This window comes from Cinclus cinclus, chromosome 8, assembly GCF_963662255.1.
Source record: "Cinclus cinclus chromosome 8, bCinCin1.1, whole genome shotgun sequence".
In the NCBI taxonomy this organism is placed as follows: Eukaryota; Metazoa; Chordata; class Aves; order Passeriformes; family Cinclidae; genus Cinclus; species Cinclus cinclus.
Genome location: NC_085053.1, coordinates 1,041,763 through 1,109,513, shown reverse-complemented (window position 1 = coordinate 1,109,513; position 67,751 = coordinate 1,041,763). Strand labels below are relative to the sequence as shown.

General features: G+C 51.7%; 7 protein-coding genes across 8 annotated transcripts in view; 4 read left to right on the top strand and 3 right to left on the bottom strand.

Annotated features, from left to right (window-relative positions):
• The window catches only part of TNFSF4 (TNF superfamily member 4), an 11,313-nt gene extending 10,929 nt beyond the window's left edge, over positions 1-384 (bottom strand). Inside the window, exon 1 of the mRNA XM_062497709.1 lies at positions 1-384. This exon is cut by the window's left edge and continues 346 nt beyond it. The gene's annotated coding sequence lies outside the window, so the exon portion shown is untranslated.
• A 22,621-nt stretch (positions 385-23,005) lies between these two features.
• On the bottom strand, positions 23,006-36,960 carry TADA1 (transcriptional adaptor 1). The gene is made up of 8 exons (XM_062497902.1): positions 36,856-36,960; positions 36,068-36,159; positions 34,978-35,043; positions 29,558-29,655; positions 27,193-27,402; positions 26,067-26,218; positions 25,048-25,210; positions 23,006-24,142 (listed from the first exon to the last, which is right to left on the bottom strand). Exons 1-8 carry the CDS (start codon positions 36,927-36,929, stop codon positions 23,990-23,992), a joined length of 1,008 nt encoding a protein of 335 aa, XP_062353886.1. The 5' UTR covers positions 36,930-36,960; the 3' UTR covers positions 23,006-23,989.
• Positions 36,961-37,020: 60 nt separating this feature from the next.
• On the top strand, positions 37,021-44,187 carry PRDX6 (peroxiredoxin 6). Its single transcript, XM_062497905.1, has 5 exons — positions 37,021-37,133; positions 38,341-38,497; positions 42,353-42,499; positions 42,929-43,075; positions 43,586-44,187. Exons 1-5 carry the CDS (start codon positions 37,042-37,044, stop codon positions 43,715-43,717), a joined length of 675 nt encoding a protein of 224 aa, XP_062353889.1. The 5' UTR covers positions 37,021-37,041; the 3' UTR covers positions 43,718-44,187.
• A 4,402-nt stretch (positions 44,188-48,589) lies between these two features.
• On the bottom strand, positions 48,590-51,315 carry FAM78B (family with sequence similarity 78 member B). The gene is made up of 2 exons (XM_062497210.1): positions 51,053-51,315; positions 48,590-49,562 (listed from the first exon to the last, which is right to left on the bottom strand). Exons 1-2 carry the CDS (start codon positions 51,313-51,315, stop codon positions 49,040-49,042), a joined length of 786 nt encoding a protein of 261 aa, XP_062353194.1. The 3' UTR covers positions 48,590-49,039.
• Positions 51,316-51,576: 261 nt separating this feature from the next.
• PLPP6 (phospholipid phosphatase 6) lies at positions 51,577-55,057 on the top strand. Its single transcript, XM_062497407.1, has 3 exons — positions 51,577-51,657; positions 51,787-52,205; positions 54,250-55,057. Exons 2-3 carry the CDS (start codon positions 51,803-51,805, stop codon positions 54,618-54,620), a joined length of 774 nt encoding a protein of 257 aa, XP_062353391.1. The 5' UTR covers positions 51,577-51,657; positions 51,787-51,802; the 3' UTR covers positions 54,621-55,057.
• A 3,312-nt stretch (positions 55,058-58,369) lies between these two features.
• Positions 58,370-61,936, top strand: LOC134047038 (flavin-containing monooxygenase 5-like). Of its 2 annotated transcripts, XM_062497966.1 has the most exons (9): positions 58,379-58,516; positions 58,715-58,903; positions 58,984-59,146; positions 59,384-59,526; positions 59,864-60,063; positions 60,365-60,714; positions 61,033-61,105; positions 61,232-61,235; positions 61,331-61,936. In XM_062497966.1, exons 1-9 carry the CDS (start codon positions 58,385-58,387, stop codon positions 61,664-61,666), a joined length of 1,590 nt encoding a protein of 529 aa, XP_062353950.1. In that variant the 5' UTR covers positions 58,379-58,384; the 3' UTR covers positions 61,667-61,936. The 2 variants fall into 2 exon arrangements, with proteins under 2 accessions (XP_062353949.1, XP_062353950.1); XM_062497965.1 differs by lacking the exon at positions 61,232-61,235 and having other exon boundaries at positions 58,370-58,516; positions 61,321-61,936.
• A 766-nt stretch (positions 61,937-62,702) lies between these two features.
• Positions 62,703-67,006, top strand: LOC134046501 (flavin-containing monooxygenase 5-like). The gene is made up of 8 exons (XM_062497022.1): positions 62,703-62,846; positions 63,984-64,172; positions 64,253-64,415; positions 65,073-65,215; positions 65,452-65,651; positions 65,741-66,087; positions 66,486-66,558; positions 66,631-67,006. The coding sequence occupies exons 1-8, from the start codon at positions 62,712-62,714 to the stop codon at positions 66,986-66,988; spliced, it is 1,608 nt and encodes a 535-aa protein (XP_062353006.1). The 5' UTR covers positions 62,703-62,711; the 3' UTR covers positions 66,989-67,006.
• The last annotated feature ends 745 nt before the right edge of the window (positions 67,007-67,751 follow it).

Here is a 67,751-nt window from a genome sequence, read left to right as displayed (position 1 = left end):
CTTTGTGACTAATCTAAATTTCCCCTTCCTTCCTTCCTTTCTTTCTTTCTTTCTTTTCTTTCTTTTTTTTTTTTTTTTCTAATTTTTTTTGGTTGGTTTTCTGTGTGAATGTGGGGGCTGATTTATTGCATCCCAGTTCAGTTTTGAGTAAGGGCCTTTCAAAGGAGATGTGTTTATGTCTTTCATAGCTTCAATATCATGTTCTTTCCAGCAATAGCTAAGAGCTGGGTGGACAGTGCTTGTCTTCATTCAGTCTTTTGTCAGTAAAAGCTCTCACCTCTCTGTTCAGCTTCAGGTGGGATGTTTACAGGGTTGGCTCTCTCCCTTTCTAGCATCTTGTGATGCTCCTGGAATCCCTTTTCTGTAAAGAAGCAATGAATAGGAAAGGATGCGGGACAGGTGGGCAGCATAAGGGATTGGAGAGAAAGCATGTGCTTCCCTTTTTTGCTTTTTTCTTCTGGTTTTAAAGCCATGGGATGTTGTGCAAAGAATAGGAGGGAGAAAATTGAGAACTGTTTGAGAACAACTTCCTCTTTTGCACACTTGGAAACCTGTAGTCCAGAAAATGCCTCCAGATGGGTATTTCCTGGCCATGTAGGCTTCTCTCCTGGCAGAGGGAAGCCTGTCCCTTGGGATGCCTTTGGGACTTCTGCTTGTGGTACACAGAGCTGCCAAATATCAGGTGCCAGAAGCATCTCCTGTGCTTATTTTGGGTGACAGATTTTGCATCACTCTTTGGGGACGGTCCAGCACTACTCTTCCCACTGCTCTTTTTTTTTCTGCTGTAAATCACCAAATCGTGACTGAAGTCAGGTGCTGCCTTCTCCTGGAGAGGATAAAGCCCACTGCCAGTACAATTACCTCCCTGCCTTCTAGGGATGAGCTGTCAGAGAGTTTCCCTTCCCCAAAATGTGCCCTCTTAACCTGTCATGAGGCACATGTCCTGACATGTAACCTGCATGCAGAGGAAGCAGGAGCAATGTTCTTTCCTGTGTTCTCCCGTCTAGGCAAGGATATTTCCCGTGGACATAAAGCAGATGAAGAGGGTAGTGCAGCAGCTGGATAGGATCTGCTGTGAGGGCACCCCACACTCAGTTGAGGGTGGGTTGGGTCAGGAATACACTCTGGTGTGTGCTGGAGAACACACCACAGGTCATGGAAGCTTAGTGAAGAAGGTTCAGCTTTCACATCATCCACTTTCGAGTGCGTGGAAATTCCTGTTCCTTCCCACCTCTGGTCACTCACCTGGGTGTGCTGGAGCTCCTGACTGAGCCCCAGCCTGAGGAGAGGCCCACAGAACAGCCCTCACCCTCCTTCCTCCACCACAAATACAACTGCAGCCACAGCAAGGAGGGCTGGTGCTGCCCCAGAGCAGCTCCCTCAGTGCAGAGCGTGACTTTGGTGTTTTGTGACATTTAGCAGTCCCAGAACGCTGGCTGGGATGGGACCCAGGCTTGGCCAAGCCCTGCAGAGGAATTAAGAGATGCCTTGAGGTGATGCAGAGGCTTCTGGGGCTGGAGGGATGTGAAGAGGATTGTCTGCTCCTATGGAGCTGCAATGTCATGTCTAGGTATTAGGAGGTCCCCAGGAAAGCTGCTCTGAGTGGGCCTAACCTGCTCCCTCCAGGAAAAGAAACTTGGGCTTACTGCTCACTGCTCAGTTTCTGCAAAAATGCCAGGATGCTGAGCTAAGACATCCCAAAGCCTTGGCAGCCTGTAACTCTCACATTTTACACACATACCTTCGAACCAGATGCGAGCTCTGCCCCGTCTCTGTCTCCTCTCTCCCTGGCTCTGGATCTTGTACTGGTTTTTTTCTAAACCTCTAAGAAAAACCTGTGGTTGAAGGTTGTGCTTACGAATTTCTGGAATTGTCTTGTCATTTCTGTAGTCCCCCAGAGCAAGTGTGTCTCGGCCTGAGTTAGCAGCACTGGTAGCACCAAAAATCTGCATTTCAAGTGATGTCCTTGGCACTGTGACCAAAACAGGAGAGAGGATGTGTGCACAAGCATCACAAAAAACACCCTTGCACGGACTCTTCCGTGGTTTTTGATTGCTTTCAGCTTCTCCTCCTGCCCTGCACATGGAGTGCATGCTACTTGGTGTTTTTCAGAGGCCCTGCTCTCCCTCTAGAACCTTCCCTTTGGAATCCTGACACCAGCATTTGCCAAAATCCACTGTGTTTATCAGCATTAGTTTGGTCCCTCTTACACAGGGGCCCTAAGGCTGGAGTCTCTTGGGGTTTTGCCAAACCCTTTGCAGTCACCAAGTCCTCCTAGTGAGCAGGCAAGCTGGGATGACTTTGGGCATGCTGGTTTCTTTCCAAAGAAATGCCTCTCACTGACACATGCAGGAACTTTGTTCCAGCAAGGACTGAAGGAAACCAGAGCAAGCTGGGGATTAGGTGTGCTGGTTTGTTTGGTTCTGATGACAATCCAATATCTCCTGCATCAGTTTGTCGTTTCTGGGCTTTCCCAGACTGGGGAGCTGAGTGATTTAAAACTTTGGCTAAAGCGTGTTGGTTACAGTCAAGGCTGAATCCTGCAGTGTCGTGGTTGTACCAGGACTCAGCTGAAGCCCTGGCCTGGCAGTGCCCAGATCACTGGGAAGGGGCACAGACCAGAGCCCCTGGCCCATAGGGAGCACTCTGTATGACAGCCACAGAGCAGAACCTTTAACCAAGACCAGGCAGCCCTTACTCATTTAACCCTCATTTCTCAGGGAAAGTGCTCTCATCCCCTCAAAAAGGAGGAATTGGGCAGTTGCACAGGAGAATTTATCTTCTCAGAAGAACAGTGGAAGAGCCAATTAAACTGTTTGCAAACAGCTACAAGGGAAAAGGAGCAAGTAGCAAGCAGTGTGGACTTCCAAGAACAAAACCAGATGCTGTCTGCGGGGCAAGGAAAACTCTTGGCCAGAAGAGCAGCTGTGGGCATGCACTGCATCTTCAGCTTTGATTCTCTTTTTCATAATACCTGTGAAGCATGGTCTGTGTGAAACTGCTGCTCAGCAGGTGGGGAGGTGACTGAGTAACTTTTGGTTGTGTTTTACCAAAATGGAAGGATGTACCTTGTCCCCCTCGCCCTGCCCTTCTGCAGTGTGCCCCTTTCCCTGGGGATCCTCTGGCAGGCCAAGCAGGAAGGGGAACATGCTCGCAGGTGAGATCTGGCCTCTCAGCTCTTGCTGGTAAGTTTTATCTACAATTTAACTTTATCTGTAATTTCAGATTTGGCCTGCACTTGAAATTAATTACCAGGAGAGTAGTGCTGCTGCTCTCATTGCTGCAGTCAAGAATTACAATTTACACTCAGTGCTTGTATGTGGGTCCCTGTCTTCCAGCAAGGCTGTCCTTGCCTCAGGAATAACTGCTGGCATTTTTTAATTTAGTGAAACAGTAGAAAGGAGCAAAGGAAGCCTTTGAGGGGGAGAAAAGCAAAGTGTTGCAAAGGCAAGATTTTTGTGTGCCCCAGCAAATGCTGTTTAATGTCTCTGTCCCCTCCAAAAATAAAGTATTTTATAATCAAGGCAGATTTATTTGTTAAAGTCAAGGACTTCTGCCTAAAAGGTTTGTGGAATCCTGCTCCAGTGTCTCTGAACTGCATTAACTATTTGTCTCCCTTGATCATCAGAGCAAAAGACACCAAAGTTTTTCACATTCAGCACATTAAAATCTGTCCATTTCTGGCTGGTGTAAGTTGTTCAGTTCACCCTAAACTGGAAAAATATTATATATTTTTCCTTTTCTAAACTAGATAATGAATCTGAGCTGAAAGGTTTTTCTTGGAAGTGGCAGGTGGAGAGGCCTCTCTAAAAATTCAGGAGAAGTACTAAATTATCCTTCCACAGTAGATCACTTCCAACTCATGATGTTCTAAGCTACTGTAATTAATTTCACTTCCATGTGGCTTTTCCTTGCTCCTTGAGTACAGACACCATTTTGGCTGATGTGTGTCTGTGTCTTGGATTTCTGGCAGCAAAGGCACTGAGCCAATAAGGAGGAATTCGTGTCAGTCAGGCAAGTTTTGGAAGTGTAAATTTGAGACAGAAATGCTGAAAATGCTGTGAAATCACAAATGAAAATATTGACATTTAGTCAGAGCCAGGATTCTGTGGAGATATCCCCAAAGAGGTGCATGGGGTGAATCCCACTGTGCCTCATCCCACAGGGCTGCACTGATATTTCTCTGAAGCTGCTTTGTGGGAGCAGGGAGATGAGCAGTGGATGGATTCCCCAGGGCACACCTGCAGCAGCTGCTGTTTACAGAGTCATTTTTCCTGGCTGTCACAGTCCCTGGGCCAAGAGAAGGGACAAGAAGGGACAAGAGAAGAGACTGGGCTGTACTGGGCACAGCAAAGCCAGGCAGGATGAGGACGTGCCCCCCTGGCAGTGCTGGCTGCTGTTCTGGTGCCTGGTTAGGTGGGATCTGAGAGTGGACACTGGGAAGAGCCTGGTGTGTGTGTTTGGTGGTGGCTTTTTTCAGCTCTGTGGTTTCCAGCACAGCCACCACAATGCACACCAGACTTGGCAGGTTTCAAAGGTCAGCTGCTGGCTCTTTTTGGGGATGATAGGAGATCTTCCACTGCTGCTGCTGGTCTTTGTCCTGAGCTCTGTCTCTCTCTGGGCTGCTGAGGACTGTGCTATTCTGTTCCTTGCAGTGGACTCCCATTATCAGCCATCAGCTGAGTGGATCAGGGCTAAGAGATGCTGGGAGAGGCCACCTAGAACAGAGTTAACAGAGTTAAAGGAATAAAGCAGGGATTTATTAAAAGCCCCTCAAAGGATTCACCTTGGGCAGTGCAAGAGCCCGGCCGTGGCTCCACCCAAGATGGACTCAGAGTCAGGAGTTTTCACACTTTTATAAGTTTTGGTCCATGTCCATATTGGGGTTAATTGTCCAATTCCAGCTCCAGGTTCTGCACTCCCCTCCTCCCAGATTGCTCTCCTCAATTCCCTGCTGTTTGCACTTTTTGGGGCTGAAGCTGCAGCGCTGTCCTTGGTTGTGGGGCTGGAAAAGGATTGTTTTGTGTGACTGAGCTGTGAGGAGAACTTGCTGACACTTGATATGAAGTTCAGAGTTACACACTAATGCAGTGCAGGATCTGGAAAATATGAAAGCTAAAACTTAGGGCACCATAAGCATTCACTGTGGCACTTCTGAAATGTTGAGGTGAACTTAGTCACACACATCTTCCCTCCTTTGTCTTACAGCTACTCCAGCCAGAAATCCCACCACAACACACTGTGGTACCATAAGATATCAGGAGAATAAACCCAAATACATATTTTGACATATTTCTGGTACAGGGAATGAACAATCTATGACAAGAAAAGAAAGAATTCTAGAGCTGACATGGAGCTCTTGCAGAGGTATCTGGGTAGCCCAGCTCCATTCCCACTCATTCCTGTGGTGTTAGAAACCCCTGAGTGGGACGTGAAGATCCTGATGCCCCAGATACAGCTCTGCTCTGGGTTAAGGAAGTGGTTTCTCTTCCTATCTGCCCTGCCATCATTGACCTGAATGCTTCCCCTAATCACCCCTGTGGGAGTTTTTTGGCCAGCAGATGGTCCCAAAGTCATCCCTTCTGAAAATGTGGTTTTTATTGCAGCTCTTGAGTCTTCCTGTGTGTTTCTAACCTGTTCACTTATTTTAAACTTGTCATGAATTGCAAGCAGATTTTGGGCAAAGATTTGCAGGCAGAGGTACTTCCTTTTATTAGCCTTGTTAATCCCCTTAAATAGCTGAAGCATGGGCAGTTGGGTGATGGGCAGGTAGAGACTGCAGTAGGAGGAAAGGGAGTTAAGAGCTGGTGGTCTTTCTAGGACAGAGACAGGTTGCAGACTGCAACAGCTCTGTCTGCAAATCCCAGCCTATGGTTTGGGGTGACTTGTGCTTTTTAATCAGTGGTGATGGCCCTGCATTTCCTTCAAACTGTTGCATTACAGAAGTAGAGAAGTGTTAGATGTTATTCCTGCCCCAGCCAAGCCCAGCAAGAAAGATCCAGTTCCTAGTGGAGTGCCATTTCCTGCTTAAGATACTTCACCCCTTTGCCAGTGTTTTGTTGGGATGGTATTTTAGCATTCTTTGCTGATCAGGATGCATGCAATGCCATTTCAGCTGCCTCTCTCCATCAGCATCATCAGCAAAACTTAATCCACTCACTGTGGAACTTCAGAGACCGAACCAGGATCTGCTGTCAACAAACACACACGGATTAGAGCCATGCTTCACCTCCATGAACACTGTGAAATCTTTCCTTTTCTGTTTTCTCAACATTGTTTTCTCATTTCTAACAGCTGTCAAGTTAAGCTTCTGGCTAAATTGTTTCCTTCTCAAATACATGTTAAAGAGCTCTTTAACTTTCCATTCACAGTCATTCAGCTATTGTTCTTTCCACCTGGCCAGTTTGGCTCATAATTTCCTCTAACTTGTATTAGCTCTTTCGTAATATCTGGTAGCTGTGTAAGTGGCTGGGGCTGCCCTCCTTTTGCTCCTACTGACTCTAGGCACATCATGGTCACTAATCCTTAAGCCTTGACCACTTCTTCAGCAATTTAAAAACTTCAGCACTTAAAACCCACAAACATTGCATCCAGTAAAACAGTTCCACTATAACTGTTTCAATATTAGGAAATATCCATCTGAAACCATTGTAAACTCTCCCAACATTCTCCGTGGTCTCACACAAGTCTTGATGGAGATTTTCCCAGCAGATGCACTGGTCCCTTATCTTGCAGGGGGGAGTTTGCTGGGACCTGGTGCTAATCTCTGTTTTAACACAGCACACAGAAAAAAAAGGGCTCCGTTTTCCCTTTTTAATCCTTTTCTTTACAAAACGCTGAATTATCTAGGCGCAGCTTTAACAAATGAATGAAAATTTCTCATCTCAACAGGGTTCCTGTAGGCTTAAACTTTTACTTTTGGACAGGATGGGGAAGGACCCATATCTCCAAAAATCAGGCAGCCCTTGGCCCCTTACCCAAGAGCAGATCAGTCCTTGAGGCTTTCAGTCTTCAAACTTCACTGTATGCACGGTGTTTACCAGCAGCACAGTTGCATTTCTCAATGCCAGTACAACTCCTGTTGATTTGCTCTTGCCAGTTCCTCCCTGAAGAAGGGAGCCCATCACTGACAGCTCCAGCCTGGAGAAGCACAACCCAGAGGCTGCAAGGGAGTCTCACAAATTCATTATTCTGTTTTTTAATTTTTTTTGTTTGTTGGTTTTTTTTGGTTTTTTTTTTTTTTTATCCCTAGCAGGAGACAGGCATTTCCCAGCTGCTATATCGTTCTCCCCCAGCTGTGGAGCTGGCAGACATGAATTGTTAAAATTGATATGTTCACGGACAAAGACTCTGTAACTATTTAAATTAGAAAGTTGTGTGTTTATTAAGACGCTAGTGGGCTGCAGGAGGGTGACCCCCAAGAGACGTGGCAGCCCCATACAAGGTTCCTCACCCTCTATTTATTTCCCAAAACCTTACATTCCATACATAATGCATAACCCCAGCACCTCCCATCCCCACTCTGTACTAAAATGAGGATAACAGTCCATCAGGCGTGCCCAATTCTTCTCTTCAATTGGGTCGGTGGTCTCGAGTTGGGTCAGTGGTCTTGAAAGATGAAGCAAGGAAAGTCTTCATCAGGTCTCCGTGACCCTCTGGCACAATCCAATGTCCCCTGCTTCCTGATGGATTGGTAGAAAGTCCAGGTGCTAGTAATTGTTCTATTGGTTTCAATCTGTTCTTATAACAGTCCACTTACTCCATCTCTTTCCATAAACAATACCTCTATTAGCTCTAGCTTAAGCGTCTAATAATCAATAACCTATCGTTTGTTTATCTAACTTACACCCTGATCAAAATGAATTGCTTCTAACCTGGTGGAGCCTGAAAACAAAGGCGTTTCTGAGTTCCTCACAGAAAGAGATCAGCAAGTCCTAGTGAAGGCTGAAAAACATAGTCCTAAATAGCAGAGTAGAAAACAAGTTTCCATGAACATAGTTTTAGACATAACAAAACTATAGGAAGAATATTGCTCATATTTTTTTAGTAGAACAACATATGCGTGGTTTATACGTAACCTGGCATGCTTAAAAAAACCCTAGAATCTTAATAAGTTAAGAAGAAACACTTGGGGTTTGTGTTTTTAGCTTATTGGGTAATTTGTGTGTAAGAATCTATGCATTGAGGAGGGCTTTACTTTTGTTCCTGCTCTCTCGCTTTTCTTCTCCCTTCACCACCATCATCACAGCCTGAAAAAGATCAAAGCTCCCAAAACAACATCAGCCCGACAGAAACAGCCTCTACCTCTGAGTAGGACTTTGCTTCTATTTGAAGCTCTCTACCAAAATCTTTAGCAAAACCCTTACTTTAGCAAAACTCTTACAACTCTTTACCTTCCAAAACGGACGTGCCTTTGCAATAAATAACTTCTAGCAGCTATTAGCTGCTCGGCTCTTTAAAGAAAACAACGCTCAAGCCGCCATCTAAGGCTTAGGTGAAAATCCCAGCCCTTGGAAGCAATGACCGAGGCGGGCCCCGTGTGCCCGAGCCGTGTCCGTGCGCTCCCCGCGCCGAGAGCCCGGCTTCAGCAAGCCCGGCTTCAGCAAGCCCGGCTTCAGCAAGCCCGGCTTCAGCAAGCCCGGCTTCAGCAAGCCCGCCTAGAGGCTCTCTCTGTTTCACACGCTGCAGCACCCGTGCTCCGCTGTCCCCACAGCTCCGAGGCTGTGGTTCCCCGCCCGTGTCACGCTGCCAGCCCCGAGGGATGCGGGCAGGAGTGTGAAATCCGGGCGGGATGAGCACTCGGCCCCTTCTCCACCCCTCTCTCCCTCGCCACTGCTTGCAGCCTTTGTTCTCTTCTCCATCTGCCGCTTTTACTAGTCCGTAGGTGAAAAAGAGCCCGGTCGGGTTTTCCCCACGGCACACAGACGTATCTGGGCTTCAGGGGCTCCCTTGCCTGCATCCCCTGGGGGAGCTCGACGGGACACTGCTCTGTGGGCAGGCAGTGAGGGAGGAGTTCATACCAATGAAAATGCACATTTTGCTCGCGTTCATCCTGTTCCCCTCCCTGGCTTATCAGGATGAGAGCCCAGAACATATATACACAAAATATAAATTCCTTCGGCTGCCTTACATGTACGCTCTACCCTCCTGACTCCTGAGTCTTTTATCCTGGTTTCCAGCCCTCCTGGGCCACTGATTGCCGGCCAACACCCCCAGCCACCCCCTGCTCTCTCTGAATGCTGCCATCCTCTGGCACTCGGGGTGCCTTGCCCCATGCTGTCCCTCCCATCGTGGCTACTCCAATCTCCACACGTGCCTGCGTACATCAAGCAGAAATCTTCAGCAGGGAAACAGCTAAAGAGAGTTTGGAAAGCAGACAGGACATGCTATAGCCACCAGGAACAGGGTATGGCCAGATAGGCACTTGAGAAGTCCCTTTAGTCCCCCTTTCCTTCTGTTTTCCCCTGCTGGTTCCTCCCTTTCCCCTCCCTGGTTCACCCCTTTCCCCAGATGTCCCACGAGTCCTGTAGGGTCTCAGAAGGCTCTTCCCAGCATCCTGTAATGAGCTCCATGCTCCATGTGCTTTTGGCTGATCATCCTCCTTGCCTAACAGCTGGGAAGGGTTTCCCAGCTCCCCACCGAGGCAGATGCATTAATTCAGGCAGAGTCCTCTCTCCATCAGGCCACCTGAGCTCACAGTGTGATGCAGATTCTTGGAGCATCTGATGCTTTTCATCTTCCTCCAGATAGGTCCTTTGGACAAACTCCCACACCGACATTAAGCAGCTCTGAAATATTTTCCTTGCATGACTGCAAAAATCAGTGAGTTATAACTCAGGAATTTGACGGCATCTCCATCTTGATAATTTATCTCTTCCTCATCTCCTGTTTAGAGATTCTTTGCCTTTTCAGTGTCTGCAGCTTCACAGAACCTAGAGAAACCAATTCTTTCAATTGCATCTTCAGTACAGACACAACAGAGAGCTCAGATCTAAGAAAACAGTTCATTCTCCTAAGACAACTTTTCCTTGCCAATATTCTCAGCCCCCTTCAAGACTGGGTATGGGAGAAAGAGCCACAGATTCCCTTATTTTTCACAGTATCTCCTCTTGTTCCATGGTGTCTGTGCCAGGCAGGGAGGGAGCAGCGGTGGCCACACCCAGCAGCTCCTGTGGTCAGCACTGGGGTCACCTGCAGCTCATCTGTGCCACCTCAGAGGTGAGCTGAAACCTCACCTGGCTCTGCTGCAGAGAAACCCCTCAAGCAGAAAGAGCCCCTGCTCCCTTTATAGCTGGAGGAGCCTTCAGCCTGGAAAAAAAAAATTAAAATAATATATATATTCAAGAGGGAAAAAAAATGAGAAAAAAGGTAAGAAGGTCTGTCTCAGCCTTTCTTTCACATTTCTAAGCAACCTTTAGTGCCAAGAAGAGCAATAAAGCTGTGTTTTTTTCCCAGGAAATGCTTTCTGTGTGGAGGGTTTTGGGGGGTGCTGGGAGGGTCACAGCCGGTGGCAATAGCTCCTGCCTTCCACTGCTCCAGGTTCCAGCAGCCTTGGGAGCAGGTGAAACATTGTGCTGCCCCCATGGTGGTGATGTTCTGTGTGGGAATGGGATGGGTTCCATGGGATGACAAAGGATAAACACCAACCAATGACTCAACACGTGAATGTGTTTTCTTTGAAATTTGAGCAAGAAAAGGACTTGCAAGCAGTGAACACATATCTGAATATGCTCAGTGGGTTTGGACCCAGCCCTGCAGGAGCTCATCCAGAGCCTGGCTCCTTTCCTCATGACAGGAATGAGGGATTTGTCTTTACAAACAAGCCGTGGGTCTGCTGGTAGATAAAACCAGCACTGAGAGATAAAAGGAACAATGGGAAGGATTCCACTGATTGATGAAGGGAAAAAAGAATATATTTGCCTTTACAAATAAACTGTAAGTTTGCTGATAAATGAACTTGGATATTGAAAGATGAAAGAAGCAATGGGGAAAAACATGAATGCTATAATAATTAAATATTAAGAGGGAGGGTTGTACATTAGAGGGGAATCTCAGGTATCAGGTGTTCTGGAAAGTGTGGACCTCTCAAGTACCTCAGCCCAAGGGCAAAGAGAGAGGGAAGTGTGACTGGAAAATTGGGATGAAAAGGGAGGCTGCATCCTCCAGAAATCTGGGCGATCCCAGGGGAATGCCCCATGGCCTCTCCCTTTATTTGAATAAAGTAAAAGGACTCCTCTGTCTCCTTTTTGGACATAAACCTCTGCTCTTCGTGGATTCATTTTCCTGACACTCACCACCCAACCTGTGCTGTCAGCTTGTGCCATCTCTCCCACCCATCAGCTGGAAGGGAGCTGCCAGCTGCATCCTTCACCCTGGCCAGAGGAAGAGAAACCCCCAAAAACGTTTGGGACTGCAGCATGGGGAGCAGGCTGGCATGACATTGTCAGGAAAATGAATGTCTCTGCTGCCATCCCCCCATGACTCAACTAGGTCACCGAGGCAGGGAGGCAGCCGGGCTGCGAGCGGGGCTTTCTGCGCTCTGAATGCCACAGGCTCCTGCCGAGCTGTGACCTTTTCCAGCCCTGGTTTGAAGGTGGGAGATCTGTCAGGCTCTCACTTGCACACACCCTGGGCACTGGAAGCTGTGTGAGTCCCGCTGGCAGCAAGCCCGAGGGCTCTGGGACACAGGGGAACTCAGGCTGCTGCCTCCTGTAACAGCGATGGGAGTTTTGCACCACTCAATTAGTGGTTTCAGTCTCTTCTGCCTTCACTCAGAGCCAGGATTAACAAATACACAAAGGAAATTGATTTTCTCATGGTCGGGCTTGGTTGTTTATTAAATCTTATCAGCAAGTACAAAGCTTTCAGCAGCACTTCTAGCTACCTGCTAAAAGTGAGCAAAATACAGCAAGATCCAGCTGCTACAAGGTCTCTTAAAGCTAAACAGTCCAATAGAGAATTAACACCTGTATTAGTTATCATTTTAACCCAATAACTAGATTCCCATGACACTCATTGTGACACTGACTGACCAACCAGAAGCTACCACCTGAAACCCGTGAAGAAGAAGGAAGATGAGCACCAAAAGAGACACCACCCAAAATGCTCCATCTTGTCCCATACCTATTACTGTACTATAAAAACCTCAAATTTAAAACCCATCACCATGCGAAAGCTTCTAGTAAATAATCTATATTCTATTCACACTTCTATTTAACTACACACCCATGATTTTGACTCCATCACTCAAGTTCAGAAACCTTCTCCAAGACCTCAGGTCAAAAGTCAGTGCCTGACAGCACAAGAAAGCTCAAAAACCCCAGGTTTCTGGGACCCAACAGCCTCCAAGCTGGTACTCCATCCTGCTGAGATGCTGGGTTGTGGTAGGAGACCCAGCTGTGACCTGCCATCAAATCTCAAATGGTTTGGGCTGTGCTTTGCAAGGTTTCATGCCCATCTTTCAGGCAAAGATTCTCCCAGTCGATTTTCTACTCCCTCCACTGATTTTTCTGTGGTTACATTTATCCTTGCAGGCTAATTTTGCTAATGGACAGAAACATTTGTGGTTATGACTCATTGCACGCTTGCCATCTACAAAATCCGCGCAGATCTCGGCAGAGATGTTGGTTACTGCTGGAAAATAAAGCCCCTGTAGCTTTCCATGCCATTCACACTTTCCTCAAGGTTGTGATGTTCTTAGCCCTGTCTGATGGTCCACCCTGCCTCCCACAGGGACACTGGGATGAAGGAGAGACTTTTAAAACCACTGTCTCCCTGTGGGATCTTATCATGCCAGTAGGAATGTCTGAAGAGCTTCCTTTTGGTCCCTTTGCTTTCTAGAATTAGCTTGATATGGGTTTAGGGTTAGGTTGAGGCTTAACTGCAAAAAAAATCAGTTGTGTCTTTTTTGGTTTTGTTTTTTTTTTTTTGTTTGGTTGGTTTTGGTTTTTTGTCCATTTGTTGTCTGTTCGCTTGTTTGTTTGTTTGTTTTCCTGGAAAAAGTCTTCTGGTATTGGGTGGCTGAACAGAAGAACAACAAAAAAAAAATCCCAGAGAAGTTCAGCTGATAATGTGCTGGAGTCATCTGCATAGTGCCAGGAGCAGTGCAGTCACGTCTCCCCACCCTGCGATATCATCAATACTGCTATGACTTGGGCAGGAGATAGGATGGAAAGACTGAAACTGCTCAAGTCAGCTGGAAATTTTTAGGTGGGGAGTATGTCTGCTGCCTCTCAGGAGCCCACCACAATGGGCAGCCCCAGCTGCACAACCATCCCTGCCCAAGAGTCACACCCAGTGCTAAAACACCCCAGCAGCCAGAGAGAGCCCAGCCCCAGCAGAGACCCTGGGGTGGAGAAAAGCAGAGGTGGAGGGAAAATTCCAGCCTCTGAAATGGAGATGGCTGGTTCTCCTCCAGCTGAAATGAAAGCCAGGGGGTTGTAGGGCTGCCAGAGAGGCAGATGCAGGCCAGGAGCTTTGTCAGGCTCTGCCTAACTCTGGCTGCAGGTACACAACTGTGCAGTCCTGAGCAGAGCTCCCCGTGCCTTTGCACTGGGAGTGTTGACAGAGACACAGACACAGAGCCTGGGAGCCCCTTCATCTGACAGCCCTGGGGCAGCACTGCTCCCCCAAGGCTGGTTGAACTGGGATTTTTTCAGCCTGCAAAAGAGACCTGAAATGAGCCTACAAGAAAGATGCAGAGAGACTTTTTGCAAGGATAAGGGGAAAATGGCTTCTAACTGAAAAAAGTAGATTTGGACTAGGTATTAGGGAAAAAAAATGTTACTGTGAGGGTGGAGAGGCACTGGCAAGGGTTGCCCAGAGGAGATATAAACACCCCATCCTAAGCTTGGAGGAACCTGGAAGTTCCTAGTGGAAGGTGTCCCTGCCTATAGCAGGAGGTTTGGAATTGAATGAGCTTTAAGGTCCCAAACCAAACCATCATAGGATTCTAACCCCAGAAATAGTGGGTGCCAGCTGGTCCCTGCTGTCTCAGCACAGTGTCCCTCAAGCTGGGAGTTGTGGCTTGGTGTCCTTTCTTCTCCCCCTGCAGAGTCCTTTGTAGGCTTTCAATAACACCATATACACGTGTATATGTATATATATTTATACATACATATGTGTATACGTATATACAGTCAAACCTGGGGGGAAAATGTGCTACTGAAGGCTTGTGATTTTCCTGAAGTCAAAGCAACCCCAGTGTTGGCATCCTCAAGGCTTTTGAAATCTTTAAAGAGGAAAAAGCAAAACCTCACTTGTCAGATGGTGACAGTCCTTGGGGCAGAGGGTTTCTCTGTGCTGGACACCAGGTCCTTGAGAGGAACACAGCCTGCAGAGCAGGGACACAGCTTTGTCCCAGTGCTGTCCTCCACCCTGCCCTGGCTGCAGGGGCTGCCTGAGGTCAGCTTCAAAGCCTGTCAGGAACCCCAGCACTGCTCTGAAGCCTCAGAAAGGAGTGAAGCAGCTGAGGAAACTGTGTCTGTGCCCAGCCAGAGCTGCCTTGAACGATCAGAGACCCAAGGGCATCTGAGCTTCAGCTTTCTGGTACCACGGGTACCTGGTGCCTCCAACCACAAATTGTTTGGGCAGATCTTTTTGAGCAGCTCTTCCCTCTGCAGGAAATCCCTCTGTCTCTCTGCTTGCTGTGTTTCATGAGAGCTGAAGGAAGAATAACAAGCTGTTTTCCACCAGGCAGCAGGGAGAAATTTCCCTGGAGCCATAACCCAGTGATGCCTCCAGCAAAACAGAGTGGCAGGAGAACCACTGGAGTGAGCCCTGTGAGATGCATTCTGGCCATGCCACCATGAACCAAAAGGTCTCCCCTCTCCTCCCCTCCACTCCACATTTTTGTGGTTTTCTTTTAAACCTCTTCTCAAGCTGATGCCTCCTGGGCTGAAACAGTCTCTTGGCAATCTGCTGCCTGCTAGCTAATCCAGCAAATAATAATCTTAAACCAATTCAGTGATGGTGTGTGGTACTGCTAAGTGCTGCACAGCATCACCCGTGGTTGCAAAACCTCATTGGCCTTTACTGGGCTGTCTGCCTGCACCTTCCCCCGGCTCCAAATGTGCAGGAACTGAGAAATCTTGGGACCATTTCATCAGCTTCCCTCGCTTTCTGGTGACTTCCTGGAGAATGAAGCATGATTTGCTCCAAGGGGTTGTGTGGGAGGAATGGAGGAAAGTTATAGAAATGGATTTCAGGCTACTGATGGCTGGAAAGCCAATGTGTTAGGGTTGCCTGTTTGGGGAGCCAGGTCACTGATAGGAGAGCTCTGCAGTGAATAATGACTTAATGCTCCCTGTGGGAGCAGCATTTCATCTGCTCTCTGGGCCTTTTATATGTTAGCAGTAGCATCAGGTCACATGGCCCTGTTGGTGCCAACTCCAGGAGAAATAATTCTGTATTTCTCAGGTTTCCTGAGCATTCCCGCAAAATTAACTCATTTGATTTACTGGATATGACATTTCTCTGAGGCAGTGCCAAGCTAACGTCTGGACTTTATGATCTTTAAGGTCTTTTCCAAGCTAAACCATTCCGTGATTTACAGCACATAAGTTTCCCAGGGGGAGATAAACTGCAGGAAATGAGTTCACAGAGAGGCAGCAGGGGGAGTGCAACTGCTCTGTCGTGCATCCACCATCTGAGGCTTTGCTGTGGACCCTGTTCATGGGTGCAAAGCCCTCAGAGAAGCTTTTAGCCGGCTGCTGTTTCCCTTTTTCAGCCCATTTCCCCCCAGGCATCCCCACTGCTGCTTCCAGCTCTCCACACACAGGTGCAGCAAAGTCCTGGAAGGCTGCAAATAACCAGAGATGGGCCAGGGGGTATCGTCTGGATGCAGGCATTTGCATTTCCTCAGGCTTTGGAGGAGCATTTCCCACCAGGGGCTGTGACAGCACCGGTCAAGGGGCAGCCTCAGCAGGGCCCACGATAGTGAATCTCCTGTACTCCTGTGGTTCTGTGACTTACCAAGATCAATCTGAGCTCAAGTAGGATTTGAGCAGGACTGGATGGTTTCATCCTGGAGTCATGAGGGAGCCAGAGGAAGAGCTTGCTGAGCTGCTCTCCCTCATTTATTATCAATCCTGGATAACTGGGAAGGTCTCAAACGACTGGAGGTTGTCCAACGTGAAGCCCAGCCACAAGAAGGGTCCATCAGCTTGGCCTTAGTGCTGGGCAGAGTTCTGGAGCAGATCACCTTGTGTGCAGTCAGGACAGCCAAGGGGGCAGACCCAGCCAGCACAGGCTTAGGAAAGTCAGGCCCTGACTCACCAACCTGATCTCCTCTCATGACCAGCTGACCCACCTGGAGGAGGCAGGGAAGGTTGTGCATGTGCATACCCGGACTTCAGCAAAGCCTTTGACACCATCTCACACAGCATTCTCCTGGAAAAGCTGCAGCCCATGGCTTGGACAGGAGCACTCTTGGCTGGGTGAAGAGCTGGCTGGATGGCCAGGCCCAGAGAGTGGTGGGGAAAGGTGCCACATCCAGTTGGCATCCAGACATCAGGGATGTCCCCAGGGATCAGTGTTTTTTAGCCTGGAGGAGGCTCAGGGTGACCTTATCACTCTCTAAAATTACCTGAAAGGAGATTGGAGCTAGGTGGGGTTTGGCCTCTTCTCCCAGGCTGAGACAGGACAAGAGGACACACCCTTAGGCTGTGCCAGGGCAGGTTTAGGTTGGACATTCAGAGGAATTTCTGCACAGAAAGGGTGACTGGACACTGAAATGGGCTACCCTGGGAGGTGATGCAGTCACCACCCCTGGAGGTGCTTAAGGACTGGACACAGCCCTCAGTGCCATGTCTGGGTGACAAGGGGACTGTTGGGTCATGGTCGGACTCGCTGATCTCAGAGCTGTTCTCTAACCAAACTGACTCTGTGATTCTGTGAGAAACACTACAGGAGGAGGCACACACAGATCTCATTTACCCAGATACCCTCACATCCTCTCTGATAGTCCATGGACATGTAACTGACTGTGCCCAGCCCAGCAAAGGGGAAAGCAGCGTTCTCGTGCCACGTGAGATGCCAGACCCCCTCCCCAGCCAAGCTCTTAACTGTGGGACTGGGACATGCCAAGGACACACATCAGCCTTTGTGCTTGAAGGGTGACGGGCTTCTGCCTGGTGATCCTGGGAAGGAATTAGACTTCAAATGATGTGCTTTAAATAGAAAACTCACTCCTGAAGTGAGCAGAAAACCATAGATAAGGATGATGTAAAGATATTGTTAAACCGCCAAGGAATTTCCCCAAGGGAGCGAGATGTGGTGGCAGCCACAGCCCCCCCTGATCCCCCCACCTCTGCCAGGCAGCCACCACGGTGCCAGGGGATTTCCAGAAGACCCAAGCACAGACAGGAGCCTCCTGCAGCAGCACACCGCAGGCTGGCCCCACGGCGCTGTGGGCATTCATTTGCACCCTTGGTGATGGCCCCACAGCGCCCACTCAGCGAGCTGGGCACGGCGGTGACGAGACATTGGCCATACCGTGGCACCCCCAGAGCCTGGGAGGAGATGTGGTGTGGCATCAGCATCCAGGCAGGTGCTTCTTGGCAGTCGTGCTCAGGTTTGCAGCCCAGAGCTTCCACAGCTGATCAGAGATGGTGGTGGGGTGCCTCCCTCTGCCTTTGTGCCCAGATGTCCTGGGTGCCCACCACTTCTCTGGCCCCTGGGATGGCGTGGGGTCCCTGGAGTGGCAGCTCTGAATTTGGCAGTGATGCCAAGTGGGGCTGCAACAGCTGCCCCTGGGGTTTTGGGTCAATGCAGCTGCAAGGCACTGCCCAGCTGTGACAAACCCCAGGACTGCTGCTGTGAGCAAGGACATGGGTGGCTCAGGGAACACAGTTGCTCCAGAGGGACAGGCTGAGCCCCACCTCCCACCTGGGCACTGCAGCAAAAGGTGGGCTTTTGGAACCCTCTTCTGTGCCACATGAGAGCAGCTGCAGCCTCCCAGCTGCCCGTGAACCTCTCAAAAGGCATGGGCACTGCCCACAGCCTTTTCCTGCAGGGCTGCCAGCAGGAGCACCTCTTGCTGCTTGCTCAGCCTCTGGACTTCTCCAGACTTTCACCAAGCTGGGGCAAACTGCACCTGCTCCACTACAGCAGCACTGTTAGGCAGCACATATTTGCCCAAGGAGCAAATATGCCTCAGACAAGTCCTAGACATGTGCCAGAGATGTCTTCGTGCTCTGCCCTTTGAAATAAATCCCTAAGTGCTTCCCTTCCTTCTCAATCTCAGTTTGAAAAGCAGCTCCAGTGCTTCCCTCTCACCTCCGACTCCAACAGGGAGCACAGACCCATGTCCAGGGCATTCTCATGCTGGAGGGTGCTGGGATCACAAGTGTGGGACACACCTAGAGCACTGATATCAGCCCAGCAGAGAGGGGAGCATAAGACCAAGGACATGTTTGTGCAGGAATTGGAAATCTTGTTCTCATAAAAAACTGTGACAGTCAAAATCATCCCAGGCAGTTCAGCCCGGCCTCTGGCTAAGGATCACATTTTCCCCTGTGGTTACCATTTTCAGAGAGCATTAACAAATAAACAATTAAAGCCCCAGAAAGCAGAAGCCATGACTAACAGTCTGAATTTCCTCCAAGTTCACTATCAGAATGAAAAACAGTTACAGGAATAGGAATGAGACCAGACAGTGAGCAAAGGCTGATGGGAGTACCAAGATGCTCCTCCATGGCCTGGACAATCTGATGTCTAGGCAGTCAGGCCTGTGTTTCTATTTGTCACATATTCCCTTGTCCATATTCCTACACCTCTCACAAATCACTTTTTTTAATATGTGGGGAATAAATTTTAAAAATTTACTTTTTAATATGTGGGGAATAACATACTACTGGCATTCCCCATTCCCCCACAGGACAATCTATTGTAGAAAGAGCTCATGTGTTCCTCAGAAGAATTCTAAAACAACAAAAAGGCAGAGTAGAAACCCTGTCTACTGTAGAAAGGCTTACATGTAGTAAAGCTACACGTTTTTAATTTTCTGAATAATTAATTTATGGAGCCTAACCCCACAATTATCAGACATTTTTCTAATACTATAAGTACAGTTAAAAGAGAGGCCATCTGTTCTAATCAAAGATCTTGAATCCAGTCAAATTTTAGGGCCTTTCCCACTAATTACCTGGGGAAAAGAATATGCTTGTGTCTCTACAGGTAGAAATGTAAAAATTACCACCTTTACAGGAACACCAAGATGCTCCACAAGAATAATCCCAAAAGGAATCCTGAGAACAACCACCTACCTGCTGCAGAATTCCTTTATACTTCCCTAACTTTCTTAGCTTTCCCACAGATTGTTCCATCAAATATAACTCCAAAGGGACTCCTGCTCACTGCTGCCATCCTGATCAACTCCATGTTCCTCATAGAAACCTGGATAATCCTTCAGCCAAAACAAAATGTATGGGTAACTCTGGCAAAAGCCATAAAACAAGTCACCCTGTGCTTGTCTGTTGCCAGCTCTGATGACCCCTTTTCCACCAGCCTACAGATGTGTGGCCAATAATCAATAATGCCACCCTCAATATGAAATATAACAATCCTAATAGCATATGCAAACACAATCCTGTAAATGCCTGGGATCTCTGGACCCAGAAGCCCCCATATGCAGCACTTGAACCCCAGGAGTTAAAGATTCTTAGCTCTGTGAAAATGGATTTTTGCATAAGGTTTGTTTTATAAACCCAAGTAGGAAATTATTGAAAGACCCACAATCATAAAAGAAAGAAAAATTATTAGGAAAGAAGTTTCTCCCTACCACCCAGCTTACAAAAGTCAGAGCCAATGGTGTAATTATACCTCCCCCATCACTTCTCAGTTCAGTAATTACCCACTCCACCTACCACAAGATCTGTTTTTTAATTGTGGGGACAGAGCATGGCCTGCCATACCATCACATGTTAAGGGTGGGCCTTGTAGCTTGGGGAGGCTTACTCTGCTGGCACCCAACAGAAAAATGATTCATAGCCAGAAGAATAGAGCAAAAATGTCCACACATTACTAAAATCTGATTGCAATGATGAAGTCACTTTTTGGAATAAAGCCAAAAGAATTTTGTCCCTTTTACTGCCCTGGGTGGCCACAGCAAAAGCTTTAGGACAATTAGATCACCTTGGGTGCCTCCTGAGTAAAAAAAACACAATGGTACCTCCCTTGCATTAAGTGGCTTGCTCTCAGATGCAGATGCCATCAGGCATGCTGCCTTGCAAAACAGGGCAGCAAATGTACTCTTGGCACATGGGCATGCCTGTGAGGACTTCAAGGATATGTATTGTATGAATCTTTCTGATCACAGTGAGTCCATTCATCACAGCATTCAAATTCTCAAGGAAGGATTCAAAAAGCTACCAAAAGAACATGACTGGCTCAACAGACTATTCAAAAATTGGAACTTATCTAGTTGGGCTCTATCTTTAGTCAAAACAGGTTTACTGATTTTTATAGTTGTTATTGTGGTTATGTTGTTACCCTGGTTGTAAAATTGTATGTTAAGAGTTTATCAAAATTCTTTACCAAAGGTCTTTGCAACCGAGAAAAAAAGGGCAGATTTGAACCAACTGAAATAGGAGAGATAAACCTGAGACCCTGGGAGACTGTGCACTACAAAGATGCCCATTAGTTCATTGCAAAGTAAATCTTATTCCTAGCCCTGATTCTCTGTTGTTTCAAAACCTCTGACATATAAGGCCAAGTCCTTGTCCTGCCTTTGGGACTGGACCTTTGCCTTCAGGTATTCCCTGTGTACTGTGAACTCGAGCCTTTCCCCTGTCTTTGGTCATTGCCTGCCTTTGGAACAGCATAGCTTTTGGACACTGTTTCTAGGACCACGTGGAGGAAAGGGTATCTCTGGCACACTATCATACTGTCCTATTATTATTATTATAATTACAGCCATGCTATTACCCGGTAAGGTTGTCACCAGGGGAAACCCCCAGAATGTGACACCAATGAACCTTGAGCACCTCTGAGGTTGATCAAACTTCAGAAGGGGACCCAGCAAGTTACTACCACAGCCCAGGCAGAGGCACAGCACAGAGCTGTGGTTAGGCACCAGCTCTGAGGTGCAGCTCATTTGTATTGTGCGCCTTCCTCAGTGCTTTGATGTCAGTGAGGTTCTGGCTCGGGGTGCCTGGAGCTCCCCTTTACTGCAGGAGCACAGGTGTGCCCAGCCCACTGCTCACTGCCATCCTGGCAGGCTGCAGGCACAGCCCTGCTGCCCCCTGTCCCCACTGGGGCCAGCTGAGCCAGCAGCAGTGTGGCACACTGGGGACATGGCCCCACTTGCCCATCACCACTTTCCCAGAAGCCAGTGAGGGTTTGGGTGGGGGCCACTGGGAGGCTGCTCCTTCCTCTGCTCACACCTTTGTGTCATTTCTGCAAGATGGGGCAGGGGTTGGTGGTCAGAATTACCTTTCCCCAAGTTACTGCTCAGTCCTGCTGAGCTCACTCTGGTGCCTCTCATCCAGACAGCCCATTTATCTTGGGATTGTCTTTTCCTTAAAATAAAAGATTAGCCAAGCCTAACATGTTTCCAGTGCTATCGTTTAGTTGTTAACTGTGCAGCTATAGCTACCGATTAATGACTAAAAAAAAATAAAGAAATAGCAAAGTTGGTTTAAGTCTCAAGAGACTCGATATCAGTATTTCAAAGTGTGAGTTCCAAATAGCTGCAGCTGCTCTGTGTATGCATAATTTAAGTTTTAATGAGATCAGCAGTGTGCAAGGTCAGCTACTCCTCCGAGCACTGGTGTGGAAGAGACCACTTTACATAGATCCAGAGCATGGATTTGCTTTCTACTATGCCAAAGCTGCAAATACATCCACTACTTGCACATCAAGTCCTCTGGAGCTGGAAACAGGAGACTGGGAGGAGCTGTAACACCCCCCATGCAGCAGGGAACAGCCAGGCTGAGGTGCTCATTAATGGGTCTGATCCCCATATGATCCATTCCCCTAAGTGTAGGGCTCCTGATCCTTGTGGCTCCCTTCCAACTCAGAATACTCTGTGATGCCTTGCAGCTCCACAACCCAAGAAGCCTGTAAAGCATTGTTTCTCACAAAACCTCACACTTCATGGGAAAGTGCTTCAATAATGTGTGCCTTTCAGTTTTGAGATCTCTGCAATGCAGCTGACACCAGTTCCCTATTCAAGCCTTTGTTGTGCAGCAGGTGTACCAAACACCCCACTTTGTCAGTGTGGAAGAGATGACTTGGCTTTTCAGAACACAGCTCAGGCAAGCAGGAGAGAGATTCTAGTGCCACACTGAGCATTCTTGTTTCAGAACTCGCCTGTGATGCTGTCAGAGACTGGGTGCCTTCTTCAGATCTGAGATCCTCAGAGCTGCCCCAAAGTTTCTAGCAAACAAACTTAAATGCTTTCATTTTACACCAGAAGCATCACAGCTATCTGGGAAATCTCCCTCCCACACCCCACAGTCTGTATTTTGGGTGGCTTGATGATGATCTCACCACCATACAGTTACTAAGGTTAAACACTGCTTTTAAAAACTCTCATGTAAAAGCCACTGAGGTCAACTCTTAACGAGCTTAAATACAGAAAAACAAAGCAGTCAAAAGAACAGGACCAAAAGAAATTGTCCATCTTTTCCCCCCACTCCCCTCTTAACCACACACTGCCAGACTCACCTACAACTGCCCCCATCCTGCCAGGCCCTGCTGCAGTTCTGTGTCCTTGCCTTTCCCAGTTCTTCCTTTATAATGCTTAAATGATCTTCTCAAGAAGAGAGCCACCAATACCTGCCCAGGCACTGCGTCTTGCTATGGCTGACTCCACTGCAAGTCCCAAATGAAATGCAGGAAAGCCAGGAACACAGGGACAGCTGCACAGCCCCTTGTTAAAACGTAACTGTCACAGGGGACAGGAAAGGAAGTTATGAAAGCAGTAACTGGGAAGGAACATCAGGGATCTGCATCCTCCTCAGTCCTAGGGTACAGCAGAGAAGAAAACTTCACAATAAACATGACAGATTTCCCATCCAAATACATAAATACATTCCAGAAAGGAAAACCAGAATGATGTAGAACCATGAGCTTCCCCTTTCACATTCACCCAGAAGAAGCTGTTTCAATTCCATTTATCTGGAGGCACAGTAAATGAGTCACACTTCAGCAGGTACCTCCACGTTTGAGGTCAAACCCAGTCCATGTAGTAATTAAAGACACTTCAATGGAATTTTCTTCCTATAATAAGGTAATTCCCACAGCTGACTCAGGGATACAGCAGAGCACCTGAAACCCAGAAGGTGGAATTTCTTCTTTTACACAGTGATCTGCACATCTCCCATGTGGAGAGGTGTGGCTGCATAATTTCATAATGAAGTAACACAAGGCTGCATATTTTTACAAGGAAGTGATAAGAGAGATTTGCTCATGCTGCAAATCCAAGAAGTCTCCACCACCAAGACAATTCCCTTTTTGCCTTGTTTTTTCACAGTTTCTAATCAGAAGTTCCCCTGGTAGAAGAGGAACAACGTCAGCTTAGAGAATTGCTCATCTTCACAAGAGCCCACCCCATAACCAATTAATGAAAAGGATCCCACAAGCTGAAAAAGAAGCTGGACAAGGCCTCGGGAGTCTGAGCTCAGGAAGGAAACTACTTGAGAGGGGAAGGCAAGGAGGCAAATTCTCTATGCTCACAAAAGATGACAAAAGCATACCTTCTTTAAAACCAACTCTTTCCACTTTCACATTTATTTTTCCTAGAAAACAGTCCTTGAAAAAGTGTCTCGTTTCTCTTTTCCAATTCAGTGGTGTTGCTGTGAATGCTCCACATGGCACATGACTCTGGGAAAGCAGAGGAAGTGTCCCACAACTCAGTCCCATTTCCATAGGAAAAGCTGACTTATAAATCACATCATCCTGGAGATGCTGACACAGGCTTGGAATGCCAAGTCCCAGGAGCAGGCTGGAGGCACCTGAGGGCTGGCAGGGCTGCCCAGCTCCAGCTCTAGCAGAGCAGAAGGCCCTCCTTCGTTGCCAGGCGCTGCCGATGGATCTTGTCCTGCTGTAGCTCCTCGTGGTTTGGGTGCCAGAGTTTCATGACAATCCTCTCAATGTTGAGAGCATAGACTGTGTGTGCAGGGATCACTTCTTTGTGCACCTGAAAATGCATGTTGGAAAAAAAGCTGTATGTACTTCCATACACATTTGGAGGAATAACATCACTCTACCACAGGATGTTCTGGGTGCCAGCTCTGCAGAGTGGGAACAAAGGGAGTCTCACAGGGAGAGCTGCTCCCTGCCAGCACTGCCACAACCACCTCTTATGCCACTTTCTAAGGGAGTGCCATCCTAAGGAAACAGTCATTTTGCTCTTGGGGAGCCAACTTGGTCATCAAAACCATAGAAACAACAATTCTGGCTAAACATGGCATGAATGCTTGATTGCAGCTCTGTGGTCTGTATCCACAGCTGTGAGACAAAATCCCAAGGCCTGTTCACAACAGCAGAGATCAAGTGGGGAATTTCTCACAGCTAATTTTAGACATTTAAAGTAGGCAATGCCACCACAACTGCTAGAGAGGGAGGGAACCACAGCCATACATCCCAAATGAAAATTCACCCAGCTGACCTTAAATGCCTCCCCAGGGCTGGGGTGAGCACAGGTAACCCATTGCAGTGGCCTGCATGCCAGAACCAAGTATTCCTGCTCTAAGCACCAGGTGGAACATGAGGAGTAAGAAGGGACATGCCAGCTAAATTATTTTGCTGCAGCACTGTCAAAATCTGTCCAGCTCAGTTGCAATATAATCACCGCAGCCTTGCTGCAGAGGAAGAGTTTACCCATCTTGCACAGCTGTGAGACAGGAATTCCTCAAAAGCCCTGTAACCAAGGATTAAACCATGAGTGAACAGTGGGAATAAATCAAAGCCAAAGACTCTGAGAGGCAAGAAGGAAAGAGACTATGGGAAGGCAAAACAAATGCCCCTCCAGGCACAATAAACCACGCCTAAGACTGGCAGCTGGCACCCAGGGCAGCACTGCCTGTGACACAACCAACTTACCTGCAGTGCCTCAAAGAGGTCGTACATGTTGACTGGAGGCAGGGATGCTGGCAGGGTGTCCCCAGAGCAGGCCAGGAGCAGGGCTGCCTGCTGCTCAGCATCATCAGGAGCAGGTGGAGGGGCCAGGCTCTGACCCGCCGATGGTGTCGCGCTGCTCGGGGGGCTGGGGGCAGAGCAGGCACAAAACAACCCAGTCACAAAACCAGCACCAGCTGTGGCTGTCATACAGCAGGGGTCTTGCTGTTCTGCACCAGCTGATGTGGTCCATGTGCACATAAAATTATTTCAGCTTGTTCTAATAACATTTTCTTTTAAATTCCAGCTTAACGAGGAGTGTAGCCTGACCCTCAACATGCTTAAATGATCTCGGTTGTGTAACTTTTGTTATTTGCAGCCAACAGTTTTTACCCAGCATGAAAACTAAGGCACACACAACATTAAACTGGAACACTGGCCGTTAGGCAGAGTTGTTTGTAGCGCTACAACCAAATCATAAAACACCCACGACCTCCTGTCAACTGCTAGAGGCTGCCACAGACAAACAAAACTGCCTCCTCATACATAAACGCTGCCAGATGAACTGCACAAACTCTTCGACACTGAGACTCCAAACAGGAGGATCTCGAAGCCCTAACTGGAAAGATGTGCCAAGGAACCATAAACACATTTGGATACAGGAAATGACAGGATGGCAGTGTCCTGCTGGTTCTCACTGACGTTTCAACCCCGTAGCTCCACAAAGGCAGAGAATTGCTGTTACTGAAGTTTCCAAGCAGCAGTAATGAACTGCTGGACAAGCACAGGTAAGGGTCAGAGATGTAACACTGCCCTACAGCCCAGTGCTGGGAAATCCCCATATTTTCATTCCCTGTTTAGCAGTACAATCCTCCAGACCAATGCCTTCCTAGTGTGTGAAAGCAAGACACCATCAACACACACAAAAGAAGAAGCTGAACCATGGAATAATTCCAAGACTAGCAAAACCTATGTACATTATCAGTGTGCTGCCAGCTCCTTACCACTCGATTAAGTTGTTGTAAGCAACAACACTGTTCTTCAGATATGGCTGAGGGTTGACATTGCTTCCAAAAGCATACTTGAAATGGCCATCCCTCAGACGATAGGCTTTTCTCCTGGATATCACAGAGGTCAGAATGTCCTTAAGGTGGTTCTGCAACAAAAAACAAAACTTTTTGATACGTGCTGACATATTCACTCATGGCTAGAAGGGCCTCACCAACCGGCACCACAGAAGCAGTGCTGTAACGACCACAGGGATCTAAAGATGGAAGGGAACCAATATCTGGACAAAGGATGTTTTCATTGCTCAACACTTGGATACAGAGAACATGGCACTTTTTGAGTGCTGTGTCAGCCTGTGAACTACACTTTAATATGTGACGTCCTGCTTCAAATGTCAAAGGGGTGTCTTCAATACTAGGAAATTCCCAACCTCTGATTAAGGTTAAGGTCTCGTAACTGACACTAGATATTACACTTGAACTGAAATACACGCCCTGAAATGACAGTGAAAAGCCACTCACTCATCTTTTTAATTTGCCTGAAAAGTGCTGGAGAAGGAACCATCTGAAAAAAACAAGCAGACAACAACTTAATTTGGCCTCACTCCCAGATAGGAAACTCATGTTGGGTTGGCCTCCACATGCTGAGTGCAGAAATCATCCACACATCAATGCTGTGTCATTCCCGGGAAGTGGAAAGTGATGCACCACCAATAGTCAAAACCAAACCAGGGCCTCACCTGCAGGTATCACCTGGTCCTGTCCCTTCACTGCCAGGCCAGACACTGTGCCTGTTACAGACTGCTTTTTATAGAACTGGTCAAACTGGCATTCCCATTCTGACCCTGCTTTTAAGTGATATTTTTTAAGCATTTTCCACAACAGCTACTTAAGTATGCCTGGGGTAATGCGCAAGAAGTTCAAATCTAACACTCGTAGGCAGAAGTCCAAGACTTCACATCTAGGGCATGAGAGTCTCCATTCTCACATTACTCTGGGGCAAAAGAGCAATTGGAAAACAATCAGAGCAGCAGCTTTCCATCCCATGCTGGGTGACAAGGCCCCAGGCTGCACACAGAGCCTTTTGCTGCTGGTGTCTGCTGCCCCCCCAGCCCGGCCTCACCTCCACAGCATAAACAACAGCTGTCACTGCCTCCTCAGTGACATTGTCCAGCCCATGCTCATAGGCAGTGACAATCATCCTTCCTTCCAGCTGGCCACGTGTTGGGAGCATCATGGTGTGAGAGCACAGCTTCAAATCATCATCCTCCTGAGGATCCTTTGCCACAAACTGCTGGGCTCCTGACAGTGGGTTCTGAGGCTGGAACCGGTGCTGTCATGAACACAACATTAAAGATAATATTCATTCAGACCGTTTGGTTCATCAAGGGGACATCCCTCCTCCAGTCAGAAAGCATACACTTACAAAAATATAAAAAAATATCCTCCCCAATGATTTGTGACTGAAGAAATTGCTAAGTCAGTGTTGGTGTCCTTTCATTGGACTTGTCCAGTCGCACCCCAAACCACCTGAACTTTGGGTATCCACAACATAGTGCAGCAAGAAATTCTACACACCACATGAAGATCCACCTGCTCTGGTCTGCTCTGTACCTCCCCACCTGCTAGATTTGTTTGATTCTCCTGGGAGTCCCAAATGTGGTCAGTGACTGTCCCTTTTTATCTCCTTTCATACTACCCAGGCCAGGGACTGGACTTTCACATCTCTCAGGCACCTTCTGTGTTGAGATCTCATCTATTTAATCATTTCTTGTACAGAAGGGTATATTTTTACTTACTATCTGTACAGTTTCCCTCCAGATTAAAACCCACAATCCTAAACTTGTGTGATCGATTCTTACATTTCTCTAATGCTTTAAACTTAGCCCAATTCCAGCATTAATTTCATACTCCAGTCTCCCTGTGTACTTTCACTACTCTTAGCTGAGCTATGTTACAGAGCAGCCACTGAGATGGATTAGGACTATTTTCAGAACTGACTCAGTTATTTAGGGAAAAACCTCATCACAGAAGAGGAATGCATACCAGAAGGGAGCATCTCCCAGGCCACATGTATTCCAGCACAAATCCTTGTCTGCACTGTGTCTCAAGCTCTGAGTGCCTGTGATGGCTCCTCAGACCCCAGATAAAGGGGGGAACAAAGCCAATGGAAATTATTGATCCTTGAGCACAGCCATGGGCTTGGCCCAGCTCTAACCCACAAGGGAACAAGATTCACCACACTCCCTCTACACTCCAGTGGCTGGGGAATGGAGATTGCTGCAAGGCTCTGATGGGGCATCAGGACAAACGTATTCAGAAATGAATATTTGTTCATATTTTAAATATGAACAATGAATATGCAGCAAAGTGGATTTGTCACATGTTCATTTCCGGGGAGAAAGGGGGGATTGCTTTAGTCAAAGGACAGTGTGGCATTTAACTCAAAGTGAAAAACCAATCCACCCACTGCTGATGTGAAAGCAGGTTTCTCTCCCCATAATTCTAAAGATTTATGCTTTCATTACAGGAAAGTTGCATGCCTGAAAAAAAGACCTTCAAAATGTAAGCAACTCTCAAGAGGAATGTAGTTTGGGAGAGCAGAAGCCAACTGGAATGGACCTGTAGTCATTCACAGCTGTTATCCTGGCCAGTGAGGGAGACATTACAAAATGTCCAAGTTCACACTACTCAGGAATTCCACTAGTACCAGGCAAGCTCATTAATAACATGCACTTCATACAGTGCTTACTGCCAAGCATTCCTGAACATGTATACAAACACACTAGAAATCTTGTGTATCCTAGGGGTAGAGAGGAAATAAAATTCCAAGACTTCCAGTACATTAGACCTTGCTGCTGAAACTCTCATCTACTTGCTGCTGAGCTGAAGAGTTACAGTGAAGTTTTAAGACAGGCAAGGTAACACAGACTGAATTCAGGACACCACAGTTCAGTTTTCAGCTGTGAGCACTACAAAGTAATTTGACAATTTTTAGATACAAGGAGCCTCCAGCTGGAATTGCATTCCTTTGGAACACTGGTCTGTGCAGCACACGCACAGAGTGTCTAATCACAGTGCCTAGAAGAGGACCATGCACTTTATCAAACTATTTAAGAGAAAGTCCCATCCCAAATCTCTGTCACACCAGACCCCCTCCACACTGGCCTGGCAGCACAGAAGCAAGTGCTGAAAACACAGAACACACAGAACAGGGGTGTGACAGGACTGGCTGGATGTACAGAGCCTTTTCTGCAAGGTGAACTGGATCTGGCACATTTCTGTGCCACCTACCAGAAGACAGCACCTTTGAAAGGCATTTTCGGTTCTGAAGCAACTTGATCTTCTGAAAATATTACACCCAAGGAATATCGTGCTTTTAACACTTTGAGAGTTAGTCAGAGAATTCTGTCTGACTGCCTGAAGAAATAGTAAATCACTTATTTCAAGAATTTGGCAGATGTGTCAAGAGAACCACAGAGACTTACATCAAACTTTTGACGAACTGAAGAAATCTTTTTCTTCCCTTTGGGTTTTCCAGGTTTAGTAGCAGAGCCACCTGGCCATGGCAGAGATCCAGCACCTTCTACAAATTGAAAAGTAAAAACAAAACAAATAAAAACAAAACACAGGCACAAAAGACAAACAACAACAAACAACAAAAATTCAAACAGACAAAAAAAAAACCCACTCAGTTGGTGTTGCTCATTTAGGGCCAGAATGAAACCCTTAACATTTGGCCACCTGGTAAGCCTCAACCCAAAATCAACAGCCACAGCACAGAGGAAGGCTTGTGGAGGGGAGAACACTTTTGGTAGACCCTCCCTTCCTTTGTCAGCCCCTTGCTACTTTGACTCACTCACAACACCCATGACTTATGTAGCAATTTCTGTCCACACACCATGCAGAGAGATAAGCACAGCCTGTAAGAAAACCCAAAAGGAAGGAACATGAGCTTGCCTGGAGGTGGATTCTCCTCTCACCCACTCCTGGTTCAGGTCAGATGCTAAGCCACCTGAATTAAGCAGTCTGACTCCCCAGTTCTCCTTCTGCTTCATCAAGATTTGTCATGGATCCTTATTAAACATCTTATTAAACAGCTGACTGCTGTGTTACACTGAAGAGGAGAGGGGGAAAGAACTGCAGAGGCCACTGAGCCCAGGAGCAGGATGTCACTGATGTGACCAGTGAGTAAACAGCTGAAAAAGAGGTACCTGTTTAGTACCAATAAATGAATACACTTGGTCACATCATCAGCTCAAAAGTCCACTGAATGCTTTCTGACAGCTACACCTACAGCAGGCCAAACCACATCCTGATAATCACACAGCTCTTGGCAAGGACAGCCTGGCAAATTTCCTGCTGAGAGGTTTAAAGCATCTGTGAGCAATTACTTCCTTCAGGAACAGTGGGAACATTGGCTTAGGACAGCCCTGCATTGGATGTGTGTGCTTGCTGACAGTGAACAAGTGCAACTGAGAGACTGGACAGCCCTCTCGTGGCTACAGAGCAGCCTCTGCTGTGTTCCCCCAGCACCCCCCTGCCCTGGTTTGGCACTGCAAGTGAGCATCCTTCTCCTTTGGAGCAGAGCATGCCCTGAGCTGGGTTCCTGCCCACCTCCAGGGAGCTTAATTTGGCTCATAAGGGATTTCAGCTGCCTCCAAAGCAGACGTCAGGCAATTCTGACAGCACAGCAATGTCTTGGGCTTTCCTGGCCACACCTCAGCCAAAATTTGCCATTTCCTCCAGACAGGGACAAGAACTTAATATTATATAGTCTCTATTTCAACATTTAAGCCTTTCCACATCTCACCAACCCACAATCTGGCTAGCTTCACTGAGCACTGACCAACACCCAGCTGTGGTTCTTTCCTGCTTCCACAGTTCTCACCAGCTTCACATCAATCTCTGGCTGCCCCAATTATGCTTCATTTGCTGTAATCAAGAATTAACTATGTTTAATTTGCTGTACTCAGGAATTCATAAACACAGTTACATTGTTTGTTAGGAATGAGGCTGGCTACAAGGGGCTATGGAGAGCTTCCCTCACTCACAAGCACCATGTCCTCTGCACTGGAAAAAAATAATTCTAACAGGATCAGGCTCAAGTAGAAAATTCAGGGGAAGGTTTTGAATGCTCAACTGCTAAGAAGGGATTCGAAACAACCTATACACACAGAGATGATACATTCTCCCTATATTAAAAAAAAAGTTGACCAAGAAGTTTAGCTACGTCCTATTAGAGAGGTGGAAACCCGTAGCCTACAAACCCTGGTGTCAAAATCCACCGGCCGATTTAAGAAATTAAAAGATAATAAATAAAACCTCCCCCAGAAATTGTACTGCTCATCAGTACACCAGAGGAGATGCCCTAATAATGGGGCATAGGAAACCATTGTGGAGAACCACATCAAGTCTCACACAGCCCCTTCACAGCCTCATTTGTGACCAGAGAAAGCGCAATGGATGGAGATGGAAAATGCAAACACACTTTTCTCTGACAGTGTTCTACAAATATAATAGGCTACAGATAAGTCGAAATATCGTAAATAGCATTTGTAAGAAAAATAATACAGCAGTTTTTAAACTAAATGCCAAATAAATTTTTAGGCTTTGGCAGTGGATCTGAAAGATGCAACTTAATTGAATCTCAACATGCACATTTAACAAGAACTTAGCCAAACTCAGCTGAAAACAAGGAAAAGGTAAGATACAATCTCCTACTCCCCACTATAATGAGCCCATAGCAGAATTTTTGGTTCCTTTTCCAGGTTTTCATATTACCCAGCCTGACTTGCACTAGATGAAGAAAGCAAAATTTCCCTCTAGCATTCTAAGAAAACCAGTACTTGCCATCCTGGCCACAAATGACAAGGCTGGGTTGGCTCAGGCATGAAACTTCAGAGGTGTCTGCAGCTTTTATTTAATCTTGCTAGAGAAGGAATCAGACCTTAACAAGCCACAGCAGTGGCTGTTGCTCTGCCCTCAAAGATCAGCAACAGATAAAAACATTTCTCTAGGAGCTGCCACATCTCTGCACAGCACCATCATGATGGCACCAGTCACTCCAGAGCCTGACATGCTGCATGAGGAAAGGACAAAGATACAGAGAAAGTCACCAAAGAAAGAAGCAGATAGAGAGAAAACACACATTTCCCACGCCTGTTTACTTAATCTCCAGTTTGGAGGGGGTTGTTTGTTTTTTTAATCTTCTTGTAGCAATAAGGGTTTTGGTCAGGTATTTGCTGATATTTGGCTGATATTCTGCTGACTCTCCTCTGCCAAAAAACAATCACACTCCCAATTTCCTACTTTTCCTCCCTTCTCAGTACTCTGAAGGGAAGCAAACACAAGCAACCTGAGCCAATTTCATAGCTGAGAGCCCTCTAAGCAAAGCCTGCAGACAAACCTGATGAAATAAAATGATCCTGTTATTCCACATGAGTTCGAATTCACTGAGTCATCTTTTAATTGGGCAAGTACTACTAAATAAATTAAATCCTTACTAACTCAAGTGCTTGAAGTTGTTTCAGTTTTATTGCTAACATTTAGCTAGGAAAGGAGGGAACAGTTCAAGCAAGGTACATATTAACTCAAGAAACCTTGCTACACTGAGTGCTTGAAACTGTCCAACAAACAATATATTCCAATACAATACCAAGTACAATTTTACCACTGACCACGTGATTACTTTTTTAACACAAAATAACATTTTAAGGATGGTTCTTTCCTTTCTTACAGCAAGGTGGAAAGTGAATGCATCAGTAACCCCTGTAATAGCGTGTCAAGTGCCTCAAAAACATTTCTTTAAAGTTACTTATTTCCATGAATCATGAAGTAAACACCTTCTACCCAAAAGACAGTGGTTGAGACAAAAGCCTGTTAGCTTTCCATTCTTACATGGAGAAAAAAAAAAGAAAAAAAAAAAACCACAAAGAAACAAACTAGCAGGTGTCAGACTGGCATCTAGGGGACGAAAAAGAAATCTAGATGTTAACAGCTAGTACTGCACTCATGCTGCATTTTCCTGGTCTTGCATGTACAACCCTAGACCACACACAGCTGACAGTCAGATTTTGCTTGTAAGAGATCTGCCAATCAGTGGCCCAGAAAGAGATGCTTCAGCACAGATCAGCTCCCAAATCACTGGGAGACTCTGCACTGATCTGTGGACAGCAAAAGTGAGCCTCTAGAAGGGACTAGCAGAATGCACTGTTAGCTCCAAAGCACCAAACCTTATCTCTAAGACCACACACTCATTATTAAACTGACTTATTTCAACCTGCCTTATGAAATCTGGGGCCAGCCAAAGCTTGCCTGAAAGCCCTGGAGGTGACCAGCACTGGGAAAGGATCCTGGCCAGCTGGTTTAGCCACCACATGCTGCCCCATTACAACCAGGGATCTTGGAGTGCTCTGAAGAGAGCAACTGCAATGGGACAAGAGAAAACGACCTCCAGGGACTTGAAATTCAAGAGGTCAGGCAGGAAATAATGAGCATATGGAAAGCACCTGAGGAGCAGCACCCTGCTCTGTGCTGGGGCTGCTACCTTCAACACAATCCTAATAGTGAAATCCTAATTCCTTTTAGGTTTCCCTTGAAAAAGGGACACCTGAAAGAGCTTGCTGATGAATCCTGACCACACAGCTGCATGCCATGACTGAGTAGCATAAAGAGACAGGATAAAGAGACAAATTCAGTGCAGCTGAGCCCAGAGCTTGCACAAAGGAATAACAAATCCCAACCTCGGGCACAGGGCAAGAGGCTCTAGCCTGACCACTGCCTCTCAGGAACAAGACCTCTGAGCTGTGAACTCCACCCCAACACTCCCCGCAGCTCACTGCTGAGCTCAGAGAACAGGCACTGCCTCCCTCACCCTCCTCATTTAGACTCAGCTGCTTCAGGTGATAATCAGGGGGAATCACTGCTACTGTATAATTAAGTACTCAGAGTTAAAAGTAAGGAGCAGCAGATTCAGATATAAGCCTTCTGATTTACGTGAGTCCATACTCCAAAAGGGAACAAGTTTAAGACACACAAGGTGTTTTTGAAGTTCAATCAAGAGCAAACAAAGCAGGTTTGGAGGTGGGGCAAGTAACATTTAATTATCACAGCTAGTACAGTTAAGGACCAGCTCCAACACAAAAACCTGTGGGCATCCATGAATTTTGCATGCATTATCTCCTCTAGCTACAAGAGGCACATCAGTAACAGGCATTCTCTCAAAAAACTCATCTCTCAGGTCTCAGCCCATGTGAGCTGTAACAATTTTCTCTCCTTTCCTACACAGCAGTTCCACATCTTGAATTGCAGTTCAATCACCCTTGCTAACACATCTCTGGGTTGAGAACTCTTTTGAAGACCAAACACACCCTGCAACCCTGAGGACAGCCTTTCTAGACACCCACAAAGTTAAAATGTAATTCTAGATGCTGGCAAAGTTAAAATGTTAACTACCTGCAGACCATTGAGTTAATTGATCACAGCTCACCCAAGACTCCCTGTGAGCACTTTTCTATCAGAAATGCACTTGAAATCAAGATCAGTCAGCAATACTCAGCTCTTCACAATGACCAGGAACAAAGTTCAGAGGAGAGAGAAAGAGGCAAGCAAAGCACATCAAAGAGAATGCTGGATCTGCCTTTACCTTTCAGCTCACAGCCCAATCCAGAAATCAAACCAGATTATCACAGGAAGCAATCCAGCATCAGCCTCTAACCAAGCACACACACCTTAAACATAGAAGCATCTCCAATGAAATCAGCTGAAACGCTATTTTTGGTACATTTTTACCTGTGTGGCAAAAAACCCATGAACATAAAGGCTGAGAACACTGGGGTACTGTGCACACACACCCCAAACACACAGGTGTTACACTAAGTTGTTAATGAGGCTTCTCAGGACTCACCTGGGGCAGAAACCAAGATCTGGCATCGAGTGAGAATAGCCAAGAGGAAATCGTTGTGAGAGTGGACTGTGGAGAGAGAGAGAGCTCATGAGCAGCACACCAGTGCCCAGAGGCAGCCCTCAAAGCCATCCAAAAGTAGCTCCCCCTGTGCTCTCCCCACCTGCTCAGTTCATTTTCAGTATAAGTATTTTTGAGAGTTTTCTTCTACTGGGCCAAGAATCCACTACTGTGACAATACAGAAGATACTACACAGAGCACAGAAACAATGAGGTCACTTCTCAGTGTTAAACACACACACACAGTGTGTTTCAGCTACTTGACAAGTCTGGTGTACTCAGCCAGTCAAGGGAGAAGCTGTCCCCACTTACCATGCAGGCAACCCCACTGCAGTGCTTCAGGCTTTGCTAGAAAATCCACCAAAATGAGAGCCAGCCCCACAAGGATGAAGTCAACTCAAATAGGTTCTAATAAAACAGGACTTCACTGCAGAGGTTTTCCAGAACATATAGTTATTGTGCACTAGAGAAAGTGCAAACAACTTCAGAGACAGGATCAGAGGGTTACAGGATCCTATTTGGAGTCTGAGCACCAAAAAACTCCCTGAAGGTGATCATGAACTTGGAAGCCAGGAGCCCCCCACAGTGAGCTCAGCAATGTCTGCCGACCCACGGAGAAGCAAGGATGGAAGAATCTCACTCTTCAGCACTCCCCCAGGCCAGGAAGGACCCACCTGCTGCAAATGCACCCAGTTGAATCCAGGGCTCCCTCCCCTACTTCAGCTACCAGCAAAGGCAAAGTACAGAAAGGACTGTGCCTCCACAGTGACACTGAAGAAAGATAAAAGGCTTTCGGCTTACTCCAACAGCATGTTTTATGTTTTTAACACATTTACACAACGCCAAATTGTCTGTCAGCGCTGGGACTTCCCCAGGCAAACCAGGGCTCCTCCCACCATTTTAACCCCATTGCTGCTGGAGCCCTGGCTACTGCTATTTCCCTCACAAGCATTTTCCCTGTTCGGGAAGCACCACGGAGCTTCCCAGGCCTGGCAGGGCAAGGCAAGGAAACAAACACCAGGCGTTATTTTACCATTGTCCTGCGTGAGAAGCCTGCGCGCTTCCAGGTCAAACTCCTCCTTACTGATCTTCTGCTTAAACCAGAGCTTCAGGTTGGCCCAGTACCTCGGGAAGAGCAGGGAACCACAGAATAAATCGGGTTGGAAAAGACCTCTGAGATGATCGAGCCCAACCTCCCAGCACCACTGTGTCTGCCAAACCGTAGCACTAAGAGCCTCTTTCCTTCAGCACCTCTGGTTGATGCCTTCAGTTTTAACTTTCAAATTTTCCAGATTCTGTACTGAACTTCATATCAAGTATCAGCAAGTTCTCCTCACAGCTCAGTCACACAAAACAATCCTTTTCCAGCCCCACAACCAAGGACACCACTGCAGCTTCAGCCCCAAAAAGTGCAAACAACGGGAACTGAGAAGAGCAATCTGGGAGGATGGGACTGCAGAACCTGGAGCTGGAATTGGACAATGAACCCCAATATGGAAACGGACCAAAACTCATAAAAGTGTGAAAACTTGTGACTTGGAGTTCATCTGGGGCAGAGCCACGGCCGGGCTCTTACACTGCCCACGATGAATCCTTTGAAGGCTTTTAATAAATCCCTACTTTATCCCTTCAGCACTGTCTAGCCTCTGTTCCAGGTTGCTCTCTCCAGGCATCTGGGTGAGAGGCAGACACCGGAAAAATCGCTGTTCCCACACCCAGCAGGGCCGAGGTTTTGCACGGACATTACAGAAACGCGAGGGGCCGGGAAGGACAAGGAAGGACAACCCAACCCCACACCCCCCGCTCCTTCAGGGCACTCACTGCTTCACGTTCTCGCCCAGTGCCTCGCTGAGGCTCTTTTTGGCCGCCTCCAGCTCGCTCACGTAAGTCGCCATCACGGCCCCGGCCCCTCAGCGCCGTCACGTGCCCGCCGCTCACGTGACCCGGGGCGGGGTCCGCGCATGCTCAGAGCGGGCGGCGCTGGGACTTGCCCCGGGAGTTGCGGCCATGCCGGGATTGCTGCTGGGGGACGAGGCGCCCAACTTTGAGGCGGACACCACGCATGGCCGTATCCGCTTCCATGACTTCCTGGGAGACTCGTGAGTGCTGGGGGATGCGCCGGGAGCGGGACCGGGGAATGGGATGGGATAATGGGATGGGATCCTGGGGAGCAGCGATGGAGCGGGACCGGCGTGCTCGAGATTCGCTTCAGGCCCGAACCAGCCCCTTCTGTGTGTGCAAAGTGGGGGGAAGGAACCCTCTGAGCTTCGAGCCTCCTGTAACTGGGTGTTCCAGGCTGCTCACACGCGTGACACCTTTCTTTCTCCTCGGTGGTTTGCTGTTGTTCATTCAAGGAGTGTAGTTACTGTATGAAAAGCCTCAGCACCAGTGGCCAGGTAACTGCTCCGTCAATTCCTGGTGACCCGTGGTGGTCACGCGGCTCCGGCAGAGCTGCAGGAGCCTCACTTGATCCCTCCAACCCCATTCCCAAATACCTCAGACAGGATTTTCCCCACTGCTGTGGTGTTGGGAGCTGGGTGAAGATCGGTGCAGTAATATCTGTGCGATTCGTGCTGAGAAATGGTGCAGGGAGTTTAAAGTGCTGGGGGTGGCTTTGCTTTTAGCCCCTGGGAAGTCCAGAGGGCCTTTTTGCTCCAGCCTGCCCTGCTGGAGCAGGATCCTGCTGGATCCTGCCTTTCTCTCTGCACTGCTTGCCTCACCTGTGAGGTTAGCATCTGCCTGCCCTAAAGACTCCAAATCCATTGCTGCCAAGCTGTGTGTCTGTGTCATTTAATAGGAACCACAGTGTGATGTTAACTCTTGGCCTCCCCTGCTAATTGATTAATTCTTACATTTTCAAGTGCCTTTAGCAGCTCGCAGCAGCAGCTGGGCTAAAGCTTGGTCCTATCCTGTTGTTTTGAGTTGCACGATGTACACGTGTGTCCCTCCTCGTGCAGATGAGGTGTAAGGGATGGATCAGTGCCCATCTCTGCAATAACCTGGCTGGCACCTGGGGTCTCTGGGCTACAGTATGACTTCCTCCAAACTTCCTCACATGGCACAGTGTTCACCTCCACAGCAAGAACTGTGGGCTATGCCAGCATCTCCTGGAGGGAGAGTAGGGAGAGAGATGCAGGGAGTTTCTCAGGGCTTATCTCATGGATGTTTCTTATGATAGGGAAGGAAGAGTTGCCTGGGTTTCCTTACCAGAGGCACGAGCTGTTCCTGCACTCCACGCCGTACAATCCACACAGCTTTTTGTCTGCAGCACAAAGCAGACAGCTCACCTTCACCCTCCTCTTGCAGGTGGGGCATCCTGTTCTCCCACCCTCGGGATTTCACCCCAGTGTGCACCACGGAGCTGGGTCGGGCGGCCAAGCTGGAGCCCGAGTTCAGCAAGCGCAATGTCAAGATGATCGCTCTCTCCATCGACAGCGTCCAGGACCACCTCTCCTGGTGCAAGGTAACAGCTCTGGGCAGGGTTCAGGGGGCAGCTTGCAAGCCCACGCAGGCTTGGAGGGACATGTGTCACATCCCAAAGCTTGGGGGTGCTGGAATTCAGAGCGGGAATGGGGAATTCTCCATCTTTGTGGAGCACCCCACAGCGTGCTCTGTGCTCTTTGATACAAGAGGAAAACAAGGCTGTCCTACCACTAGCTGAAAGGGTTAAGATGCGTGGAGGTGATGCTGGAACCTCAGAGAAAAGGCAGCCTATCCACAGACCCTCAGGAAATTTCGGTAATGGAGCAGAAAAGGAAAAGAGGCGTCAGAAATGAGGAAGCAGTTGCAGTTCATGCTTGGGCAGGGAAGAGAAAACAGAGACACATTAAATATAAAAATACAAATTGGAGAATGATAAATGTAAAATGAACATGGGGGAGTGTTAAAAAAAAAAGATGGGAGTAGAATAACTTGGTGAAGGAACTTGCAGGGACGTGGAGAAAAACTTCAGAGGCAGCTTGTGTGTGTGCTGCCAGGGAGAATGGTTCCAGGGCTAGAGGTAGTAGGGGTCTAAAAAGAGTATTTCAGACAGAAATGGCCAGAGTGTAAAAATCCTTGGGTGGATTGCCTGCCAATCTCTTAGCTCTTAAAATTGGGAGTGTTCTCACATATTTTCCAGGGGTGAGAGGTGCATGCAGTGAGGCATTAAAGGTGAGAAATTTCTACACTCGGACATTATTTCATGACTGACTGGCTTTAGAAGTTAGCTTATTACCTTATTGCTTAAATCAACCTTTGTACCCAAGCAGTGCATGGCCAATGTCCTGGCAAGCCTCAGAAAAGCAATGTACAATAAATGAGATTTCTGTGCTGCTGAAACCAGCAGCCAAATTAGCAAATAACGTGTCATTAGACGTAACAGAAAGTCTGCATTGTGCTTTTGTGAGGGAGACTCAAGCTGAAGTGTTCAGGTGTTGCTGACTTCTGCAAAGGCTTTGAATTTGCAAGAAGCTTTCCAATGAAGTCAGCTCTGTGAAAGGCAGGCTGTTTCTTGCAGGAAAAGCAGTAACTTGTGTAAAGGGAAGGAAGTGCTGAGCTCTCTCAGGGTGTGTGGAGTTCAGCAGGCTGGGGTGATCTGGAAAAGAGATGAACGATGAGCTGACTCTGCTGATCCTATGGAATTATTCAGCACCACCTCAGGTGAAGACAGGAGAAGTTGCAGAACAGCCTCTCCATGCTGGCTGAGGGGAGAGAGAGCAGGAAAGCCTTCTGGAAAAACCACAGAGGGGGCAGGGATTCAAGCTGTGGTGAGCTTTCTGTGAGCCTGGCAGAAGCCTTGGAGACAGAGGTTTGGAAGTGTCAGCTCAGCACCTGTCAGAAAGAACCAGGTGAAAGTCCTCCAGCACAAAAGATCCAACTGGTGAGGACACATCCACAGAAAGCTGGAGTGTTCCAAGCAGCCTGTGATTCACTGGATTAAACTTAGAAGTCCTAGGAGTGAGCAAAACATCGGGCAGAACTCTCTGCAGCATTCCCAAACACACCTCTGCTTTCTCTCTGGATGAAGCTGCTTTTACTTGGAGCACAGCCTGCAAGGAAGCAGGTGGGAAAGAGGGGTGGCTGAAATCCTGCAGGAAACAGTAAAGAAACTTCTGCTTGCTCTGCTGCCAAGTTTCAGTGGGCAGAGCAAATAATGCTCATGTCACTTGGTGCAGCTGTGCTTTCCAAGATGTCACAGCTATTCTTAGCTATCCCTAGCCAAAAAACAGAGCCTTGCTCCAGGGCTGGGAGGAGTAGCTCAGCCAGGGATTGATCCCACGCTCCAACCTCCCCAGTCAGGAGCTTCTCCAAGGGCTGGATAAATGCCTGAGCTCTTCCAGCAGGCCTGGCTGGCACATGCTGTGCATGTCTGAGGTTTCAGTGATACTCTGAAATATTGGCCACAGATACCTGCACCTTGGTGAGTCAGTGGTGAGCAAATCACTCAAGTGATGTCTGGTTTCAGCTTGGGCTCTAGAAAGAGAATTAGTGGCAAGAGAAGGGAGTGGTAGGTCTTGTATTGCAACACAGAGTATGGTTTGTGAGGCTGCTTTCTACAGCTCCCCAGTCATGAAATTACGTGCATTTTGGAACAAGTCACAGTCCATAGGGTTCAGATACTGCTTCTCAGAAACTCCTCATCCTCCAGCCCCTGCTCTAAAGAGAGGGGTGGATGGGTGGGTCTCATTTGCTGGTGCCCATCTGCAGCCTCCTGTGACTCTGTGGAGCATTCAGCAGCATTTCTCCTCAGCTGAACTCTCCAGCTCTGCTTTTCTTCCCTGTACCAGTTCCTTATCACTGTTCCATGTCCCTTATCCCTGTCCCTATCACTTATCCATGTCCCTGACCCTGTCCATTTACCCTGTCCCCTATCCAAGTCTCTGTCCCTTACCCTTGTCCCTGTCCCTTATCCCTGACCCTGACAAGGCAGGTTTTCAGGACAACAAAACCAATTCCTTGCCTCCTTCCAAGGCAGGCCTGACCACAACCCAGTCAAGATCAATGGCCCCTTTTTGCAGAGCCATGGTGACACACAAAACAAGCAAGCAGAAAAGCTGGAAAGGAAACACTTGGCCACGTGTGCACCACCTGACCTGCTTGCAGCATCCTGAACAGCTGGGGCAGGGCTCCAGCCTTTTGTCAGCACCAGCAGCCATGGGGGGCTGAGGAGGGGTGCAAGACCTACCTGCTCTTGCTGCTGTTGGTGTGCTCTGAGCAGTGCCAAGGGGCAGCATTTCCAACCCTGAGTGCCCTCCCTGTTCCCCCACATTCAAAGCCTGGAGAAGGCAGAGATTTGTACATGGAGGTTATCAGCTGAGCTGATAATGCAGCACAGCAGTGCCAGGGAGGCTCACAGCAGCATTGCAGTCAGTTTTGTCTCCTGGTGGTATGAAAAGGGGGGAAAGAACAGACTGCCCTGTTTTGGGGCAGGAACCTTGAGTTCTACTTGCTTTGATGCTGGCAGCTGCTCTGCCTCTGCTGCCTGGAGCAGGCTCCTCCCAGCACTGCTGGGGCTCCCTGTGACCTGTGAGGGTGGTACTGCAGACATCAGAGATAACTTTAATATCTGATTGAGTCCAGACCAGGTTTGGAGATGCTCAAAATACTTTTTTTTTTTTTTTTTTTTTTTTTGTGGTGTGTATCTGTGAAGCAGGTCCAGTTTGGACTAGTACAGGGAGGAACCTCAAAAACCATTGTCACAATGGAGAGTCTGCAGGGCTGTGGAGGGGAATGGTTTTCTCTTCTGTCCCAGGCATGGTTCAGAAAGGAGTGAGCAGTGTCCCAGCACCTGTACTCAGGCTTCCACTCCAGTTTTTTGGGAGCTTTTAGTTAAGTAAGCTGCGAGTGACTCACTGAATGGAACTGGTCCCTTGCACAAGACCTGTGGAGTGTTGGACCTTCCTTTGTCAGCTGCACCATTACTGGTTTGCTCTGCCACTAGAGAAACAATTCCTGAGGAGCACGGTCCAGTTCAGGTAACACCCATGCATCTGTCAGCAGAGGGACACAGTTCTCAGTGAGAGGTGGTCAAACCTCTCTGTGTCACTAACACAGGCAAGAATTCCTTATTTCTCTGTGCCCACTGCCTGGGCATAGCAGCTGTTCCACAGGCTGTGAGTAAGAACTGACCCTCAAGAAAAAGGCACAAAGCCCAGCCTGGCGCAAAGGTTTCTGGTTTGCCACCTGGTTTCTGGAAGCTTCATGGAAGGCCATGAGGCCCTGGCTGTGCTGTCCCAGGCAAGCAAGTCAGCAGCTCCTGCAGCTGCACCTCCTGTTTCTGCCTGGCTCTGCCTCTGTGGTGCTGCCACAGGAACATCCGGTGGCTTTATCTGTGCAGGACATCAACACCTACAACGGGGACCAGCCTACAGAGAAGCTGCCCTTCCCCATCATTGCTGACAAGAACCGGGAGCTGGCCGTCAAGCTGGGCATGCTGGACCCCGATGAGCTGGACAAGGATGGGATGCCCCTGACTGCTCGTGTGGTGAGTGCCTGGCCCCATAGCGGTACAGAACCATGGCCTGCCATCCTGCCCTGTTCCTGTGGGGCAGCTTACCTTGATGGCGTGGCCATCCTCAGGAGCTGGGTTGGAACCATGGGTTGTGTCATAGTGACCCACCTAATCCCAAACTAATTTTTGTCAGTGCTTGATCTGCTGGACTTTCCCTCTCCCCTTGTTTGCTTGCACTAGAAGGGCACAGGTAACAAAACGAGCTGGACACAGGAACTCCCAGAGCAAAAACACAATCCCTGGGCATCAGTTGTTCTCTAGATCCCCTCCATGACATCTCCCTTGTCACAATACCTGTGATCAAGCAGCTCCCAGGAGAGGAAGGAGCATCAGGGCTGAGCAGACCCAGCAGAGCAGTCAGACCAACGTGCCCAGCCCCTGACACTGTCTCCCTGTGCTCAGGTGTTTGTTTTTGGGCCGGATAAGAAGCTGAAGCTCTCCATCCTGTACCCAGCCACCACTGGGAGAAACTTTGATGAGATCCTGAGAGTGGTGGACTCCCTGCAGCTCACAGCATACAAGAAGGTCGCTACCCCTGTGGACTGGAAGGTGAGGAACAGTGCAAAGCTCACAGCCAGGCATTGAAATGGCAGCCAGCCTCCTTTGCAGGGGGACCCACAGGGTGGGTGAAGCAGCAGCTGGAGGCAGCCTTGCCCTGCAGCATAAGCTCCCAGTGGGGTGGGCCAGCTCACCCACCTGCCAGGAAAGCAGACCTTTCCCCAGGGCTTGGAATCAAGGGAGAGCCAGCACCTGTCCAGGGGTGCCTGAACAACGGGAATGGATGAGCAGACTCGGGCAAGCTGTGCTCTGCCCAGCGTGGCAGCAAGGCTCAGGTTACCCCCTTCCTTACTCCCTGCTCTCATGGGAGTGCCATGGCTGTGGGATGCCACTGGGAAGGGCTGCAAGATGGCACAGCTCTCCCTTTGGACATCTGATGTAGCTCCCACTCTGCCCTCACTGCTGGCTCCACAGGACAGGCTGGGGCATAAGGGCTGAGTGTTCACAGTGCCACCCGTGTCCAACCCTGCCAGCTCCTCACTGTCCCCATCTGTCCCCCAGCCTGGTGACAGTGTCATGGTCGTGCCCACCTTACCTGACGAGGAAGCCAAGAAGCTCTTCCCCAAAGGAGTCTTCACCAAGGAGCTGCCCTCAGGCAAGAAGTACCTTCGCTACACCCCGCAGCCAGAGTGAGGCGTCTGTCTGTCCATCTGTCCTGCTGGGATGCCAGAGCCTTCCTGAGCCCAGCTCCCACCCTTGTGACACTGCACAATCCACAGCCTGGCAGTACTAAACCAGCCCTCCTTTCACCCCCACATCCCCTCAGAACTAAACCCCAGGTATTTTCCTGCCTCCAAGGCAAGGATGAGCAGGCCAGGGGGGACTCCAGGGCTCCTGCTGTGGTGTCTGTCCTGTTTGCTCCCAGCCAGGCTTGTCCCAGAGGCGTGGTGAGAAGGGGTGTCCTGCTGGGACAGGGAGCTTTGGGGTCTCCGAACTGCTGTGTGCCTTTCAGAGCCATCTAACCTTTGGTCCCAGGAGTAGGGGAGGAGCTGCAGAGCCAAATCTCTCACTTCTTAACTGCTTTCTCATCTCTTGCTGGACAGTGATTGTTTACAGGTTTTGTGGAAGAGAGAATCAAGCAAATAAACCGACCTTCAGTACTACCTGCAGTGTCCCTTGTCTGTCTCTGCTGGCCCCCACAGCATTTACTGTGGCCACACAGCTGGGATTTGTGCCCAAGCTCTGGAGGAGGGTGGCAGCAGCACAGACTGCCCTTGTTCTTGCTCTGCAAGGAAAGAATTTTGGCAAAACAGGTTGTCCCAGGGCACACAGTCTCAGACAAGGCAGTTGTACTTCTGCTGGGAAGGAAGAATGTGCCTCAGCCTGGCATGCCCTTGGCTGCTGGGCAGAGGGTCCTTCCCTCCTCCTAGGGCATGAGCAGGCAGGACAGGAGCTGTGCAAACTCGTGTCTGCTCTCCCACACCCCTGCCTCAGGGATTTGTCAAGACATGAGCAATGTTTTAATATAACAGTAGAAAAGAAAGCTGCTCACTGAATAGCTCATAGGGTGGCTGCCAGCATCCCTCACTGTTCAGCACAGCCAACAATGCCCAAAACAGCAGCTTTTGTTTAAGAAATCAGCTGTCTTGGGGCACAAATGTACCCCCCAAGCAAGTGGGGACTGCCAGGTTTGATGTTCAAGGTGAGCAATGAGATCCCCCTCCAGACTAAACCTCAGGCAGCACCCACAACCCTCTTTCATTACCCCCCTCCAAAAAAAAAAAAAAAGGGGGTTTATTAATTTTTAATTGCCTTCAGGAACTATGCAGTGAATATTGGTGTAGTTCCTCAAATGGCTTTTAAATGAACCCTCATTATGAAACTCCGTATTATTCCCATGTATTATTTTGACTGGAAGATAGGAACAGTTGGTCTCTGGGCTGACTTTTGTCCTCACTCTTTCACTGTGCAAGAAAGGGGAGGGGGAAACTACAATTTCAAAAGGGAACCATGTTTTTTTTCTGCATAGCTTTTCAGCTTTATCAGGCTAGACAGCTTTCCTAGTTCCCATGGCTGGGCTGCATGAACTCCTGGGTTTCTCACTGTTCCCTCACTCAGATCTGGTTTCCTAAGGGAAAAGGAATGTCTGCCCCCTCCAAGCTTTGCCCAGTTTTCTGGAAGTTCAAGGATACAGCTCCACAGCAACCTTTGTGCAAACAGCCTGCTCACAGCATCCCCTGAGGAAGGGCACTGCAGGGCCAGCATAGCCTCTCTGGGACACCACAACAGCCACCTGCAAGTCAGGACACAGTGGAACAAATCCTGCCACCACACCCAGGGGCTTAAAGCCAGCAGGGACAGCCACTGGTGATGGAAATGCCATTAATTCAATTTGCCTGCTCTGTGGTGCTGCCATGGCCCCAGAGGTACAAACCAGCCAGAGAGACTCAAGTAAACACAAGCTTTGGCTCCAGTACAGCTCGAGTAGTTTTCTTTTAATCCCAGAGAAGTGAAATGCAACACTTTTTGAGTTGGTAACAACATCCAGAGACAGAAGTCCAAGCCCCCTACTCAGTAAAGTCATTTGTGTTTAAGGCACTCTGCAAAACCAGCTTTCCTCTCCTTCTGATTTTCCCCACGTGGCAGCAGAATACCTGGTTTGGTCTGTTCTCCGTTGTAACACTGCACCAGGAGGCTGGCTCAGTAAACAGGGATTGGACACAGGAGGGAGCACCAGGGCTTCTGCAGGGAGAGGGTGAGCACAGGGTGCCCTCCCTGCAGGCACCAGTGTGCTTCCCCTTCTTTTTTCTCCCTCTCAAAAAGGGGATGGGAGTGTTTGGCATCCATCCCCAGAGGTGCGCCCAGCAGCACCCCAAAATGCAGGGGGGAGGGCTGGGTGTGTGGGGGAGACCCAGCTGCCCCCACTGTGCAGCAGAAATGACCCCTCCCCACCCACCCCCCACTTCCAGTTGTCAATAAATACCAATAAATAAATAAATAGATAAATAAATAAGGGACACGAGGATGGGAAGAAGGGGAAGGGGCACCCCGAGGCTCAAGGCATGGGGGAGCCTGAGGGTGGGCATTTCCATAAGCTGCCCCTCCCTGAGATAATGGGGTGCTGGTGGGGAAGGGGGGTGCAGGGAAAGCATCCCTTGGGAGTCTGAGCTCTCATCCAGCCACAGGGAATGAGCCAAACTCAGACAATATATGAGAGCTCTCCCCCCCACCTTCCCTCCTTCCTTTGAGCAGCACCAGCCCCAGAGCTCCACCTCCACCCAGGTGTGACCACCTTTTGCCAACATGCAAAATGCCTGCACATTTCTGTAAACGCTGCTTGCACGTGTTTCTTTGCAAACAATTTTTTGCAAACTTTTTTTTTTCTTTCCCCCCCCCCCTTCTTTTCTAATGGGGAAATGCCCACAAAGACAACCCATGCACCAAACCGAGTTAAGTGCATCAAATCCAGCCTCAGAGGAGCAGGAATGGAAGCCTGGCAGAAGCCTGGAGAGGTGAGAACACAGGCAGGGCCCCGGGGCTCAGCCAACACCTGCCTGCAGGCTGGGGCAGCCCTGGGGGTCAGGCACATGGCTACAGCCAGGCATGGAGCCTGACCCTGGCACCAGGATGTTGCACACATTCATGGACAGAAATTCAGCCACTGCTGTCTCGGTGTCGTGGCTCAGACTGGTCAGCAAATCCCAAAAGGTGGCAATGAATCCAACAGCATCCCTGCAGCAGTGTCCCCACTCTCCCAGACACCTCCCTGGGCTGACAGCAGCATGCAGCCATCTCCCATGGGTTTTGGGGGAGCTGGCTCACACAGCCTCTGGGCACAGCATCCTCTCCCAGCAGGAAGCTCCTCTTGGAGCTACCTGTTTGTTGAGGAACCCCTTCCTCTGGAGTTTTAGGTCTGATGCTGCCACAGATGTCTCTGTCCCCCTGGGTCAAAAGTATACACCTGCCTTACTTCAAACCAAAAGGTACTTATCCCTCCTCCCCCAGTCCTTAAAGAAAATTGTATTTCAAGTTTCTAATCCCTCTCCACACACATACTTTTTGAGAAACAAAATATCAGTGATGGCAAAAGTTGCCATCAGTCCCACACCAGGACAAAACCAGTCTCACAAGAGCAGGACAACTTCCCACACCAGCAAGCTCCTTGTGGGAGCTCTGCTGCAGAAAACACAGCAAACCAAAGCTCAAAGCCCTCTCTCCCTCCAAACCTGCCCCACAGCAAGGCTGCAGCCCCTGCAAAACCCCAACATAGGCACAGAAAGCAGCAGGTTCCCAGCCCGATGTGAGGCCGGGTGGGAGGAGCAGGAGCAGCCCAGGCAGAAGGAAATGTTGAGCCAAGGCATCAAAAGGAAATGCTCCCAGAAGAAAAATAAATAAAGAACTAGATCAGCAGCAAATACTACTGAGGGCAATAAATAGCACGGGGATTTCACAGGGATTTTTGGTCTAAGATGCCTCGGGAGCCCCTGTGCTGGCGAGGCCAGGGGTGCAGGGAAGTGCCACCTAGCGTTCCTGGCCCGGGCTCACCTGCCAGCGGGATAGCACATGGGACCTTCTCAGCAGTAATGTCCCAGGAATGACCTGCATCACCAGGGCAGCACAGTCCCCACCCCGCAGCATGAAGAAGGCAGGTCTGCGAGCTGGAGGAGCTGCAGGGCTCGTGCTGGGGAGGACAGAGCAGAGAAAGCAGCAGAAACTCTAACCACCTGCCCAGGACTGATGGAGCACCCAGAGCAGCAGCAGCACAGCTGTGGTTTATGCCTCTGCTGCAATTCCAGGGTGAGATCCTGGGAATTGCCAGCTGCGCCCCACAGCTCCCTGCTGCCCCATGGACCAGCTGATGCCAGCCATCCAGGCAGCAAGGAGTGAGGAGAAAGGCAAATAAATCCCCCTGTGACCCCTCCCAAGCACGGCAGCAGCAAGAGGCAGCCCCCAGGCAGCACATTCACCTCCTCCTTCCCAGGCCAATGCAAGCCTGCCCTGAACAGCCTCCACTGAGAACAGCCTCCACTGACATCCCTGCCTTCCACAGTGCTTGGGGAGTTACCACAAGGTGTGCTGTCCCCTCCACTGGTGGCCCAGCCAGTAGCCACCCTGCTCTGTGGGTGGCTGGGGAAGACGTCTCCACGTGAGCCAGCACTGGCATGGAAAACGAGCAAGCGCCCAACTTCTAGCAAAGGAGTGGGGTCTGCTGTGAAGCAAAGTGACTCCAGGGGTACCTCTGAGCTGGTTTGGGTACCCCATACCCCTGGGCTGGGGGAATGGCACCCCTCCCCACTCCTCACTCAGCTGAGAATCCGTTCTGCTTCTGTAAGAGAAGGGCCAGTGGGACCTGGAAGGGGAGGCTGAGCAACTGCAAAGACTCAGTGCACCTTAAAACAAAAGGACATCTAGCCTGCCCTTAGACCTCACTCCAAGACAGAAAAGAGCTACGGCATCTCCTACACTCACAACTACTCCAAACACACCCAGACGCATGCAAAACGTTTTCTGCTCCCCCTGGGCTGCAGTGGCACCAGCCAGCACCGGGCTCTGCTCGCCCCCTGGCACTGCCCCTTCCCACCCCAGCCTGGTCCCAGTGGGCAGGTGAGGGGTGGGTTATCCATCTGAAATGCATAGGTATAGACACAGCAGGGACACGGAGCACTGCAGCAGCCCCTGCTTCTCCCTCCAGCTGGGTGGGAAGCAGCATTTGCCATGGGCACGGTTCAACCACTCTCGTGCTCCTCAGGCTGCCCCGCAAGGAAAGGCGAGTCTTTTACGTCAGACAACTTCTGTGCCAGCTGCAAACACTCCATTCCTCTTCCTGGGAAATCCTCCAGCTCAGCAAACCCTCTTCTGCACCCTTGTGCCAGCCAGGCTCTATTTCTGACCAAGGAGGAGCCACGTTTCCAACCACAACAACAAAGGCAGGAGAAGCCGAGAGGTCTGCTTTGGCTTGGAAACCCTGTCCGCCTGCAGCGGGGCTGGGGGCACCCAGGTGCTCACCTGCACGCCCTACTTGGGAGGTATCACCACTATGGGCTGCCCTCTCTTGGGCCTCCACATGAGGACCTGGGCATCGTTGGCGTTGGGTTTCACCAGCGCGTTAGGTGGGATGGGCTCCATCCTGCTGAGGATCCGCGGCTGCTCCTGCTGAGTCCTGCCCACCAGCCGTGCCCGCTGCCCCAGCAGCTGCATGGGGTCCACCTCAATGTCCACTCGCATCCTCCACTTTATAGTCTGCAAGATGATCTTCTCCTTGGTGGTTGTGTTCATGGCCACGAGCCACGTGGTGAAGCTCTGGTCCCTTTTAATCCTGGTCAGCAGCGGCACGTTACTGTTGCTCACGGGAACGGCCCACGTCACGCTGGGGTAGAAATTGTCATTCATGCTCACTGAGAACCTGGAGATCTTGTTAGTGGGCCCAACCAGGGTCACGGTTTCTGTGGTGTTTCCATACCAGGGGTAGCTCACCCCATCCGAGTCGCTAATGGCTTTTACTCGTCCTTCTCGCAGGTCAGGCAGCTCCCAGCTTGACCTAGTAAAGAGGAAGAGAAAGATGAGCAGAGAAATGACAGCAGCAGTGCCTGGTAAGGGATGGGGAAGCCAACAGCACAGGGACCCTCTGCCTGCCTGCAGCAAACTCTCAGGGACAACCTGAAGAACAAATTCAGCTTTGGTTCCTTCACTGAGATTCACATGTCCAGCTCGAGCCTTTGCCCTACTGACACAATGCCATTTTAATTAACCTGCAATTAAACCAACTGAGCCGAAACCCACTGCTGAGTCTCTGTGGGGTCACTCTCCTTAATCAGCTCCTGGAGAACAGTCTTCCCTGTCCACCCTGTCCACCATGCAGAGCCATGACTAGGGCACTGGCCCAGCCCATCAGCAGCCCCTTCCTGCAGGAGGTCTGTGATTTTCATGCCTTAAATACAGAGACACATGCAACAATTAAGCCCCACAATTACACCTGCCACAGGCACAATGAAATCCCAGCAATATGGCTGGGGTGGGGGGGTGAATTCAGCCCAAATCTTTGCTGCTGACTGCACTACCCAACACCGTGTGGCTACGGCGAGGCCTGCGTGGCAACAAGGGAGCAGCTTTGCAGCAGAGGGGTTGGGGCCACGCTTCTGCCATCCCTTCAACATCCCCAAGTGCCCCATGCACACCGTTCTGTCATGATACAAGGATGCAGGCAGGCAGCACAAGGACCTGCTGCTCCCCCAGCACCCACAGACCTGTGGCACCAGCAGCAGGAGCCCAGCAGTGAGCTGCAGAACACACCCCTCTGGACAACTCCCCTTTTGCATCACCCCTTTCCAAAGGCAAAAGACACAGATACAGAGCCCGCAGCTTTGCCCCTCAGCATCCCCACAAGTCACCAGCACGCTCAGCTTCGGGAGAGGCTGTTTTTAGGCTGGCACTTCTGCCCAGCACCGTGACCTTTCCCTCTACTAACACAAGCCAAGGGGACAACTCCTCCAGCACTGCCCATGCTCGTGTCCCAGCCCCAGGGAAGCGATGCTTGGTGGGAGGCAGCAGCTGCAAAGCCCAGTGGGATGGTGCAGGAACTGCTGTGGGGTGCGAGGAGCAGGAATTGTGGGGTCGGGGAGCAGGCTCAGGGTGAAAGTGTTGCCCGTGTGTGGCTGTGGCTGCAGAGGTGGGGTAGAGGGACTGCACAGGGTGCTGGGATGCAGCACAGGGTACCAGGGGTGCAGCATCCAACGCCAGGGATGCAGCATCCAATGCCAGGGATGTAGCTTCCAATACCGGGGGTGCAGCATCCAGTGCCAGGGATGCAGCATGCAATTACAGGGACGAAGCACACGATACCAGGGATGTAGCTCCCAATGCCAGGGATGCAGCACACGGCTCCGGGGATGCAGCACCCAAAGCCGGGGGAGCAGCATCCGGTGCCTGCGGGCGGAGCAGAGCAGGCGCCGGCCCCGGGGATACCACGCCGCACACAGCCCGGACCCTCGTGCCCCCGTGCCCGCCCCCGGGCCCGCCCGCAGTGCTCACACGCCGAGGTCGCTGTAGGTGTTGTAGAACTCCATGTGGTTGCAGGCCTGGATCCAGCCCACCACCCAGGTGTGGCGCCGGGCGATGGGCGGCATGAGGACGCGGGCGGAGGCTCGGAAGTAGGGCGTGCGGTACCGCAGCACCACCGGCGAGCTCTCCTCGATGGCCGTGGCCGCCGGCTCGATGGTGGCCGACACGTCCGACACCACGATCTGCTCGCGGCGCACCCGCGCCTTACAGGCCACGCTCTGCAGGCACCCCATGGCCGCGGCCGAGCCGCCGTCACCGCGGGCCCGGGGGGGCGGCCGGTCCCGCCGCCGCCCGCCCGCCGCGCATCGCCGCCCGCCGCACGGCGCCCGCACCGGCGCCGGCAGGGCGAAGACGCCGCCGCGTCCCTTCCGGCCCTCGCCGGCCGCCGTACGCCGGCAGGGGTGGGCACGTGCGCGCCGGTGGGCGGGGCGCGCCGAGAGCGTCACGGGCGGAAGCGGAACAGGAAGCGGCGCCGGCGCTGCCCGGTACCGGGGGAAGTGCGGGCACGCCGCACCCGCCGCGTCCTTGGGGACGCGCCGGGGACACGCCGAGAACCGGGAGACCGCGCCCCGGCGGTGCGGTAGCGCGGGGCGGGGATAACGGGCAGGGCGCGGGGAGGGGGAGAGGGAAGCGGCACCGGTAAGGGTGACATGCTGGGTCCCGAGCGGGGCCGGCAGCGGGTGACCGGCGCCCGCCTCCCGCAGGCCGCCTCCCGTCGCCATGCCGAGCCCCCGGAGCAGCCGCGAGCGACGCGCCGGCGGCAGCGGCGGCCGCCTGGAGTTCCTGTCCCTGAGCCAGCGCGGGCCCGCCGCCCCCGACAGCCCCTCCCGCCGCAGGGAGTCCGCCGGTGCCGCGGCCGCCCCGCTGCCCGAGGAGGACTGCATGAAGCTGAACCCGTCCTTCGTGGGCATCGCTCTCAGCTCCCTGCTCGCCATCGACCTCTGGGCCTCCAAGCGCCTGGGGGTGTGCGCTGGAGAGGGCTCGGCCTGGGGCAGCGCCCGCCCCCTCATGAAGGTCATCGAGGTGTCGGGCCATGGCATCCCGTGGCTGCTCGGCACCTTCTACGGGCTCTGCCAGAGTGACAGCTCGGCGGCCAGGGAGGTGCTGCTCAACCTCCTCTTCGGTGAGGCGGGGGGCTTGCCCCGGGGCTGTGCAGGGAAGGGGGGACCCGAGAAATGGGGCAGAACTGGGTAAGCCTAAGACCTGAGAGCACCGGCTGGTTTTGAGCAACCAGTGCAGGCTCATCTGGGATGCCTGGTAGCAGTGGGAGTGACCATGCAGCTTAAAAGTGTGGTGGCACCAGCACGACTCGTCTTTCACAGGTGCAGCCATGCATTGGGAAACTCCCGACAGCTAAACTGCTCCTGCAGTTACAAAACGCTCTGGGGGCTGAAAGCTCTCTCAGCTCCTCAAGCTAGTCTCAACAGCGCATTCCAGGTGCAGATGCCTAGTGTTGAGACACCAGCACTTTTCCTGAAAAGCTGCTCTGGCACACAGACGTTCACCCTTGGCTCCCTGCAGGCAATGCCTTTGTTGATTGATCTGTACCAACCAGTGAGGAAACTTGGTTTAAAGCATGAATTTTAATCTTGCATGGTGTAGTATTTTGCACACACAGAGTAGCCTAGGTATATTTAAGGGGATTCATTTTTGGTTATTTAGAAACTGTAATAGCTCAAAAGCACCAGATCTTCTCAGATTCCTTGTTGCTACTCTTGTATTAGGTTGCAAATCATTAGGATCTCATGCTTAGAATCTGAATTGAAATTTGCTTGGTGGGAAACACAGCTTTGTGCATCTTTCTCATCCAGCAGCACATGGTTAAATTATAGCCCCACAGCAGAGCTGTGGGAAGAGATCTGGGTGCCTCCAGCCTAACCTCTGCTCCAAGATCTGTCCCAGCACCACGGCCTTGTGCTCTAGGCAAGAGCCACCCACCTCTCTTGGATTGCAGCACCCGTGTGGGGAAGGAGGATTCCCTTGTGTCCAACTTGAATCTCCAATATCCTGTGTAGGAGAAAAAACCATTGATCTAGTTTTGCATGTTGGGGGGGGGGGGGAAAAATTGTTCTTAAATGATTAACCAAAGGAAATGAAGTGACCAAAAGATTGGTGTCCAGATACAAGTCTTAGGACAAACAGAAGTTGGTCTCTTACACAACAAGAAGTAGCCCTGGCTGTGGGTGCTGAGCTAAGCTGAGCTAACAGATGGAGAAAGCACCCTGTTCCCTACATGAGAAGCTGCTCTTGCCAAATACTGTCTGAACACTTTTTCACAAGTACTTTGCCTCTTCTATCAAAACAGCCTTCAGCTCTCAGGTGGCAAGCCACCATAAATTATCCTTTATTCATCTCTTGAGAACCAGAGCAGGGTTAACTTTTCCCCCAGAAACAGGGAGAAGCCAGACCCCAGGAACCCTGGCACCACACCAACTCTGTGCATTTCCCACTGACCTGTGCTGAAGTGGAGTGGGTTGATCATTCACCCAGTCAGTTTGACCCTGGTCACGAGGGCAGACAGAGCAATGCAGAGTCAGCACTGCCAGGAAGGGAGCTGTGGGGACTTAATGACTGCTGCCTTCAGATTAAGGAGCAGATCGAACCCCAAGTCATGGCAAGATCCGATTTTGCACAGAGGGAAAATGGGCTGAGCGTTGTGGGCTGTGGCAGGCCAAGGGTCTGGTGGTGCAGGAAGGGTGTGTGCAGAGGAGCAGAGGTTGAAGATGTGCTCATTGTGCTGCACAAGGCCAAGAGCAGGTGTGTGCTGTGCTCTCCCAGCCATGGGGGAAAACACCACCTTGAGGCAGCTTTGACAGCCGAGGGCTCCCTCAGCTGATTACTGTGCTTTCAGTAACCCCTTTCCTGTCTCTCCCAGTGTTGTTGGCTCCTTTAGTTGATGGTTGTGCTTTCAGTAACCCTGTTCCTGTCTCTCCCAGCACTGCTGGCTCCTTTAGCTGATGGTTGTGTTTTCAGTAGCACTGTTCCTACTGCTGGCTCCCTCAGCTGATGGTTGCGTTTTCAGTAACCCCTTTCCTGTCTTTCCCAGCACTGCTGGCTCCCTCAGCTCATGGCTGTGCTTTCAGTAACCCCGTTCCTGTCTCTTCCAACACTGCTGGCTCCTTTAGCTGATGGTTGTGCTTTCAGTAACCCTGTTCTGTCTCTCCCAGCGTTGCTGCTGGACCTGGTGATGGTGGCAGTGGTGAAGGGGCTCGTCAGGCGGCCACGGCCCATGCACAACAAGATGGACATGTTCGTCACCATCTCTGTGGACAAGTACTCCTTCCCCTCGGGCCATGCCACCAGGGCTGCTCTGGTCTGCCGTTTCGTCCTGCGCCACCTGGTCCTGGCCGTGCCGCTGCGGGTGCTCGTGGTGCTCTGGGCTCTCATCGTCAGCATCTCCCGGGTCATGCTGGGCAGGCACAACATGACGGACGTGCTCTTCGGGCTGCTGCTGGGCTACGCGCTGTACGGCGTGGTGGAGCACTGCTGGCTGTCCCCGGCCACCGCGCCCGCCCTCTTCGCATTCTGGAGCCACTGACTTGGGCACAAAGCAGAGCTGAGCATGCACAGGGAGAGGATCCTGGCACTTGAACTGGCATCCTAAACCCCATCGGTCCTGGCAAGACTTCTCCACGAGCGGTGCTGCAGGCTCTGGGGCCCGCACTCAGTTGTCTGGTGCTGTGCTGTCAGGCAGGGTCTGCGCTGAGTGTTCTCTGGTGACCAAAAGCAGGCTCTGCAGAGCCTGGGGAGGGCTCAGCACACCCATCTGGCAACTCGCTGCTAATACTGTGAATCTGCATGCTCTCACTGGGCACCTGCAATAGCCCATGGTGTATGTGGTAGCTGTGACTTTGCAGAGGTTTCTCTACAATCACCCCTGTATCTGTAGCCTATAAATACACTGATCATGCTGCTGTCATAAGCATACCCTGCACAACCTGCTCTACAGCACCTGAGTGGAGGGGACCCACGGGGGTGTCTCCTCAGGGTTACACAGATCTTTGCCTCCCTAAGCAACTTCTTCCCTATTGCTCCCAATTTAAGTGCTGCACTAAGGCTAGATGTTGAGCATGTGTCTCCCAGAGCTATGGGGAAAGTACAGTGGCAGTAAAGGGTTGATCATCCAGTGGGAAGCAGCTCCCAGCAGCAGCCTGCTCCTGAAGCTCTTGTCCCGAGCTTCCCAGATCCTTTTTCCCTCCACAGGATTTTCGGTTTCTCAGGGGGTACAATGCATTCACAGCAATTCCTGATCAACAGCATATTCCAGGCTGCAGAGAGAGTCTTGCAGAGCCAGCCCCTTCCCACAGCCCAGAAATACACCCAGCCCCAGGTCTGAGCCTTGCTTGCACCTCCTGCAGCAAGTGGCCCTGGCTGTGCCAATTGCCACCACAGCTCCCTGTGCTCCAGGCAGGCTGGCTCTCCTCCCTTGGTACTGCTGGCAGCCTGTTTTCCACAGGGGGCTGCTGGTCCTTGGCAGGAGAAGACCACAAGGAGCCTGGTCTCCTTAATAAAGAGCTGGGGCCGAGACTGAGCCAGAAAACCACAGAATACACTTCATCAGGGACCACAGCCAAGCAGGGAGTGAGGGCTCTAGACTGAGCTCAAATAATCAGCTTAAACAGTGCCCCTGGTATGTGTGTAGAGGGATTGGGCCCAGGTGAGGCTCTTAGTGGTCACTGAGGTCTGTTAGTGCACTCAAGCCCTGGAAAACACTAATTAAGTTGTATTAGGACCAGGCAGTGTTTAACTGTGCTGTTGTCCTGGGTGGAGTGTGCAGGAGCAGCCTGATGGCTGCTGGTATGAGCACCCTGTCACTGCCAGTTGTACAGGGGCTGAAATTAAGTGCTTGATATGACAGAGTCCCCCTGGAGCTGAGCCCTGACCCTCTGACAGGGTGAGCCAGCAAACCTTCCAGGTCTGGGTTGGTGCTGCAGTGACAAAAAAATAATCCCCTGGGTTGCACTGTATGCCTGGCAGCCAGCTAGGCCAGTCTGGCATTTGCACAGGACTCTGGCCAGCCCTCCTACCCCTAGGCAGAGGCCAGCCCTGTGGTGGGAACGCAAGCAGGTGACATACTCCAAGTGGGCAGGGCTTGTTGTGCTGTGCTAAACATTTGCTCTACCTTTTCCAAAACAGTATGGTTTTTGTCTGTTCTTAGAGCTGTTGGGGTCTTCCTCTCTACATCTTGGAGGGTACAGCAGCAACCTGTCCATCTGTGGCTCCCACACGCGTGTGCCAAAAAATTGGTCTTGACTCATTTGTATAACACTCCATGAGGTCCTGATAGTCCCCACCATCAGCACTGCACAGCCCTGCTGGGTCACCAGGCTGCCTGGCCACCCTCCCACCTCTTCTATGCTTCTCCAGCTCCCCCAGAGAGACCTTCGCTCTCCTTCCATGCTTGTCACTTGTCACTGCTCCTCCAAGCATGGATGCAACCCACCAATAGGACAGAAGAGCTTTCTGCTCCACTTGTCCCATGGCATTTTTGCCCACTATGGAAGCCCAGAGCAGACACTACGGAAGACACTGCTGTGCACACTGCATCCTGGATGCTTGCCAGGTATGAGAAACTCTGAATTTCCACAGATGCCAACCAACCAAATACCAACCTAGTCCAAAATACCATGGCATGACCCTGGTGCCTGAGAGCATTGTTTGTCTGTACTGAGTCCAGCTACAGCAGGGTAAAGTCCAGAGCTGTGCAGTGTCCTGTAGGGAGAAGGGCAAATTCAGAGGCAACCTGCACAGAGGTTTCATAGCACAGCAGAGCAGTGGAGAGCTCACGTGTACCTGTTGCCCTTGGGCAGTCTGTGCAGAGCTTGCAGAAGAGCCAGAAGCCAGCTGACAGCAGAGCAGGAAGAGTAGCACTGCCAGTGCTGCCACATCTCCATTCCTGTGCTGATCTCTTGCTTGGTAAGATGCTTTTGATGCTTTTTGACAGAGTGTGGGTTGGCAGCTCAGCACCTCTGCCCCAGGCAGAGATCAGCCCTTGCTGACAGCAAAAGACAAAAAGCTTTATTAAGCTTACTGCAAACATACTATGGGTTTTAGAAGGTTAAAATAATTTCAGCTGTAGAGCTTGGCCCCTCTGCCTTGCTCAGCTCTACGGCAAAGTTCTCTGCATACGGAAGAGCAAATTTCCCCAGCAAGCCTCAGGGGCTGTCTGGCTGTGATTGTGCCAGGAGCCAGCAGCGAGTTGGGATCCACCCGGTCTGTGCCTCCTGCTGTGAGGGGCAACCTTTTCCTTACTGATCTCGCCACCCTCGCACCAAGAGTGTGGTGCTCCTCACACCGGGGTTCCACAGGCCCCAAGGATTTTGTTTGTTTCGGAGTAAGCCGTGGCTATAGGGACACTGTGCCAACATGCCCAGCCCAGGGACACAGAGGATGTGGGTGACACAGTGCCAGCTGCCACTGGAGCAGCCGGAGCCGTGTGTCACCCGGCTACCAGAATTACCGGGCGTGGGCTAATCCTGATAATCCTACGGTAAAAGTTCAGAGCAGCGTTTGTTTACTAAACACGCAACCACGAGGAGCGGCTGCGTGTCCGTGTCCCGCGCAGCGCCTGCGATGGCTCAGGCTGCTGGAGCAGCCATGCAGGCAGCCGGGAACCGTCCAGCTCCTGGCTTCTTCTCCCCTCCATCCTGGACCAGCCAGCTCCTGACCTCCTTTCCCCTCCGGCCTGGACCCAGCCGGTTCCTGGCTTCCTTTCCTCGCCCGTGGGAGGAGTGACGGAGGGGGACGCCCCGCTCCCGAACGCTGCGCGCCATAATGCTGGGCCGCGCTCCGGCGTCACGGGCTGGGGCAGCTCGGCCGGGACCCTCGTCCTGCTCCGTGCCTGCCGCCAGCCTTCCCTGGGCTGCTCGTCCCACGGCCGCAGGTCGGTGAAGGGTGTCCCCCGAGCTGCCACCGGGACGGCAGTACAGGAGTCTCCCCGGGGAAGGGAGAGGGCAAAGGGCAGGCGGAGGGGTTGTCACCCACCTGGGAGGGAGCCGTGGGTTCCCACATTACGGCGCAGCACTCCACCGCCGGGACCTGGTGTGGGCGGAGAGATTTTGAGGCTCCCTGACACTCGGTAGGATTTCTTAAGGCTGCCAGAGGCAACACCCCCAGCACCGGCCAGGTCCACGCCTGGTGGGGGACAGCAGTGGCTTTGCAACCCCAGACACATTTTCGGAGAGGCTGCTTCTCTTGCCTAGGACCTCTTTGGTGCACTAGAGTCAAAATCTTGCACACTCCAGGCCGCTCAGCCCCGCTGTCCGACGCTGTCCCCGGGCAGACCCGGCGGTGGAGCGCAGCATGGCAAAGAAGGTGGCCATCATCGGCGGGGGCAGCAGCGGGCTGTGCGCCATCAAAGCCTGCCTCCAGGAGGGGTTGGAGCCCGTCTGCTTCGAGAGGACTGGCGACATCGGAGGCCTCTGGAGGTTTGAGGTAAACCCTGCTGGCCACGTGTTCTGTTTGGGGTCAGTACGGTGATCCTCGGTGGCTGGTGGGGTGGCAACCGGCCACAGTGGGATCCTCTGGGTGACACTGAAGGCAGGGACTCCATGAAAAGGAGCATCTGATCAGCCCCAGCCATCCTTCCCCATCCTTGCCCAGGCAGCGCTGAGCTGTGCCTCGCCCCCACAGGAGTGCCCCGAGGACGGCCGTGCCAGCATCTACCGCTCCGTCATCATCAACACCTCCAAGGAGATGATGTGCTTCAGCGACTTCCCCATCCCCGAGGACTTCCCCAACTACATGCACAACTCCAAGATCATGGAGTACTTCCGCATGTACGCCCAGCACTTCGACCTGCTGCGCCACATCCGCTTCAGGGTGAGAGCTGGGGCCCGAGGGGGAGGTGGCAGTGGCAATGGGGGGCACAGGGTGCCTGACACCGCTCCCCCTGTGCCCAGACCAGCGTGTGCCGCGTGTCCAAGCGCCCCGACTTTGCCAGCAGCGGGCAGTGGGAGGTGGTGACGGAGAGTGAGGGCAAGCAGGAGGCAGCCGTCTTCGACGCCGTGCTGGTGTGCAGTGGGCACCACACCGACGCACATCTCCCGCTCAGCTCCTTCCCAGGTACTGCCCTGGACACTGGCACAAGGAGACACTCTTGAAAGTTAGTCCGTGCCACCCCTATTCTCCCTGCTGCTTCCCTTCCTGGCCCCAGCATTTCTCTGCCTTGCTTTGATTCCAGGAGTGCTCCTGTGTTTGCCAGGAGTGGTTTGGTGGGGCAAGGGAACATCTCCAGTCTTTAGGGGGGAGATCCTCCAACCTGGCACCAGGAAGCCAAGCATCCTTCCTCCTTGCTCACAGGAATTGAGAAGTTCAAGGGCCGCTACCTCCACAGCCGAGACTACAAGGATGCTCAGGCTTTCACAAACAAAAGGGTTGTTGTCATCGGGATCGGGAATTCGGGATCAGATCTGGCTGTGGAGATCAGCCAAACAGCCCAGCAGGTAAGCAGGAGTAGAGTCCCAGCAGGCAGGACTGTCCCTGTGAGGCACTGTCAGCCCCACAGGGACACCAGGACCAAGGCACTTGCACAGCTGCTGCTCTGTGCCAGCACTCGCTGTGTGACAGTGCTGGCTCCTGCCAACCCCAGCTGCCAGGCAACTGAGACTTGGTCCCACTCCCCTGCAAGGTGCTAGACAGCAGCTCCCTCTGCCCTAGAGGTCTTTACCAGCACTTGGGCAGCAAAAAGCAGAGTGATCCCAGGGCAAGGGCATGTTCCCTGCAGGGAAGCCCTTCCAGGACCATCACTGCCCTCAGTGATGATTCTTCTTCCTTGTCTAGGTCTTCCTCAGCACCCGCCGTGGTGCGTGGATCCTCAACCGTGTTGGAGATCAGGGTTACCCGATTGACACCATCTTAACCACTCGCTTGAAGAGATTCCTGCAGGAGCTGCTCAGCTTATCCATGGCATGTGACTACATGGAGAAAAAGCTGAATGCCAGGTTCGACCACTCACGTTATGGCCTGAAGCCAAAGCACAGGTATCAGCAAACACTCCCCCCGCCCAGAAGGGATTGTCTGTCTTCTTCTGTGTGCTGCCCAGCTTCGCCGTTCTGTGCTCCCTGTGCTTGGACTGGGTTATTAGTTTTGTTGTGCCCAGGCAAAGCTTGAGGGAGCTACCACTGCCCCTTCCAAGGACTCTTGGAGACTCCAACAGTACAGGGGCAGCTGCCAAACATCCCTGGGGATGAGCATTCCCAGAGCAGGGAGCAGCAGCTGGAGCGGGACACTGAGCAGAAACACTCCCTTCCTAGTGCCCTAATGGTTCCTTGCACCTTCCAGGGTCTTTCACCAGCACCCGACCATCAACGATGACCTGCCCAACCGCATTATTTCAGGCAGGGTGCGGGTGAAGCCAAACATCCAGGAGTTCACGGAGACGTCTGCCATCTTTGAGGATGGCACCAGGGAAGATGTCGATGCCGTGGTTTTTGCCACAGGATACAGCTTCTCCTTCCCATTCCTCGAGGGCTGCGTGAAGGTGGTGGAGAACCAGATTTCCCTCTACAAATATGTGTTTCCCCCTGACCTGGAGAAGCCGACGCTGGCTTTCATTGGCCTCATCCAGCCCCTGGGTGCTATCATGCCCATCTCAGAGCTCCAGTGTCGCTGGGCCACCCGTGTCTTCAAAGGTAAGTTAGGCAAACCTGCCCTATGGATGCAGCCCTGGAGTGAGTGCAGATGGTGCCCAGCCATGTTGAGAAGGCAGCAGCTGGTTGTGCCATCCTGGCCATGGTGATGGCATGGCTACTTTGCGGCTCTCACTGTGAGATGGTCTCTTCTCTGAGAGGCACAGGGACATCCACACCCTGAGCTCCACGGGCTGCTCCTTTCCATCCCAAGGCACTCGGACATGCCTCAGGTGCCAGACCACACACCATGGCGGTGCTGGCAGAGGCACAGCACCAAAGCAAGGGCAGCACCACAGTGTCCTGTCTCATCCTCCCCAGGGCTGAATGAGCTGCCCCCACGGCATGACATGGAGGCTGACATTGAGCAGAAGAAAGAAGCGATGGCAAAGCGGTAAGATCCCTGTGGGAGCACCTTCAGCACAGCTGCTTATGGGCATCCATCCTGTCCCAAGCATGCCCTGGCACATTTGTGTGTGCCAGCAGAGGCCAGGGATGTGATTTGCCACACTACCCACAGTCCAGTCTGTCCAATACCACCTTTCTGGTGTGCAGGGCATATGCCAGCTCTGTTTCCAGCACCTACCTGCCCTCCCTCTCTGCCCGCAGGTACGTGAAGAGCCAGCGGCACACCATCCAGGTGGATTACATCCCTTACATGGACGAACTCGCCTGCCAGCTGGGGGTCAAGCCCAGCCTGCTCACGCTGTTCCTCACGGACCCCAGGCTGGCGGCAGAGGTGGCCTTCGGTCCCTGCACACCGTATCAGTACCGGCTGCGGGGCCCGGGCGCGTGGGCCGGTGCCAGGGCCGCCATCCTCACCCAGCGGCAGCGCATCCTCAAACCCCTGCAGACACGACATGTGGAAGAGAGCACCTCAGCCCCTGTCATTCCCCTAATCTTCAAGCTGGTTGGGGTGATGGCCATCCTGGCAGCTGCTTTTGCTTATTTGTAGGTGCCCTGCAAGCACAGGAAGGGAGGCTTTACAGTGTGCTGTGGGACTTGGTGTGCACCCCAGTGGTGGCAGAAACCTTCCTCTTGCCTGGCATGGCCCAGCTGTGACCACATGATGAGCTAGGGATGCACAGAACCTCCACAGCTGCCAAAATAATGCTTAGGCTCCTACTCTGCACCTCCCCTTCGGGAGTGCTGTTATGTACAGAGGAGGAAACACGGTCACTGCAGGCTAAATTCCAGTCCCTCTCAGCCAGCGCTCCAGGCTTTTCTGTCCCTTGTAACCCAGCTGTGCCAATTTTGCCATGCTCACCAGAGCTAAGCAGCAAAGGCACAGTACACTTGCTAAGTGGATAAATGCATTAAACAGCCAAGTGTTCGTCCTGTTACTGACACCATCATGACCACCTGTGTGCTGTGGGAATGCTCACAGGTTTGAGATCAGCCTTGTAGCACTGGCCCACTACAGCATGGGCTGATGTACACACATTCCATAGCAAGACAGCCTCTCCCAGGGTGTGTGCCACCACAGCGGGTCCTGGCGGTCACAGTGGCATGGCTCAGTGCCACCCTGGTCACCTGTACACAGCCCCTCTGGAAGGTGACTGGGCAGGCGGGGGACACAAAGTGGGTAAAGGATGGGAGTACTGTCCATCACATGCCTGGGTTGATCATGCCAGTGTTCCCCCCATCCCCTACGTTTGTTTTCCACACCACCGACTGCTAAAATCTGAAGTATAGCTACATCTCTGCCCTGCCCAAGAAGTCCTGGGGCAATGTCGGCATCATGAAACACTTACAGAACTCAGTGTACCTCTTGCAGAGGGCAGGCGCAATCCAGGAGGTGTGGCAGGGTGGTGGGGGGAACTTGTAGATCATGTCTGGAAGGTGTCATCTCTTGTGACGCCTCAGCCACCCACAGGAAACACAGGGATAGTCACCCCAAACCGAGCAGCACCAGGCAGCCTCCCTTGAGGGACACGCCTGGCTCTGCAACTCCTGGCCACAGCTTCTCCAGCACCCCTGCCACCACCACACCGTGGGATATGGCTGCCCAGAAAGTAGCCATCATTGGTGCCGGTGCCTCAGGCCTGTGTGCCCTGAAATGCTGCCTGGATGAGGGGCTGGAGCCCACCTGCTTTGAGAGGAGCAAGGACATCGGGGGGCTCTGGCGCTTTGAGGTAAGCCCCCTGCAGCCAGGCTGCTCTGTGGCAGCAGCACAGATGGGCTTGGGATTGGTCCTTGGCAGATACCAACACACCGCTCCCCTGCTTGGCAGCAGGCAGGTTTCAAAGGAGGACCACAGGAAAGTAAAACTGATTTGGCAGCGTGGTGCCAGCTGGTGTGCCAGGCACATAGGACAATTCCTGCTCATCAGCAGCAGGATGAAGCCTCCCCAAGGTCTTCACTTCATGGCTTGCTCCTCCAGCTCAGACTTTCCCTTCCCCATCTCTCCCTTCTTTGTCTCATCTGTGCCTTTCTCTGTTATTTTGCTCTTGGTCACTCACAGCCCTTTCCTACCTATCTTGTCCTATCTGACCCTACTGTCTGTCCCTGTCCTTGTCCTGCCCAGCCCTTTCCTGGAATCATGGTTGCTCCTCTTTCTGCCTCTGTGCCACTCACCTACACAGAGACACTACGTGCTGCCTTCTCTGTGCCTTGGCTCTCCCTGCGTTGGAACAATCCTGGAGCTCTTCTCTGCCCCCACCTAATCAGGCTGCTGACTTTTATCCTATGGATCCACCAACAAGATGACCAGTGTTCCCACCATGCCCTGATATGTGTGTGGGAGAACCCCGGGGGGGACACAGGTGGCACCATGCCAGTGGGGTCCAGGGTGGATCTGTCACAGTCTGCTGATTCTGCCTGTGATGGGTCAAGCACAGGGTTGGTGGAGCAGAACCAGAGCAGCAGCATCCAGCTGCCCAGGCTCAGACATGGTAAGCAGGAGCAACCACTCAGCAGGAAGCACTGGAGCTGGCTCCACAACCGGCAAGACCTGATGTGGCAGCCAGGGCAACAGCACCACAGGAGCTTTGGGAATGCACTACCTCATAGGGGCAAGGAGTGAAGGTGGGGAAACTGAGGCACAAGACCACCATTACCCCCTGTCACCACTGCCTGACTTCCACTAGTCCAGAGCTACATCCCTGTTTCTTGGGATGGGTGGCCTCAACCACAGGAGAGTGCTGGGTGCAGGGATGGGTGCTTCAAGGACCTGTGTCTTAATCCTGCACCCATGGGAGAAGTGCCAGGCAGGGCAGGCAGGCCTCCCCATCCTTGCCCAGGCAGCGCTGAGCTGTGCCTCGCCCCCACAGGAGTGCCCCGAGGACGGCCGTGCCAGCATCTACCGCTCCGTCATCATCAACACCTCCAAGGAGATGATGTGCTTCAGCGACTTCCCCATCCCCGAGGACTTCCCCAACTACATGCACAACTCCAAGATCATGGAGTACTTCCGCATGTACGCCCAGCACTTCGACCTGCTGCGCCACATCCGCTTCAGGGTGAGAGCTGGGGCCCGAGGGGGAGGTGGCAGTGGCAATGGGGGGCACAGGGTGCCTGACACCGCTCCCCCTGCGCCCAGACCAGCGTGTGCCGCGTGTCCAAGCGCCCCGACTTTGCCAGCAGCGGGCAGTGGGAGGTGGTGACGGAAAGTGAGGACAAGCAGGAGGCAGCCGTCTTCGACGCCGTGCTGGTGTGCAGTGGGCACCACACCGACGCACATCTCCCGCTCAGCTCCTTCCCAGGTACTGCCTGTGGGCTGCTCGCCTGCTCCCTGACATCCCTAAATGCCCTTGAGATTTAGGTGGCATTCCATGAGTGTCCAAAGCATCCTGCTGGCAGATGTCACTGCTGCTGGCGTGCTTCTCCCACCTGAGACAGGCTCCCTCTCCACATTGCTGGCCAAATACCTGCTGGGCTCTCCAGCTCCTCACCAAGGCTGGAGGGCTCAGCACTGGTGGTGGTTTTGCCTCTGGGCGCCAGGAGAAAATGCCTGGAGAGCTCTCAGCTATGGAGACCCTCTTTGCCTGGGGAACAGGCTGGAGCACACTTGTCACCAGGATCTGGTGAGATGGCACAGACCCTGCTTGTTCCTCTCTTGGCTGCATGGCACCAGACAGCACCTGCAGCAGAATTCTGGGATGGAAGCATGGAATTCTCCAGTCCAAGCCCTGCTCCAAGCCAGGCTGGTCCCAAAGCCAGAGCAGGATGCTCAGGGTTACGCTGAGAATCTTCCATACTGCTGATGCCACCACCTCTCTGGGCACCATCCCAGGGCTGCGTAACTCCTGTTGGTCACACTGGTCCTAGCTTGTTCCTAAAACACACCACCAGTCTGAACAGGGGGTAGCCACCCTCCTACTCCACATACCAGCCCAGCATGGCTTCCCTCTCTCTTCCAGGGTTGGAAAAGTTTGAGGGCTGCTACCTGCACAGCCGGGACTACAAGAGCCCTCAGTTCTTTTTGGGAAAACGGGTGGTCGTGGTTGGCATTGGGAATTCAGGCACTGACATCGCAGTGGAGCTGAGCCCTGCAGCCAAGCAGGTGTGATGGGAGAGCTCACTGGGATGGGACCCCAGAGGGCACCGATCATTCCCCACCATCCCCTGTGGGCTCCCCTCCCTCCAGCACCTGGCCACAAGCACACTTTCCACTCTCTCTGGGGATGGCCATTGTGGTCCCAGCAGCTCTGCTGCCTTCCCTGTCCCTGGAAGACAGCAGGGGCCCAGCCCAGGCTGAGGATTCTGCCGTGCCACTACCTCTCTTCACCTTCCTTCCAGGTTTTCCTCAGCACCAGGCGTGGGTCCTGGGTGCTGCACCGGCTGGCCAATAGTGGGTACCCCTTTGATTTCAGCTACATCAGTCGCTTCATGCAGCTCCTCCAGAACCTCCTGCCTCCAAATATCATCAGTTTCTTCTTGGAGCAGAAGCTGAATGCCCGCTTTGACCATGCGCTCTATGGCCTAAAACCCAAGCACCGGTGAGCGCCCCAGCAGCACCCCAGGTACCCGCTGCAGCAATGCACATCCCCCTGCCAGGACCTGAGTGAGGTCTGCCTGTGCCTTCTAGGATCCTTGACCAGCACCCGACCATCAACGATGACCTGCCCAACCGCATCATCTCGGGCAGGGTACGGGTGAAGCCGAACATCCAGGAGTTCACGGAGACGTCTGCCATCTTTGAGGATGGCACCAGGGAAGATGTCGATGCCGTGGTTTTTGCCACGGGATACAGCTTCTCTTTCCCGTTCCTCGAGGGCTTCAAGGTGATGGAGAACCAGATTTCCCTCTACAAATTTGTGTTCCCCCCTGACCTGGAGAAGCCGACGCTGGCTTTCATTGGCCTCGTCCAGCCCCTGGGTGCTATCATGCCCATCTCAGAGCTCCAGTGTCGCTGGGCCACCCGTGTCTTCAAAGGTAAGTCAGGGCAGTTTGGGGGATGCAGCTGGGCTCCCCCAGCCACGCCATGACTGAGTTGTTGCTGGCGGCATCCCCTCCTATGCTGCCTCTCTGCACTCACCTTTTTATCCTCCTTTTGCTTCTTCATGAGGACAAAACCCTGCTTTGCATTTTTCTACAACTATTGCACTGTTCTTTTCTTGGAGGGGCCACTAACTGGCCCTGTTGCCTGCAGCCACATTCTCCCTTTCCTTTCCTGCCGTTACTTTCCTTGCCCATGTCTCCCACTTTGCTCCTGACGTGGCAGCACATGCTAAAAACCCTACGTGCAAACAGTGGCCAGGCTAGGCTGCAGAGCCACCCAGACCACGGCAGGAGCACAGCCCACCCTCCATCTCCAGCCTCCTTTTGCCCAGGGCTGCAGAGCCTGCCGCCACCCACAGACATGCTGGCTGAAATCACACAAACCAAGCAGAGAATGGCTGAGCGGTAAGGCCGGTGCACAGCACCATCCTGCCACCCTCACCGCCGGCACCCCGTGTCAACCCCTCCTGCCCGCAGGTACGTGAAGAGCCAGCGGCACACCATCCAGGTGGATTACATCCCTTACATGGACGAACTCGCCTGCCAGCTGGGGGTCAAGCCCAGCCTGCTCACGCTGTTCCTCACGGACCCCAGGCTGGCGGCAGAGGTGGCCTTCGGTCCCTGCACACCGTATCAGTACCGGCTGCGGGGCCCGGGCGCGTGGGCCGGTGCCAGGGCCGCCATCCTCACCCAGCAGCAGCGCATGGTCAGGGCCTTGCAGCCTCGGCCCTGCGGCTGCCGTGCCCCTGCCAGCGCCGCGCCTCACGCCCTCACGGTGCTCTTCAGCATCACCGTGATTGTGGCCACCCTCCTCTACGTTTCGCTCTCTCCCTAGCCGAAAGGGAATGAGACTGGCGGGTCCTGCTGGCAATCTGCTCCTTTTTCCTTTGTGTGTGTGGTGTCTCGCTAGCTGCGCCGGAGCACGGAGCGAGTCGTTCCTTGAAGGTGCACGCTGCCCTGTTGCGCCTTCTGGGAACAGCTGCTCTGGGAACAGCTCCCGAAATCCCGGCCCGGCAGCCCCACGAGCTCTAGGGGAAACTGGGAACGTGCCCGAGCGGGGCGCCGCCGGAGAGGGCAATAAAGCAATAAAGCCTTGACCGGAGATCACAGTGCCTGGCTGCGCCAGTCTGCGAGGTCCACGCTGGGAACCCGGCCCCGCCCGACCCCAGCGCTGCCCGCAGCAGCCAACATGGCGGGTGGCCGGCGGCGGGGCCGCGGGCCGGGGGCGGGGCGCGGAGTGCGGCGGGGGCGGCTCAGAGCGCCCCGCAGCGGCCGGCGGGGGGTGGCGCCATCTTGGACGGAGGCGGAGAGCGGGGCGGCGGCGGCAGGTGGGGTCGGGCCGGGCCGGGCCGGGCCGGGCCCGGCCCGGGGATGGCGGGGCGGGTGTCACGGGTGGGTGTGAGGGTGGGTGGTTGTGAGGGTGGCGGCTCCCCGGGAGGCGGTGGGTGAGGCGTGGCTGCGCGTCCCCGCGGTGTAGCGGTGTCCCGGAGCCCGCCGCGGTGTGGACCCCGCGGGGCAGCCCCTCGGGAGGGCCCGGCACTGCCGGTGCGTCCCGCTCCTCCCCGGCGCCGTGGCAGAGCCGCGGGTGCCCGTGGGCC

Excerpts from the sequence above, each read along its gene's own strand:
- TADA1 (XM_062497902.1), bottom strand. The coding sequence starts at position 36,929 with ATGGCGACTTACGTGAGCGAGCTGGAGGCGGCCAAAAAGAGCCTCAGC. Across the intron at positions 29,656-34,977 it reads GATCTTGGTTTCTGCCCCAG|AAGGTGCTGGATCTCTGCCA; the intron begins GTGAGTCCTGAG and ends TTCAATTTGTAG. Across the intron at positions 27,403-29,557 it reads CAGTTCGTCAAAAGTTTGAT|CACCGGTTCCAGCCTCAGAA; the intron begins GTAAGTCTCTGT and ends TGTTCATGACAG.
- PRDX6 (XM_062497905.1), top strand. The coding sequence starts at position 37,042 with ATGCCGGGATTGCTGCTGGGGGACGAGGCGCCCAACTTTGAGGCGGAC. Across the intron at positions 37,134-38,340 it reads CATGACTTCCTGGGAGACTC|GTGGGGCATCCTGTTCTCCC; the intron begins GTGAGTGCTGGG and ends CTCCTCTTGCAG. Across the intron at positions 38,498-42,352 it reads ACCACCTCTCCTGGTGCAAG|GACATCAACACCTACAACGG; the intron begins GTAACAGCTCTG and ends TTATCTGTGCAG.
- FAM78B (XM_062497210.1), bottom strand. The coding sequence starts at position 51,315 with ATGGGGTGCCTGCAGAGCGTGGCCTGTAAGGCGCGGGTGCGCCGCGAG. Across the intron at positions 49,563-51,052 it reads ACCTACAGCGACCTCGGCGT|GTCAAGCTGGGAGCTGCCTG; the intron begins GTGAGCACTGCG and ends CCTCTTTACTAG.
- PLPP6 (XM_062497407.1), top strand. The coding sequence starts at position 51,803 with ATGCCGAGCCCCCGGAGCAGCCGCGAGCGACGCGCCGGCGGCAGCGGC. Across the intron at positions 52,206-54,249 it reads GCTGCTCAACCTCCTCTTCG|CGTTGCTGCTGGACCTGGTG; the intron begins GTGAGGCGGGGG and ends TGTCTCTCCCAG.
- LOC134047038 (XM_062497965.1), top strand. The coding sequence starts at position 58,385 with ATGGCAAAGAAGGTGGCCATCATCGGCGGGGGCAGCAGCGGGCTGTGC. Across the intron at positions 58,904-58,983 it reads TGCGCCACATCCGCTTCAGG|ACCAGCGTGTGCCGCGTGTC; the intron begins GTGAGAGCTGGG and ends CCCTGTGCCCAG. Across the intron at positions 59,527-59,863 it reads TCAGCCAAACAGCCCAGCAG|GTCTTCCTCAGCACCCGCCG; the intron begins GTAAGCAGGAGT and ends TTCCTTGTCTAG.
- LOC134046501 (XM_062497022.1), top strand. The coding sequence starts at position 62,712 with ATGGCTGCCCAGAAAGTAGCCATCATTGGTGCCGGTGCCTCAGGCCTG. Across the intron at positions 64,416-65,072 it reads CCCGCTCAGCTCCTTCCCAG|GGTTGGAAAAGTTTGAGGGC; the intron begins GTACTGCCTGTG and ends TCTCTCTTCCAG. Across the intron at positions 65,652-65,740 it reads GGCCTAAAACCCAAGCACCG|GATCCTTGACCAGCACCCGA; the intron begins GTGAGCGCCCCA and ends TGTGCCTTCTAG.